Below are 72,089 nucleotides of genomic sequence, written 5' to 3'. Positions count from 1 at the left end.
CTAGGGAAAAGCGAACTCGAGCTTACATACCCGAGGATGCTATTACATTCAGCGACGAGGACATCGAGACCCTATCTCAGCCTCATAACGACGCACTGGTAATTTCTTTTCTTGTGAATACATTTCAAATTAAACGTGTATTTGTGGATCCAGGTAGCTCGGCCAACATTATCAGGTCGAGGGTGGTAGAGCAGCTTGGACTGCTCGACTAGATCGTGCCCGCTTCTTGAGTCCTCAACGGATTCAACATGGCAAGTGAAACAACAAAAGGGGAAATCACCCTCCTGGTCAACGTGGCCTGCACAACCCAAAATGTTAGGTTTCATGTCATCGAAGGAGACATGAGATACAATGCCTTGCTCAGAAGGCCATGGATACACTGCATGAGAGCAGTACCATCAATATTTCATCAAATGATGAAGTTTCCAACAAAAGACGGAATAAAAACGGTATATTAGGAGCAGCATGCTGCAAGAGAGATGTTCGTAGTGCACGATGTGGCACCGACATCGGCACCTTCAACATCGAAGGAGCTAAAGGATAAGCAAACAGCGAAGTAGCAATCACAAGCTACATCCTCGGCTGCACCCGAATGAACGGATAAAGGACCGTACCGCATCGCAAAGCAAGCAGTTGAAGCATATCGAGGCTCGAAACGCCATCACAACTAAGGTATAACCGCCTCCCTTTTTATTTTACATTTTATACTAACCTATGCGCAGGAGTCCGGTTAGATCAATTGAAGCACTCTCCAACTTGAAGACCTTAGGTTTTAAAGCACGCGTTACACTCTTTTCCTTCGATCGAATTTTATCCTAAGAGGGATTTTACTGGCAAGGTTTTTAACGAGGCAACATCTATATGCTACCTAAGGGGGACTTAACGAGTATTCAAGGCTTCTCTTCAATCAACCTCGAACACTAGGGGTGCATCCCCCCGGGAGATCACCCTCTCGAAGAAGTTAAGATGAGCCAAAAAGGGTCTCGATAGAAAAATGATATATCGGGCCAAATGATCGAATGAACCATGTCCACATAGAATAATTGAACCCTTGATGACGAAAACATGTATACTTGTACCAAGTAATCAAAGGAGTATCTTTTACCACCAAAAATGATTCACGCTTCAAAGAAGTCTGCTATTTGTACAAGAAATGGCTCCAGGGCCAGAAATTTCCCGAACACTCGGGGACTGACATTAAAAACTCGAAGCGGTAGGACCTCCGGGTTTGAAACTTCGAACTGGTAAGCCCTCAATGAGGCAACATGAAAAGTTTATAAAGAACGGCTCTAACACCAAAAAAGCGCTCGATGTCTCGGGGACTGTCACCGACTGTCACCCATCGAGCTGTCAAAAACTTAAGACCGTAAGGCCTCGTGTGGGCAACCTCGAGCTCGTAAGACCTCCATAAGGCAATACCAAATCTGAAAGACCTTAAGCAAGGCATGAATCGTACTTGTACCAAGAATCATTAAGATCTCAAGCAAGGCATGAACTGTACTTGTGCCAAGTAACCTATCTGTAAAACCTCAAGCAAGACATGAATCGTACTTGTACCAAGAATCTGTAAGATCTCAAGCAAGGCATGAAATGTACTTGTGCCAAGTAACCTATCTATAAGACCCCAAGTAAGGCATGTTCGAATTTATAAGACCTTACAAAAGGCATAATCCCAATCTTAAAGTTAGGGCTATATATTCAAACTTGTAAGACCCCTAAAAAGGCATACCCTCGATATAGACACCGAAGCTACTTCACTCGGGGACTAAAAGGCTACGACCAAACACAATGACTACGGTCATAAGGCTCCAGCTAAACTAACGCGACTCGGGGATGCCCGACCATCGTCATAAAATCACAAACCTTTAATTATTTCGAAAAGAACCGGTTAATCAAGCTACCCTCGGCATAAGCAAAAGAGCTTGGATCATATCAGCTCCAAATAATAAAAAGGCTTCGAAACAATTTAGCCATTGAGCAAAACTTCCCGAGGTGCTCATTTATCGTCACATAACGACTCACAATCGAGGTTCTTATCGAACCGTCGAAGAGTCGGACGAACACAAAAATTTCAAAAAAGTCTTTAATGAGAGAAAAATAAAGCCTATATCAAAGGTCATACCAACCCAATGCGTAAGAGCCTAAGCGCCAGCCTATATTAGAGGTCGTGCCGACCCAACGCATAAGAGCCTAAGTGCAAGCCTATATTAGAGGTCGTACCGACCCAATGCGTAAGAGCTTAAGCGCCAGCCCATATTAGAGGTCGTGCCGACCCAACATGTAAGAGCCTACGGGACAGCCTAACAAGCCTCACGGCCAATTTGTAAACCTAAGGGTTTTTACCTCAACGACCAATTCATCTAGCTAATCATTGACAAACGTCAAAATTCAAAACAAAGAAAGACATACTCAAGCATAGAGAAATTCATGAAAGGAGAAAACCAGAAGGCTTCTTTTTATACGTATATGTTAAAAAATACAAGGCTTCATTTATAAATGTTCTCTAAGAGCATCATACACAGAATTAGAAAGAAAAAGCCTAGTCTACTTTCCTCTAGGGGACTGCAGTCCCATCGGCCCTTTCCTCATTATCTTCGGCACCGGATACGAGGAACCTGGCATCATATTCATCCACTTTGGCCTGCTCTATCTCTTCCGAGTGATCGAAGCCCCTAGCATGGATCTCCTCGAGGGTTTCCCTCCGGGAATTGCATCGGGCATACTCATTGCTTCTACTCTCCCGATCGGAAGCCCCTCTCAACTCAGCTCGAGTGTTAGTAGCGTCTTTTAAATAGACAACCACTTTCTTATCAGCCTTAGTTCGAATCTCTTCAGCTTCAGCCCGGGCATCCACGACCTCAACCTTTATTTTTAAAAGGTCAGACCCAAAACTTGCAATCCTGCTCGTCTGGACCGAGCCATTTTTACGAGCATTCAGGAGTTGCACCTCAAGGGTAGAAGCCTTGGCTAAAGCATTCTTCTTGGCCGTAACTTGGGCATCCACCTGAGCCCTTAGCTCATTGAACTCATACTTGGCCTGACCAACTTTGCCCCAACGGCGTTCCAGGTCATCCGTCCTACTCTGTAACTGAAGTATCAAAATATTAATCTTTGAGGAATAGAAGAAGAAACATGCATCCCCTCGAAACAAAGGTTACCTATTTCTCGAGGTGGCCTTCGTAGTTCAGGCTTCGATTCATCTCATACAGAAGATGTCTCAACTCCTTTGCCCTTTTATCACAAAGAAGCCTGAGCAATTTCTCCCCGTCCAAAGCTTTCCGCAACCTGGTTTCACTGTGGAGCAGCTCGGATTTAAGTTTATCAAAGGCCTATGAAAAAGAAGCTCAGTGAGAAAATGAAAATGTAAAACCAAAAAACCAACAAAATCAATTAAAAGTCACCACAGAACAGAGCCGATGAGCCTCCTCAAAGGTTGATCGTGCATCTACTGGCCTGGTCTCATCGGCCCCAGTCGAACCGCACTTGGTGGGGATATGATCGCTCGAGACCCCCCTTGATTTATGTGGCGGCAAAAAATATTTATCCCTCGAAGTACCTTCGACGGGAGAAGAAGATGGCAGCAGAAAATCTTTATCGCTCGAAGTACCTTCGACGGGAGAAGAAGAATGAGACAAGGTAGGAACCATTGTTCCGACGCTAGAAGCCTCGAGTGCTGCAGGCTCAGCTGATACATCTTCTTTGAACCTCCGAGCGGGACTTGTCTCGTTATGAGTGCCCTTGTCCTTCGAGGATTCCTTCAGTTTGTTATCTTTCTTCGGCTCCGAAGCCGATGATACTTCCTCCTCTCCGAGGGGGCACGGTCTCATCTCACAAAATTCTCCAATGCCTACAGTGACGGAGTTAATACACATAAAAGAAAGTACATTTCAAAGGAAATAAATGACACAGCACGTACCATGGTGTTTGGCCTCCCATCTGCCTTTGGACAGATCTCGCCACTTACGCTCATTGTAAGTCGAGCAAGCTGCTAGTTTCCGAGTCCAATCTGCTAGGCCGAAGACCTCGTATGGCAGCCATGGGATTGCTATAGAGAAGGGGAGGAAAACATCTTTACGGAGTCTACCTCCGCCATGAATAAAAATGATAAAAGCACAAGTGTACCACTTACGTGTGAAATTCCATTTCTCAGGAAATGGCAGGAACTTTGCAGGGATAATATCGATAGTCCGCACTCAGAAAAATCGACTCATCCACCCTCAATCCCTGTCTTCTTCATTACTGGCAACAAAGGGCCGAGTGGATCGACATCGTAGGGTAATTAGGCCTCGATAATGCAAGGGCCAGTACAATCTAATAAGATGGCTGAGGGTGAACTCAAGCCCGGCTTTATCCGTAAAGTAACTTATCATCAACACTATCCTCCAAAACGGCGGGTGAACTTGTGCCAAGGTAACCCGATATCTTCTACAAAACTCGAGCACAACTCTATCGAGAGGGATCAGTGTAAAGGGGTACACGTATACGTTCAAAAACCCCTCTACATGATCCATGATGCTCTCTTCCATGGAAGGTACCTATAGTATCACCTTTTCTCCCTATCCGTAGTCTCTCCTAACTGCCTTGAGGTGTTCCTCTCCTATTGATGAGATAAACTTCGATGCATGCTCCTAATGGCCCTGAACGTTGGACAGTCTCTCTAACATAAAGTCCTTCCTCAAGACAAAGCATCTCGAGGTTAGTTCATCGGACGCCAGTAGTGTACTACCGACCGAGCGGGAAGTAGAGGCGGAACTCTCCTCTTCTTAGTGAACGGATTTTGGTGTAGCAGCCATAACTATGGTAAAACAAGGAAAGGGAAACGAAAATTTAGGTGAAAGCCTCGAATTAAAATAGTGAAAGAACTGACGCAAGGAAGAAAAGCTCCACAAGAAGGATAGTTGACCAAAATAGCAAAGTCCTCAAATGAGAGGAAAGCAAGCTCATATAGAGAGCAAGCGGTGATTGTTCGCCCACTCTGAAGGCCAATTAGTTTTGACTAGGCCATTATCACTTTTAGGGAAGTGTACTGGTGGGACCACCTCGGTCACTTCATAACCGTGCCATATGAATGATGCAGTCACACAACGTTCGAGGGGCTAAGATTCTCGTATCGATCTAGCCTTGAGATGGTGCCCGATCTCGAGGATCTCTATTACTATAACTATAGGCTCTAAGGAGCCATCGATATCACTCTAGATCTCTGTCACTACAAATGAGCTCTAAAAAGAGCTAGTAATCTAGCCTCGAGATGGTACCCGATCTCGAGGATCTCGGTTACTCCAAATATGGGCCCTAAAGAGCCGATGTCGAAATTCAAAGATTAAATTTGCATGAGCACTGGAAAATAAAATTTGAAGACATGAAGCAAAGATATCTTTTTACATTTCCAAAAATATATTTACAGAATGTATCCTTATAAAACTCCCCCGAGGAGCCCAAACAGAAAAGGAAGAGAAGAAGAAGAGAGAGGACGACGCGAGACTATTCCTCACCCTCACTACCATCTGAGTCACTTCCAGAATCCTCATCTAAAGTAGTTGAAGGTGCTGATTCTTTCTCCAAGGTTCTGGCTTTCTCGATCTCGACAGAGAGATCGACACCTTCAACGTTTGCTTCCTCAATGGCCTGCCTCCTAGCTTGTAGACGAGTGTAAGCAACATCCCGAGACAGCTTCTGCTCGGCCTTCTCGGATATCTCCCTGGCTCGATCGTTTGCAGTGGCGGCATCTCTCTTATACGAGGACACATCTTTATCGGCCTCAGCCTTGGCCACAGATAATGTAGTGACCTCCTCCTGGGCACTTTGAAGAAGACCCTGGGTCGAGGCCAGCTCTCCCCGTAAAAGATCTCTCTTCGAGGTCACGACTTTATTCTGCCTCTTCAGCTCGAGGATCTTCGTGTCCTTGGCTGCAACCTCTTCCTGAAGTTGCCTCACCAGGGCATCCTTTTGCCCAATCTACAAAGGCGAAACAAAATAGTGAGCATCAAGTTGCAAGAATAAAGAGATGGACACGAGAATGTCGTGCTACCTGCTCAACAAAGCTGGTTCATTCCTGGTGGACTCCCTCCAGACATACCCGAAGATCATTCAACTTCTCTTCTTTTCGGGCAGAGGAAGCCTTCAACTCATTCAGCTTCAAGGTGAGCTTCTTGAGCTCCTCCTCACGGGACAAGAGCTCATCTTGAAGCTTTGAAAAGGCGTGGTCATACATTTTCTTGGCCTACAACAAAGAAGTTAGAAAGGCAAGGGCAAAAGTCTGAAGCACAAATGGTATGTCAAGAAAATCACCTGCTTCTGAAGCCTCTTAGCCTCTTTGAGAACAACGAGGGCATTAAGATCTGTGTCCTCGTCAACACCGACGAAGTAGTCCTTGATTGTTTCATCCTTTCCCAGAGAGGTCCCCGCATGGGCAGCACCTTTGTTTTGGGCATCCCTTATTCCCCCGGAGAAAGTAAAGGGCACGATTCAAAGCCACCCACAGTATCAATTTCTGTAAGGGTCTCTTCTCGACCCCGAACAATTTTAGATTCAGGCTCTCCAAGCTTTCCAGCCGAGAAGTCACCGACACGGACTGTACCATGTCCGACTTGAGGCTCCGGGATTGCGTCTGAACCCTCCTCGAGGATCTCCCCAACACGAATCTAGTCTACATCGGACGTCCCCACCTCAGTGGCCTTCTGACAATAGCTCGTGGAGAGTCAACACTCCGTCTTGCTCTTTGTATCAAAGGGCAGTCATCATCATCATCATCTTCACAAAGAGTGGCCGCAACAGTCAAAGTCAAGACTGTGGCATCTGTCTTAGGCTCACGGACCTTGGTTTTCTTTGATTCTGGGGACTCGGCTGATGCCTCCTTCTTCTTCTTCTTACCCTTATCGGGTTTCGAGGTTTGTTCTTCCCCAGGAGGAGGCGGCCTCATCAACACTCCATCTCCGAGGCCTGCACAGGCATGATGCATTAAACTTACTAGCACAAAGAATACTTATATGAAATTTGGCAATAGCAACAAGAAGAGCTTACCATGGTTCTTAGCTTGCCACCGCGTCTTGGCCAAATCACACCAAACGCGCTCACCATATGAAAAACAGAGTCTAAACTTCTGATCTACCCCGGGATATCCTGGACTGCACTGGGGAACCAAGCGGTGGCTACATAATCAAAAGAAAATCAATTCAGAAGAAGTAGAAGGGACAGTAAAATGTGCTCGATGTAATAACACTTACGCTTCATGTTCCATTCCTCTGGGAATGGCATCCTATCGGCAGGGATGATGTCCGAGGTTCTCACTCTGACAAACCGGCTCATCCACCCCCGGTCCTTACCCTCATCAATGTTAGCAAAGAATGTCTTGGCAGACCAATGGTGAAGCTTGATTAAACCCCCTCGAAAGAGACGAGGGAAGTACAATCTGATCAAATGTTTGACGGTGAAGGTCGTCCCCTCGACCTGGTTGGAAAAATATCTGAGCATATAAAAAATTCTCCAGAAAGAAGGATAGATCTGACCGAGTGTAACTCAGTACTAATGGCAAAAGTCCAGAATCACCGGATCCACCGGTAGAGAAGAAGAATCTATGGGGCCTAGGGTGAAAGGGTATATGTATACGCTGAGGATTCCAGGTTTGTGTGTTACTATGCTTTCCTCAGCCGTGGGGATCTCTACTTGTACTACCTCCCCCCATCGGCAGTCTACGTTTACTCTTTTTGTATCGGTCACCACATTGATGTACCGAGACATGGGCTCGCATCGGCCCGGTGTAGAAGGTGGGTTTTCGATGGTAAAATCGGAGATCATATCGAAGTGGCCAAGGGTACATTGCTCAATACTTGGGGGAGTTTTTGGTTTACCCTTGGATGGGTGTGATGAAGAAGCTATACCCTCTTTCTGAGGTACCGTTTTTGAAGTTTTGGCCATGATTATAACTTGATTTCAAAGAAAGAAGATGAAGAAATGAGCACAGAAAGAAGTTGAATGCGGAAAGTTGTAAACTTGGCCCTAAAGACTTGAAGATGTTGTAAAAGTGTGAATGGCAAGACAAATTGAAGTATTTATAGAAGCCATTTAGGCAGTGTTTAGGAAGCGGAAGAGTCGAGTCAATGGCGGTTCGTAGGCTTCTCGATAATTGTGTTGACAGCGACCTCTGCGCAGCCTTTGGGTTATGGCATTTAGTGCTCTTATGGGATGACGTCATAATGGGAGTATCGAGGAGGAAAAGATTCAAAACTGTTTCTTATCATTTCACTCTAAGAAACGCGTAGACTATCTATATACGGCTAAAATCGGAGAGTCTGATTTTATGATCGTTATGACATTCCACGGCTCGTCTTCAGAAGGCCCGAGGCACAGCTCGAGGTTCGACCACGAGGGTCCCCAATGCCTAACCTCGGGGCAACGTAAATCGATGACTATCTTGGATAAGCGTGAAGTTCCCAAGGTGCGTGCTCAAAGCTGACAACGCCTGCAAACATAGTATAAGTTTGTACCGTGACATTAAATAGTTGTACCAGCTGCGTATCTTTGTAATAAATGCATGTGTACTATGTTGGTATTCACCCTCCTATATAAAGGGTATCCTTATCATTTTTTGCACACATGATATTCAATACAGCAACAAGAACATTCTCTGCTCTCTAACTTAAACATATTCCCCCTTGATTTTATTGCTTATATTTATTACATTGCTTATATTTATTGTGTTTCATTGATTGTTCTTTATTTATTACTCATCATTGATCATAACGAGCCATCATCAAGGCCCTTAGAACTGTTAGTCCTCCATCGATCGTCCTCGATCAAGCCCGTCTAGCTCAACCTCGAGGCCCCGCTTAGGTCGGTCCTCGAGGCCCTTCTTACTCTTACTTTACTTTCTTAACTCACACTTAGCATCTATTGACTAACAATTAGCACAAAAAATAAATCACATATTTTTAGAACCACAAAATCAAATCTAATTGTAATTACCATTTCAAGGTAAACATAGGTAGATTCACAATACTCCTAGTCTTAGAAATAGTATTGAGGAACCCCTACACCTGTTGGATCATAATCTCTCTTTACAAGACCTTATGAATGGTGATGGCTGGGACTTATCCAAAATCTCCTTTGATCTCCTTAGCTCCCTTATTGATAAAATTAAAGCCACTCCTATTCCTACCTTTCTCAAAGTTAAGGACTATACAATTTGGAATATGAGTAGTAGTGGTTCATTTACCTCCAAATCCTGTTACAGACTCCTTGAAGAAAATCAATCCAATAACCTTTTAAAAAAGCTTGATTTTAATTGGATTTGGGAGATCTATTGCCCTAATAAAATAAAATTCTTTATCTGGCAATACATGCATAACAAAATTCCTTGTATAACCTTCCTCCACTATAGAGGAATCAATATTGATGTCACTTGTCCTGTTTGTAAAGAAGGGCTTGAGGATGTCATCCACATCTTTATGAAGTGTCTTATAGCTACCCGCTTTTGGAAGAATCTTGGTTTAACCCTAAAATAAAATACCGAAATTACTTACTGGCTAATTTCTCTTAAAAATTCGAACTTGCAAAATAGTAGCCAACAAGGCCAATGGTGAATGTTTTCCTTTTGTCATTTGGAACCTTTGAAAAAACAGGAATAATAATAATGTCAATAATCTTGACCAGGATCTTAGTGTCAACTTAGTACTCTACCAATCATGGGAGTATAATTTGTTTACTGAAAGAAACTTCCTCCAACAATCTAAAATAAAAATAGCCATTCACTAGCTAAAACCTCCACAAAATACTATCAAACTCAATATTGATGGTGCCTTTTCAAAGACAAACTTACATGCATGTTTATGAGGAGTTTTTCAAAATAACAATGGTGACTGGATAGTGGGATTTCATAACTCTTGTTATACAACATCTCCATTGCATGGAGAATTACTAGCACTAGAGCAAGGTCTCAAAGTTGCATCGGAGATGTCGTTTCCAACTCTGGAAATTGAAACGGACTCCTCAGATATGATTAAAATGTTCAACGAGGATATTGCCCTTACTAACAATACATTACTCAATTGCAAGTTATTAATGCGCTAGTTGAAGATACCAACAATCAAGCATAACTTCAGGGAAGGTAATGCAGTAGCACATCGTCTAGCAAAGGAAGCTATCAACCACTTCAGGCCAAAAAGATGTATTTACCATACTCGTCCACCTCTTTTTGTTGAAGCTGTTTTGAAAAAGGACAAGAATGGTCTTTGTTTTGGAACAAAACTTTTAAGTACCAATGTTTGTAATAGCCTAATAGCTATAAATAATAGTAATGTCCTTAGTGACTATATAATACTTATGTAAGACTTTCTCGCTTTATTAGTATTAATATATACTTCCCTAACGTTCAAAAAAGAAATAGTGTTTATTGTTGTGTTTACAAGGATTCAATTAGTTCATTATTGAGTTCGTATTTATCTTTCAACTCCAATCCCTAATCCATTTGTCCATTTATTGGTTTCAAGGTATTTTTGTGGGTTGAATAACTCATATTCAATTTGCTCAAGTCTTGTTGGGTTGCCTATATCACTTCTCAACTAATATTTACATATATTCTCCAATAAAAGGGACATAATATTAGTAAGTGCTCAAAATATAATTGCTTATTGAAAATTTAAATAGCAATTCTCAATTTCATAATCCAGATTAAACAAGACCTTAGTATGGGAAAAACATATGGGAGCACATAATGACATATTCGCCCTTTTAATGAATAGAATATAAGAACTGTATAACAGAAAAATGAAAATGGATTCCACAAAACCTTTTATCGATGAACATATCTTATAGTCCAACGCCAGCTTTGTGAAAATATCTAGTGAAGTATTAAGCTATGTTGCGCGGATTCTCCAAAACAGTTGCCGCATTCGTGTCGGATCGTCCAAAAATACATTATATTTGGAGAATCCGACATACACCCATCGATATTTTCGGAGAATTCGAGCAACATAGGTATTAAGGGCTCATTTGACTATAAAAAGATTCCTTCTTTTTTTTCAAAAAGAAAATAACTTTTTTTTTAAAATTAGTGTTTGGCTAGGAGAATTTCAAAATTTCACTTGAAGTTGAATTTCAAAATTTTTTAGAATTTGAAAAACTCCAAAAAGATAGTTTTCAAAACTTTCACTTCAAAGCACTTACAAAATTCAAAAACAATTTTGTATTCATGTCCAAACACAACTCTAATTTTCAAATACCATTTTCAACTTGAAATTCTTTTTCCTTTTTTTTTTTTTGGAATTTCACAATTCTTATGTCCAAACGCCCACTAAAATGCTTGCTTAATTAGAATTTTGAGATATACTAACGTTGCTTAACGTAGATATTCTAATAATTAACGCAATCCAGATTAATCATGCTTAAATACCATACAGTTTTACATAAAATAATGTTAGGGAAAGGCTTAAACAACAATAACAACCCAATATAATCTCACAAGTGGGGCCTGGGGAGGGTAGGATGTACGCAACCTTATTCCTACCCTGGAAGCGCAGCGAGACTATTTTCGATAAACCCTCGGCTAAAGAAGGTAAGAGAAGCCCTGATAGCAAGTAATAGCAAGACAAATAATTAGAAAACTAAATCGAAGGTAGCTTTGACAATTTAAGCATCCGTTAGTTAGGGAAAGGCTTAATGAAATTAAAATACAATATTATCCGTCTGACAATTTGACATTTCCCCAACAATGCTATAACTTGGTTTCTTCAATATAATTTGCTTTGTATATCTAAATTGTTAACTTATGAAGCAGCATTTTAATTAGCAGAATCATGCATGCCAGCTTTTGTTAAGTTTGTAGATAGTTGGCTTAATAATCTAACAAATACTATTTGAAAAAAAAAACTATATTTGCCTCTTTGGAGGTTGGCACGTAAATTCAAAGAAAGATTTCTTTGATCTTCTAGGAAATGAAGCCCAAAGCGATATTGTGTTGTATATGCATATATATTGTTGGCTGAACCACCTTCCTCTAAAGCTTCACAGCTTGCCTTTAATAAAAGAAAAGTATTATTTTGGCATTATTTATTTTTTTCACGAAATAGAGATCACAACTTGATTAATATATAGTAATAAATAAAACAAAGAGACATCATTTGATGTGCATTAATTTGTCCCGTTTTGCTAATTCTTCTTCTAGAAGAGAAATTAGTTCTGAGAAGTAGCAAATCGACATAAAATATACGCCACATGTTTGAATTTAACTAACATAATACTACAATATTTCAAATTTCAAGAAGAAGATTTTCAGGAACCCTTTAATTTTTTTCAATTGATGTATTTTAGCAACAACATATCACTAAATAAAATAGTCAAACTAATATTCATAGCTTCAATGAGACACTATGCCGAGCCAAAACAGACAGTGAAAAGGATCTTATGCATTGCGATAGTGGCATGTCAAACATTAATTAATAACGTTTTGATTAGTTAACAAATCAAATGCTCATAGCCATTTTCTTCTTCATCAACTACTCTTGACGTACTCAACTTTTACACCTAACTAAATCATTTGATCAAGTCTCAATTTGGCCTACCCTTATTTTAACTTTTTGCCCCCGAAGAGAAAATGGGCATATTAATTGGAGAAAGGAGAAGGAAGTAGAGAGAAAAAGATGTGAATATTGAAACCTTGCACCTAAAAAGCAATGTTGAGCTTGTTATGTGATGAGATGGATGGAATTCTTTCGCCCTTAATTAATTTGATGTTTCGGGTTTAGGACTAGAAATAAAAAAACCAACGAAGTCTTTTCCTGTTTAATGGACTTTATGTGACGCAAATTTGAATTAATCAAGTCGGTGGATTTCAGTTAGTAGAGAATTAAACAAAAAAGAAAGATAGAGCTTTGTTACTTGTAATTTCTCATCAATTGTTGTTATGAAGTAGTACAAACTGCATATGTAGATGACGGTATCCCACAATGTATAGTGTGCTCGTATAACACTAAAATTTACTCTGATTTATGCATAAAACAACACTACGTGGCTCGTGCACCTAAAACAAATTTAAAATTAAAATCAAGTCGACTGATAAGTCGAGTTATGCTTGAAAAAAGAAAATAAATTGAGGAATAATTGGACAAGAGAGTCGAAGTCGAACTCACATATTGTAACGACCTGACCGGTTGTTTTGATAATTGTAGCCACGTTCTTCCATTTTCTGCTTCTTTTGTGTTTTACAGTTATATTTTGACTTATCAGGTTAGTTGGTTCGGGTCCGAAGTGATTTCGGAGTGAATTGAGACACTTAGTCTCTTGATTGAAAGCTTAAGTTGGAAAAGTTGACCGGATGTTGACTTATGTGTAAACGACCTCGGATTTGAATTTTGATGGTTCCGTTAGCTCCGTTAGGTGATTTTGAACTTAGGAGCACGTCCGGAATGAGATTTGGAGGTGCGTAGTGGAATTAGACTTGAATTGGCGAAAGTTGGAATTTGGTGATTTTGGCAGGTAGTGAAAATTTTGATATCGGGGTCAAATTTGATTTCCGGAAGTTGGACTTGGTCTGTGGTGTCATTTATGACTTGGGTACAAAATTTGAGGTCAATCGGACATGGTTTGGTAGGTTTCAGTGTCGTTTGTGGAATTTGGAAGTTTCGAAGTTCATTAGGCTTGAATCCGTGTGTAATTCGTGTTTTGATGTTGTTTGAGGTGATTTGGGGATTTGACTAAGTTCTTATCGGGTTATAAGACTTGCTGGTACATTTGATTGAGGTCCCGAGGGCATCGGGGTGATTTCGGGTGGTTAGTGACTTGAATTGAGTTGAAGAGTGCATGCTGAAGTGTTGTTGGTTCTGGTGTTTTCGCACCTGCTGTGGGGAGCCCGCAGGTGCGGCCGCGCAGAAGCGAGTAGGAGGTCGCAGATGCGGGCAATGCTGGGTGGACTAGAATCGCTGGAGCGAAGAGGTGTGCGTAGCTGCGAGCCCGCAAGTAAGAGGATGGCTCCGCAGATGCGAAGGAATGGATTCTGGCTATTTTCGCAGAAACGGAGGAATGAGCACAGGTGCGTGTCCGCATGTGCGAGACCTGGGGCGCAGGTGTGAGGCCAATGTTTTAAGTGAGTTTCCACAGAAGCGGAGTTCTAACCGCAGAAGCGGATCCGCAGGTGCGGGTTTGCTATGCAGAACCTATAAATAAAACACTTCGAAATTTTTCACTATTTTTATCACTTTGAGCTTGAATTTTGGGGATTTTGAGAGGGATTTCAAATCAATTACTAAGGTAAGTTCCTTGTGCCTATTTATCTTTAATAATCGTATTTCCCCACTGATTTTACACCCAGTTAGTGAGATTTTGAAATGAAATTTGGGAGTTTAGGGTTTGAGAATTGGAGAGTGAATTTTGGGGTTTTGGATGACCAAATGATGTCGGATTTTGATAAATTTAGTGTGGTTGGACTCGTGAGTGAATGTGCTTTCAGGTTTTGTGGCTTTTTTCGGATTTTGAGACGTGGGCCCAGGGGTCGAGTTTGAGCCAATTTCGGATTTTGAGTCTAATTTAGTAATTTTCTTGTGAAATTGATTCCTTTAGTATATATTAATTGTATTGTGCTGTTTGTGGCTAGATTCGGGAAGTTTGGAGACCGATTCGGGAGGCAAATGCATTGCAGAGTAGAGATTTGCTCCGATTGAGGTAAGTAACAGTTCTATATCGGTCCTGAGAGTATGAAACCCCGAATTTTGGTGTCATGTGATTATTTTGGAGTTGACGCAAATGCTAGGTGTCGGGCGTGTGGGCGTGCACTGAGGGGATTGTGACTTGGTCTGTCCTGTGAAAACTGTAAAGTTGAACAATTTGTTGTTAGCTATATTCTCTCTATGTGTTATAGAAATTGATTGTAAATCATGTTAAAACCCATGTTTAAGCTATGTGTTGGTACTATTGGGTCCCAAAGAGGTCGTGTTACATGTTGAATTGCATGCTAAATGCTATTTGTACTCAGTCGTAGCTTTTCCTCGCATATCATATCGCAGTCTCTGCTATTCTATTTGATTCATTATGTCATTACTATTGGGCTGATTTTTCTGATTTCTAAGAGCCCGAGAGACTGGAGAGATTGATGACTAACTGAGGCCAAGAGCCTGATTATGAGGATGTTTATGGGATCGGGCTACACGCCGCAGCATGTTTCATTGATTTTTGACATGATTGGCTTGATATGGCACTTAGGCTGAAGGAGCCCCTCCGGAGTCTGTACACACCCGCAATGAGCGCAAGTACCTACTGATTGCGAGTCCCGAGTGCTGAGCGATTGTGAAGAATGAGTGATTGTGAGGTTGGAGTGATTGGGAGGACTGAGTAATGATTGCCCGAGAGGCAGTATATGATCTCATTATTGTTTCACACAGTTGCCTTACATCCTTGTTTTGAGAACTGTTGAAAGATATTTTATCTGGCTTTACTTGAACTTGACTTAAACAAACTGATTTGACTTAAACTTCTGGATTGAAAGCATGTCTATTCTTTACTGAACTTTATGAGATGAACTGTATTTGTATAGCTCGTCACTGCTTCTCAGTTCCTTATTTATTTCTGTTACTTACTGAGTTGGTGTACTCACGTTACTCTCTGCGCCTCGTGTGCAGATCCAGGAGTTGTTAGTTGCGGAGGGTGCTGATAGTCCTTGTAGTTGATTATTGGAGATAGCGAGGTAGTTGCCCAGCGTTCGCAGCTTTGCTTTCTTCTTCCCTATCTTTCCTTTAATTGTATTTTGGATTCCAGACTATGTTAGTCATGTTATTTTCAGATCAGTTATGTTTTAATGCTCATGACTTAGTGACACCTCGATGTTTGTGGCTATCTTTCCGCATTTAATATTGAGTTTAACTCTTGTTTTTATGAAAATCCTGTTTTAAAAAGGCTTTTATTTTATATTTTAATGAAATATCGAAGTATTTTGAAAGTCGGTTGGCCTAATACCATCGGTAGGCGCCATCACGATAGGTTGGAGTTTTGGGTCGTGACAAGCTGGTATTAGAGCCTAGGTTACATAGGTCTCACGAGTCATGAGCGGGTTTAGTAAAGTCTTGCAGATCGGTATGGAGACGTTTGTACTTATCTTTGAGAGGCTGCAGAACCTTTAGGGATTCTTGAATTCTTATCGTGCGAATCAGTTGATACTGGTAACTAAACTTCTATTATTCTATTCTCTCACAGATGGTGAGGACACGTGCTACTGGGCAGGATGGACAACTACCAGTACCACCAGTCAGGGCCGCAAGAGGCCATGATAAGGGCAGGGGTGTAGCCCGAACAACAGCTAGGGCAGAACCTGCAGATCCACCAGTTGCCCCAGTTCAGGATCAAGTCACAGTTGTAGATGCACCAACGGGACCAGCTCAGGCACCAGCTGTGCCCATTGTGATCCTAGGCCTTCAGAAGGCCTTAGCTCAGATTTTGACGGTGTGCACCAATCTTGCTCAGGTGGTCTCTATTTCTACTACAGCAGCCACTTCTCAGGCTGGGGGAGGCACTCAGACCCTCGTCGCTCGCACACCTGAGCAGGTGGTGCAGGGACTTCAGACACCGAGGGCACTACCAGCCTAGCCGGTGGCAGCTGCCCAGGCCCATGTGGTTCCTGCTATGACTAATGATAAGCAGCGGAGACTAGAGAGGTTTGGTAGACTCCAGCCTCCATCTTTCAGCAGGACAAAGTCGGAGGATGCCTAGGTTTTCTTGGACAGATGTTAGAGGATTCTCCGTACAACAGGTATTCTAGAGACCAGTGGGGTCTCGTTCACTACCTTTCAGTTCACTGGAGCTGCACTCACCTGGTGGGAAGCTTATGAGAGGCTTAGACCAGTGGGGTCTCTTTTTGGAGAAGTATGTGCCGCAGTCTCGTAGGGAGGAGCTGCGCAGACAATTCGAGCAGTTGCGTCAGGATGACATGACTGTGATGCAGTACGAGATGAGATTTTCTAAGTTAGCCCGTCATGCTGTTTGGTTGGTTCCCACAGACATGGAAAGTATCAGGAGGTTCGTTGATGGCCTCGCATATCAGCTGCAGATATTTATGACTAGAGAGAGGATGTCTGCTACTACTTTTGAAGAGGTTGTTGACATGCTCGAGAGATAGAGTCGGTTCGCCACCAGGAGCGAGTTGAGAGGGAGGCCAAGAGGCCTCGTGGATTAGGTAGTTTTGGTGGTGTTCATTCAGGAGATCAGTTTCACAATGGCAGGGGTCGTCTATTCAGACATGCTTAGACGGCTCATCCAATTCACCGTGGTGTAGCATCTGGCCATGCTTCTCACAGTTCTCATCAGGGCCACTTATCACTCAGTGCCCTTCCAGCTCAAAGTTCGTTCTATGCTCCATCGGTTCAGGCCCTTCTATGCCAGGTTCTTCTACCAGTTATCCCGGTGCTCGGGGCTTCCTTCAGTCCCCATCACCAGTATCAAGGAGTTGTTTTGAGTGTAAGGAGTTTGGGCATGTGTGGAGGCAGTGTCCTCGTTGTCACGGAGGTTTAGCACAACAGAGGAGTCAGGCTGCATCTTCATCCCCAGTTACTTCACCACCCGCCCAGCTAATTCAGGGTGGAGCTCAGTCAGCTAGGGGTCGCCCTAGAGGGGGAGGCCGATCAGGCGGCGGTCAGGCCCGTCTCTATGCACTCCCTGCCAGACTAGATGTTATTGCTTCAGACTTAGTGCTCACAGGTATTATCTCCGTATGTCATCGAGATGCTTCTGTATTATTTGACCCTGATTCCACCTATTCATATATGTCGTCATATTTTGCTCATTATCTAGACATGCCCCGTGAGTCTCTAGGTTCATCAGTTCATGTATCTACGCCGGTGGGCGATACTATTATTGTGAACTGTGTATACCGATCGTGTGTAGTGACTATTGGAGGATTAGAGACTAGAGTTGATCTGTTGCTGCTTAGTATAATTAACTTTGATGTGATATTGGGTATGAATTGGTTGTCTCCATGTCATGCTATTCTAGAATGTCATGCTACGACGACGTTGGCTATGCCATGGTTGCCACGGATTAAGTGGTGAGGTTCATTGGATTATGTTCCCGGTAGAGTGATTTCGTTCTTGAAGGCCCAGCGGATGGTTGGGAAGGGTTGTCTTTCTTATTTGGCCTTTGTGAGGGATGTCAGTACAAAGACTCTTATTATTGATTTAGTTCCGGTGGTGCGAGATTTTCTGGATGTGTTTCCTACAGACTTGTCGGGCATGCCGCCGGATAGGGATATTGACTTCGGTATTGATATGGTGTCGGGCACTCAAGCCATTTCTATTCCTTCGTACCGTATGGTGTAAATGCCTAATTTTTGCCTTATATATATATATATATAATATGTATGTGTTTGTGTGTTTGTTCTTATTTGTGTATGTATAGGTTTTAAGAGTTGAGTAATGGTTTGATAAATGGGGTAGGGTTTGGGCTAGTGTAATTTAATTAAAATTGTGCCAAAATTGGCCCAAAATTTGAGCCCAAAGAGCCCAAACCCGGTCCAAAAGGAGGCTGCCAAGAAGAGCTTAAAACGACATAGTTTTGTCTTGAAACTACGTCGTTTTGGTTAAGTGACAAGATTCAATCTCATCCACCCATCTTGATTTAATCCAACGGTCCTAGTTTGATCTTCATCCTAGATATTTAAAGCCTAAAATCCCCAAAATTTGCCCCATTTTCCCCATTATTTCCTCTCTCTTCTTTCCCTCTCATCACTCTCTCTTCTCTCTCTCCCAAGACCGCTGCCGCCTCCCATCGCCGCCGCCAGAAATAGCCCACCGGCGGTGGACGACCTCCAATCCGCCCAAAATTTCACCATATAATCTCCAACACCTCCTCTTTCCATATCTCCAAACCAAATCCTAAAAAAATCCCTCAAACTCCTTGAATCTTAGATTTAGGAAACTTTCCCGTCACCTTTTTGCCCAAATTCTTGAAGCTCCAACCACTACCACCCCAAAATACCTACATCAATGGATAAATCTCCTCAAGACCTAGCTATTGATGTCAATTCTACCCCAAAAATCCAGCGACCAAAATCCGGCCTAATTCCAGCGACCTTCCGGAACACCCTCTTTGGCATACCACCATTTTTTCGGCCTTTTGATGTGTAAAATGGTAAAATACTATTATTTTTCATGGCTGATTTTTTTATTTTTATTTTTAATTTTCAAATTTTATTTTTGTCTATTATTAATTATTTTAGCATTAGTTTTTGAAGTTTGAAATGTTAAATTTTCTGTTTTTGCACTTGTTGAAGTAGTAAAATAGTTTTGTATTGATAAAAGTGAGGTAATGAAAAATACTTAAGAGTATATGGTACTTGTTTGGTTGTTTGTTTACTGCTTCAAGACTCTTTGAGTACAACACTCAAAAGTCAAATTGTTTGGTAAGAAAATGTAGACCTTTGGACATTATTTGAATAAAGTCTATCTTTGAATAGTGGAGAGCAGATTTTGTTTGAAATACTTGACAAGATTTGAACTAGAAAGTCTGGCCTTTTGAATTTAAGAGCAGATTTTGTAGAAAAATCTGTCAAAAAGATTGATTTTTAATTTTTTGAAATAGCTGGTTGTTTTGATATATAGAGGGGACTCCATCACACTTTTGGAGGGGATTTTTTTTCTGCTTTTGAACATACAACAAAAAAAATTAGCAGCTGAAGCATCCTTTAGTAAGTTGAAATTGTAAGTCTTAAGAGTGAATCTTAAAGTGCAAACCTTTTTTTAAGAAAAGTATAAGTCCTCTTTAGAGTTTACTTCTGGGTTTCTCCTCTGAGTTTTCGAGCTATTTTAATACGGATTTGCTGCTATTGTGCTGCTATTTTTATGCTGCTTTAGTTGCCGAGCTTCCATTCTTTGTTGCTGTATTTATTATTCTGCGACTCAGGTAAATCTTTAATCTTATGTTGCAGATGTTTTCACATTAATAAGAAGATTTGAACTCATCTTGATTGTTGGGAGCATGTCCATTTAAATAAATGAGTGCTTAGCTAAATTTCTTTATTGTTTAAATATATCTTGTTGTAGTTCATATGTAAAATAAATCCTTGGTTGATCAAACACTTTTTTATTCATGTGTTATTTGTCTTTACTATCTATTATAGTATTGATGCATATAAGATTGAGATGTTCCAAGTAGGTTACAATGTGCTTAAAGACTCCTTTTGCACCTTTGCAGTTCTGGCCAGTTTATGAAAAAATAACAAAAGAGACATGCTTGAAACCTTTATTTATTTTTACAGATTTTATATGTGACCATCTGCTAGGATTTTAGATTTTTTTTTGGTAGAAAGTGGCTAGATCCTAAATAGGTTTTGAAATTTCTAGTTAAAAATAAGGGTTAATGGCTTAGAGCAAAAGAGGCCAGACTCGCAATTTAGCCCAAATGGGCTGTCGTAGTAAACCAGCATTTGAAATCTATTGGGTTTTCAGCTTGTGCCCATTTTGGAGCCCAATAATTGGCCAAGACAGATTCTATCCAATAGGCCCAATGCTTTTAATAAATATTTTGTCCATTTATTTCATAGATGTTGGCCCAATGTCATAACTAAGTAAGCAAATTGGCCCACTTTCTCAATAAATAATATGATCTATCTTCAAAATAATACTTACTAGATTAGTTGAATAGACTTATTAAGAATTAGTTAATTTTCATGATGTGTAATAATAATCCAATAACTTAAGTACCTTTAATTAATTTAAACGCTAGGCAACCAGTAGGTCCTTTTTAACTTTTTATTATTATTATTTCACGGACTCGCTTGCGTAGCGTGATATTAACTCTTAATATTTTAATTCAGTAATCTCATACTATTTCTACTAGCTTTAATTATTTTTTAATTTAATAAACTCTTTACTAAACTCGCGGATTTGCTTGCGTAGCGCGATAGTAACTCTTAATAAATAATTTTTTCAATGCACAAATATAGTAATTTTCTGAAAGTAATAACGTGTTAATAATTCTTTGTCATGACTGTGGATACGCTTGCTTAGTGCTGTTATGACTAAGCCAATAAATTTCGTCTAGATTACACATTCGTTAGCGTAGTGTGATTATGACATTTTATTATTATTATTATTTTATCAAATAAGTAAAAGCGGACATAAGAAAAGCATAAAAATCAAATAAATCACCATTTATCCAAGTTTAATTCAAGCCAAATGTAGTCAATAAAGCGACCGTGCTAGAACCACGGGACTCGGGGAATGCCTTACACCTTCTCCCCGTTCAACAGAATTCCTTATCCGGACATTATTTTCGCGGACCAATAGTAAAAGAGTCAAACCTTCCTTTGAATTGGGATTCAAATAAAAGGTGACTTGGAACACCGACAAAAATCAATTTCAAGTGGTGACTCTGTAAATAAAATAATCCCTATTTTAAAATTGTCACTTTAATTGGAAAAACTCTTTAACCCACAATCCATAACCCACATTATCTTTTGGAGGGGTAAAAGGGGTGTGACATATGGCACCGACTGAGTTGAAGGAACAACTTTAGGAACTCCTTGAGAAGGGGTTTATTAGGCCTAGTGTGTCACCTTGGGGTGCACCGGTTCTATTTGTGAAGAAGAAGGATGGCACCATGAGAATGTGCATTGATTACATGCAGTTGAACAAAGTCACAATCAAGAACAAGTATCTTTTTCCGCGTATTGATGATCTATTTGACCAGCTTCAGGGAGCGAGGGTGTTCTCCAAGATTGATTTGAACCCATAGTATAACCAGTTAAAGATTCAGGACTCGGATATTCTTAAGACAACTTTTTGCCGAATAGACATCTTGTCAATCAAACAAGCATCTTTACACCCGTTGAAACTCAATCTTATTGGCTATAAATTCATAGGCTTGGAATCATTTTTAACCACCAAAAATCAAAAGCTTTCCCCTCTATTCTCAGCATTCCTGCCGAATTTTCAACAATAAAAGGTAAGTTTCTAGTGTGTGATTTGATGCCACCTTATTGCATTCGCTAAAACACTAATGCTTGAAGTACCGCTACACCAGTATGGGTAATCCGTTTTATTTTGGGAGGAAAGAACCCTAAACATCAGAGACTAGGAGAGGATTAAGTTCCTTAAGGACACACTCTAAAACCAGTAGGCTCGAAATTTTTGTTTTTTTGTCTGCATTTCGGTCTCTTTAGCGATTTATGTTTTTTGCCTTGCAGATCTTAGTTTTGAATATAGAATACTGTGATGACCCGATATGTCATTTTGAGTTCTAATCCTTATTTTCATGTTTCGAGACCTCGATTAGCTCCGTTTAGTATTTATCGATTTGCGGGCGCAGTCCGTGTCTTTTTTCAAAAAGATTTTATGTGAAAAATTGAAGAAAATATGAATTTTAATTTTAAAAATGACTTGAGTTGACTACGGTCAACATTTTATGTAAATAATCCAGATCAGTATTTTGATGATCCCAGTGGGTCTGTACTATAATTTTGGACTTGAGCATATGCCCAAAATTAAATTCGAAAGTCCCTAACTTGATTTGTTAGAAACTAGTAACTTGAAGATTTAAAGACTTCCCAGGTTTTACCGCAGGTTGACTTTATTGCGATCAGGTTCGGATTTTAGTTTCGAAACTTGATATAGGTTCATTTCACTATTTAAAACTTGTCTCCAAAATTTAGTACAAAACAAAGTTGATTTGATAGGATTCGGACGCTCAGTTGTGAATTTGAAAGTTCTTGAGTTTCTTTCAAAATTTTATGCATTTTGATGTCTTATTCGTAGTTCTAGTGTTATTTTGTTTTTTGGATCGTGTGAGAGAGTTTGTATGATGTTATTACACTTGTGTTCGTGTTTGGTTTGGTGTCTGAGGGGCTCGGGTGAGTTTCAAACATGTTTAAGATGAGTTTGGATAATGCAAAGATAGCTGGTGTCTTTCCAGCTATGACGTAGATCTCGCATTTGCGAGGTCTGGCTCGCAATTGCGAGCTTCGCTTTTGTGAACAATAGCTCATATTTGCGAGCATGGGCTGGGCTAGGCTACCCTCACATTTGCAAACTATCAGTGGTCGCATTTGCGATCCCTGTGTCGTAGTATGCTTTTGGGTGATCTTCGCATTGCAAGGCAGTGTCCACAATTGCAAAGGTGGGTCTTTTTGTAATTGCAAAATTTTTGTCACAATTGCAGCTTTTGGGCTTCTGATACATAGTTTGCACTTGCGATTTGTGCCTCGCATTTGCAGTGGTCACATTTAAGAATAAGACATCACAATTGAAACATCTACAACTGGGTAAAAGAGGAAAAATCGGGACTTAGCTTATTTTAGTACTTTACAGCATTTCTCAACTCTAAACACTCTAGAGGCAATTTCGGTCCATCCCACCATAATGGATCTCTCCTACCGCTACCTACTAGTGGATCGATTTAGGGAAGGAAAGAAATGCCGATGTTGCAATTCTTCCCATACCGATAAAGCGAGTCACCCGTGATTCGATAGTTCCATTTTCCGTTGATGCAGGCCGATTGGGATCCCAGCAGTCAAACCACTGTGTTCGTTCCTCACCCTCCTTCCAATCAAATCTATTCTAAGGTGTCCGGAGGCAGGGGAAAGAAAGGAGGGATTGATCGACCAACTTGAACATATCCATAACCTGCTTCCATCTGTCCTGAATGAGGGAATTAAGGCGGGTATAGTCGAACTGAACTGCTTGATTCTAAGGTGGGTGATAAGCAGCTGTATCCGTATCAAGCCTACCATCTCTTCTCACGAAAGACTTTCCATCCCGTCTCTGAAAGTTTTGCAATATAAGTGGCCCTGCTTCAAAGCCCCAGAAAACCAGAGGATTTTATCCCCAAAATCATTGGTAAGGAACTCTAATCCACTTCATTTCAATTATCCATTACTTTTCATGGGATTTCAACATCAAATTTAGAATTTCTATGGTAGAAATTAGGAATTTGGTTAGAAATTGGGGACTTTTGTAAAATTGAGATTAAACTTCGAATTTGGGTCGGATTTCGAAACAAATCATATAACCGGGCTAGAGGGTGAATGGATAATCAAATTTTGGTCCAAACCTCGGGTTTTAACCAAGTGGGCCCGGGGTTTTTTGTTGACTTTTTAAAAATGATCAAAATTGAACCTCGTTCATTAATGGGTAGTTTCTAAAGTTTACTTTGAATCATTTGATCGATAATTTTCTAGATTTTGTTGGTTTGAAGGCTTGTTCGAAAGTCAAGGTCGTGGTTGGTTGATTGCTTTATTTTGCGGAGTGAGGTAAGTGTCGTGGTTAATCTCGAGTTAAGGGATTAGGACCTGTTGGTCTATTTTCTACGTGTTTTATGTGTGGGGACAACATATATATGAGATGCAAAGTATCTATGCATTGTCATTGGGTTAAATCATGCGGGTGAAAATTATTTCTTTGTATTACTTTGTTTTGTTAATTATGTTATCCATGCTTAGGTTAGATTATCACTTCTTTATTTATTAGTTTCGTATTTATTGTTTATTTCGAATATGTTGTATATTTTGAAAGTTGAGTTTGATATCGTGGCACTGTATTTGAAGTGAAATTATTTTCCACCTTGATTTTTATTATTCGAATTTGTATTGTTTCTTAGTGAGGAAAAGAGAGAGAATCACGAAGGCTGTTTCCGCGCTTTATTTGCATCATTATCATATATTGAGAGATTTGAGAGTAAAATCATGAAGGGTGATGTCGTACCATTATATTCATGATATTACATGGTGAGGACGAGAGTTAAATTACGAAGGGTGATGTCGCGCCATTCATTTTCATATCATTGCTTTATGTGATTTCCGGTTTTGGTGATTTACTTGGTTATATTGTTGCTTAATTCGAAAGATGTTATTTTGGGGTATCGTACTTGACATTTTTATGATATTCTCCCCTTTCGCATATCCCCTTCCAGTTAATATTTTATCATTCTTCTTGTTATTTTGCTGTTTTATATATATTTATACAGGATTTTTATGTAGGTGTCATGTCATAGCCTCGTCACTATCTTGTCAAGGTTAGGCTCGACACTTACGGAATACATTGGGTCGGTTGTACTCATGTTACACTTTTGCACTTCTTGTGTAGATACTGGTATCGGTCCCAGCGGTGCTCTAAGGCCCCGTAAAATTTCACCCAGAACCCAGGATTTTGTGATGCCGAGGTAGGTTTATGTGTTTGAGGTTTGTAGAAATTCTTCGTGGCGAGGGAATTTTTGGGTTGTACAGTGCGTTGGGGAGTTGGAAGAAATTTTTTGTCGAGCAGGGCATTTCTGCGGTCCACTATGCGGCCGCAAAATAACTTTGCGGACTGCAGATCTGCCGTGGAATGCAACAGGGCCCAAGCTAAAGTTTGAGGAGAATTTTGCGGTCAATTATGAGGCCGCATAATTATTTTGCAGTTAATTATGAGGCCGCATAATTATTTTGCGGGACACACAGTTTGTCGTGTATCTAGCAAGAAGAATTCTGGAGGGAGACTTTGCGGTGCATTATGGAACCGCATAACTATTCTACGGGCCGCATAACGGCTGAAGACTTGACCAAGCCGAGCCCAGTTCTGGGAATATTTTTGCGATCCCCTTTGCGGGCTGTATACTCATTTTGCGGTCTAGTCTACGATCGTAGACCCGACTTCGTAGGCTTAAGTTTGAATTTTTTTTACCCAAGCCTATTTTGATAAATAGACTTACGAAACCATTATTGAAGGTGAATTTTGATAATTTAAGAGAGAGAGGGGATGAACTAGAGAGTGAACGAGGAGCTCTAACATCTTCCACTTCAATTCCTGTCTCAAGCCTCGGAGAATTCACTAAGAAAGCTTGCAAAATTATCTACTAAAGTGGTAAGGTTCTAGCGCTAGCCTTCAATTTCGAAATTTGGGTTGGGAATAGGTTATGGAGAAAATGGTTTTGAGAATAAGAGTTGGCTAATGATGCATGCATGTGCAAATGAGGATGGTAGAGAGGTTGTGGAGTATATATGGGTGACCTATTGAAGTTGGGATTACTTGTGGGGTGAAGGAACATCACCATAGGACCTTATAGTCAAATATGCCTACCTAGTGTTTGATGAAATGCTTAAATAAGCTGAACACATGAATACCTTCCTAATTATGGTTCAATTTTGTTTTGTCTCTAAATAGATTGAAGTTGCTAGAATTTTCAGAACATTGTAGTAATTTAAGGAAAGCTCAAAGTGAGGTATGTTGGCTAAACTTCTTTCCTAGAATCGAATCCCTCGGTGTTCTCGTAAGTTTCAAGTATGAAGGGCCAAGCTCTTATTTCTCATGTTCCGAGTTATTCCTTATAAATTTGACTATTCCGAATAAGCTTCTGTTGAAAGATATATACTGCAAATGTGTGTCAAATACTCCTATCATATTGTGTTCTCCTTCGGGAATGTATTCAAATATGACCAATATGTCGGAATATTATGATTTCAATCATGTTTCAATTGCAACTTATTAAGCTAAATTGTGGATGAAAACTCAATATGCTTAAGAATCTTATTGCTCATATGTACACATAAAGTCTTGGTTAGAAATTCCTAGTTATTGATAATCCATAATGAAGTTTGAAAGTGAAAGGAGTGTGTATGAAATATGAAATACGACCGACGTGCCAAGAACGAAATTACACTTGTGGCCACAAGTGCCATTGAAATGAAAAGACGAGTGAAAGACTATGAAATGAGCTATAAATCCTTTTTATAATAAATGTTTTGGGAGAATCGTTTAGTTACCGAGGAACACTAGGTTTAAATAACCTAATCCCGAAATTATACGTGCCGGTGTAGGAGTGATTGAAGGATAAAAAAATCTTTATTGATATGATGAGATTATTTCCCTTAAATGGGATGAGATTGATTTGTTGAGATTATTTTCCTAAATGAGATTAGATAATTGCTAGTGGAAAGTGATGTCAACCCACACGACATTGTGGTGAGACGACTTAGCCGATTGAGCTGAGATCGGACTCGTGCGGTGAGATGGCTTAGCCGATCGGGCTGAGATCGGACACCATGCCGCGCATACGGTGGTGTTATGATTGGATGTCTCGGGATGATATGACTTAGCCGATTGGGTCGAGATCGGACTCTGTGCTAAAACTATGGTGGTATATCGGTACTAAAAATCTCCTAACCTAAAATATTGAAAACTTACCTTGCTCCAAACTTGATGCTTTTATATTATTTGAGGCTATCATTGATCTTATGTTGTTTTTCATTGTACTGTTACTCGATTCTTTGAGAGTGTGTTTAGTTTTACATACTAGTACTATTCCATATGTACTAACGTTCCTTTTGCCGGGGTGCTGCATCTTTAATGGATGCAAGTGGTTCCACAGCATACAGCATCGATCAGTGATAGCGGTACACCCTCTTCCCAGCTGACTTGGTGAGCTCCATTTCATTTCGGAGTCTTGTATATTTTGTTCCTTATGTATAATGTTTTGAGGTATATCCGGGGCCTTATTGCCAGCACTACCATAGTACTCTTTTGTATCCGTTAGAGGATCCGTAAATACAGTAGGGTTGTATATTGGTATTGGAAAAGTCAAACTAGAAATATTGTATTTGTATCACATGTTTCACTTCAAACTATGTTTGTGTCATGTTTTTTGAGATTTATAAATGAAGTAACTAATGGTAATGGACTTATGTTGTTCACGTGACCTTCTTATTATTTAATTAATAGAAATGCACCTTCACTTTATTCACGGGGTAAGTTCGGGTAGAAGGCATTGAATTATAGGCTTACTTGACTGTGGTATCTTAGTTAAGCGCCGGTCGCGCTCCCCAAGGTCGGGCATGATAGGTGCTTAGAGGCACATCGGCTCAGATCACTTTCATACGGAGACTTGAGGTAGATCTGCTGGCGTTCGCAGACCTTAAAGTCCCCTTCCATTTTCTATCTTTATTGTTTATCTCTTTCGAATAATTGTATTTATTTCAGACTATGTTTGTAGACTTCTAGTTGCTCATGTACTCATGACTCCGGATTTCTGGGAGCAGTTAGTATCACGTTGTTTATATTCGCACTTTGTTAGATTTGGAGTTTATTTCTCGTTTATTGTCATTACTTGAATTAATTGCTAAAATTTGGTTAATTTCTTTATTAATGTCGGATTGCCTAGCAAGTGAATGTCAGGTGCCATCACGATCCCGCGATTGGGAATTTCGGGCAGTGACAAATACTAAAAATTTCATAATCAGCTTACGTTCTCATTCATATAATTACAAGGGAAGATGACGTATTTTCACATCATGTGTGTGTTTTTGATTTATGATGGGTATATGCCCCTACCAATGACTTTTTCCCTGAACTCTAAGTACAGGGTCATTTTCAAGAAAAGCCAGATTACTAGTATAATTAAACTCGACCCTTTCAGTAATTTAGATGCTGAAGCATAGCATATTACTCTTGCTAAATTCCGACCAAAGGTTTGTTGACTTTAGAATATCCATAAAGTTTCATATTTTCTACATGCAAGTTGGATTAATAAATTACACACATTTCACATCAAAGTATAATTTAAAAAAATCACAAATAAAGAAGAAAGACTTTCAGGGGAAGCGTGGTTGAATGGTTCGTTGTGGTTAACTCTCCTTCTTGCCAGCTAGGTTTCACCTGCTTATGATGACCAAAACCTCAAACCAACCAAAAACAAAAATAAAATAATGAAAAATATATTAGAGGATGAAGGGAAAATAATTTTTCTTTTTATTTTTAGAGAGAAAAAGAAATGGGATTGTCGGGAACAATTATATTCTGTTTCACCTGCTGCACCGTGTGAGAAAAAAGAATAACACTCTGCACATTACAGTACAGTAAGTAAATGTGAAAGAGGAGAAAAACAAATTTGCTGACCTTCTTTTAACTACTCATCAGTTACCATCGTTTGGTACCCGGGATTATGAAAATAATCTCGACAAAAGATTAATCAATACAATTTTACACTTCGTTGCTACTTGCTTATATTTTGTTTTCGGTTTAAGTAATAAACGATATAATTTTGTACTTCAATCTTGCAAAATCTTACACCAAATTCAATATGTGGGATAACAATACAAAAACAAGCTACTATTATTTTAGACGCAAACCAATCTACCCTTAATGACACGTGACTCTATAGGAAAATCGATACAAGCTTGACCCCCAAAAATTATATCGCGCCATATTAAAAATATATTTAAGCTGCATTATCCTAACACACACCTCTAATATCCAATATAGTAGAACCTAATAGCAATTAAATAATTTTACCACTTCAGCAAGAAAAGAAGTAGTTAGGTTCCTTGCTATATCAAATTTCAACTCTGTATCAAGTTAAAATGTAAGCTCTTCTTTAGCTTTACTAATAAGAAAAGCAGCTAGCCAGGTCATGTAGTCATACAATAGTGAATTACCCACACTTATCGAAATGAATTTAAGTTATATATATATTGATAATACAAATTTCACTACAAAAAAGGGTAAATTACGGAGGTTTATTTGCGGAGGTTAGTTACTTTTGCAGTAATATATTAGCCCCACAAAATTATACAATTTACGGGGATCTAAAAATCAATTCTATAATATATTTAAAAATAGATATGGATAATTAAAACCCCCAAAGAGAAATTGATCAGATCCAATGGTGTACACATAAGGAATTGCGGGGTTTACAACCCCCGCACTCAAAAAAATATTAAATTTTAAAAATAATAATCTATCTTCGCGCATGAAATTGCGGAGGTTAAAATTATAGTTTGTGGAGGTTAGAAACCTCCGCTATTTGATATTACAGCGGTTCGGGAAACCCCCGCATTTATTTGCCGCAAAATAATAGTGGCGATGCTTAACCGCCGTGACAGCACCGCAAACTGCAATTTTAGCCTCCACTATTTACCCCTTTTTTTGTAGTGTATTACACTATTAATAAAGTTTACCTTGGGATAGTTGGTCAGTTGTCATTTTTATCACATTACCATTAATGTTTATAAGAAAATTTACTTATAATTACCTAATAAATGACTTTATTATGTAAATAAATTTTATACCATGATATATAGAACTTAAAACTGTATCAAAATATACGAAAAAGAAGAATACTTAATGCTAACTGAGAAGTTATTAATATTCCACAAATTAATGAACTTCCTCATCATTCACTGAGTCAATTCATGAAAGGCATGCAACACCAAATTAAACGATGTCTGATGTGTTTAGATCACAATGTACTAACTAATTAATGGAAGCTAGCTAGTAACATTATTGCTATTTGTGTTCAATGTTTCCGAATTTCTAACTAACACTTTATATTTTATTTTTTAAGGTTAGGCTTCCGAGAAATCAACTTTCAACTATAATAATCAGTATAAGTGGGACACGGACAGTCCGTCCTAGCTTTTTAAAATTATAAGTTGTACTGGTAAAAAGTTTAAATTCTTTTATAGAAAGAAAATCTATAATTTCTACTCAATTTTCGAGACTCTGGCGCTGTTCTAAAATCTCTGTAGAAATTATGCTTTTTGACAACATATGCGTACAAAATAATACTTTTAAGTTAAACTAAATTAATACCAAGTTGTAAATAACAAGAGAACCGTGTTTTTGGTGAGATCAGTATCTAATACCCATCAAACTTTCTAACAATTGCGCAACATCATCAGTTTTGTCTATACTGTAAATCAACTTTCAGATCATACATTGTTTAAAGGATAGACATAAGGCGTCGAGATGATTATAAGAGAAATTGGTACTACCTCCCTTAAGCAAGTCATATTTATAAAAAGAAATCTCCTACGAATATATCACCAACTAGCAGATTATTTTCATAAAAAAATCAGCATTAAGTAAGATATGGTCAATTTTTAATATCCTAATTATAGTTGTCTAATTCCTAATCACTATTTAATTTAATTAAGTTAAAGAAAATACTCTCTCTACCAGCCACTTAGCCTCCACCAATAGCCATTTAAATATCAAACCTTTCTGCTTCTCTGAACAACATCCGACATAATACATTAACTTGTTCACGAACACATCAAATGTTGTCCTAAACCCTAAACTCCTAAAACTCACATCCAAAAATTATGAAGTTTATCAACTTAGCCGTTTTTGGCTTCTTTTTCATCATTTTCTTCTTCTCAAAACCCTCTTTTCAAGCTTCCCCTCCTCCACCACCAATCAAATATGACCAAAACCCTAGACTTTTCAATGCTTACATAGCTCTACAAGCTTGGAAACATGTCATGACTTCTGACCCTAGAAACTTCACCAAGAATTGGTATGGATACAAAGTTTGCAACTACACCGGAGTTTACTGTGCTCCGGTACCAGATAACCCTAAAATCACTACCGTTGCCGGAATTGACCTCAACCATGCAAATATTTCCGGTTACTTGCCTGAAGATCTTGGCCTGTTGACAGATTTAGCCGTTTTCCATATAAACTCCAATAGATTTTCAGGCACTATCCCAAAATCCTTTTCTAAGCTCCAACTTCTCTATGAACTTGACGTGAGTAACAATCTTTTGTGTGGTGAATTTCCTTCGGTTGTTCTTTCACTTTCTTCTTTAAAATTTCTTGATATTAGGTATAACCAATTCGAAGGAAATGTCCCTTCTCGACTCTGGGATCGAAAACTGGACGCCCTTTTCATAAACAACAACAATTTTCAGTTTACATGGCCTAAAAACTTAGGAAACTCGCCGGTTTCTGCTTTGGTTATGGCAAATATCAATATCACGGGATGTATACCACCAAGTATAGCAAAAATGGGGAAAACGCTAAATCAGATTATTCTCATGAATGCTAGTTTAAATGGATGTTTGCCACAAGAACTAGGGTTCTTGAAAAATGTGACGGTTTTTGATGTAAGCTTTAACAATCTTGTTGGGAAGTTGCCGGAGACAATGGCGGGCATGAAGAAATTGGAACATCTCAACGTGGCACATAACAAGCTCTCCGGCGAGATTCCGGCGAGTATTTGCTCGTTGCCGAGGTTGAAGAATTTCACCTACTCTTATAATTATTTCTGTGATGAACCGAAGATTTGTCTCAAGTTGAAGGATAAAAATGATAAGAAGAATTGTATACCCTATAGGCCATCACAACGTTCAGTTAATGAATGTAAGGCTTTTTATTCACGAGGTCCAGTTGATTGCCGTTCATTTGGTTGTGGATCAAGAAGTCCTCCACCACCCCCGCCACCTCCTCCACCACCGCCACCGCCACCTCCTCCGAAATCACATTATTACCATTATCCGTGATTGAAGAATATATTGTGTTTCTTTGACTTTGGTTTGCTTTTACTTGATTGGCTAGGTTTTGAACTAAAAGGGAAAAGGAAAATAAAAAAATGAGGCTGTGTTATCTTTCAATAAATTATATACATGTAAGAAAGGTAGACTTTTTCTTATTTATTGTATTTTACTTTTCTTATTGCATACATTGACTTTGATTATGTTATACTGCTAAGAGAATAGACTTTGTATTTTATTCCACCCTTTTCCATTCTTTTTTTGTGAAAATGAAATGTATCATGTGGGACTTTTTAATTCTTTTTCATTCTAGCAAGGAACTCACCCTCGAGTCTCCAATCAAAATTCAAAGTAGGCTCGAAAATTTCACTAGTATTAGGCTCGGTATCTACATACACAACACAAGTATAGTATGACTACGATAACTACGTGTACTCAATAAATATCAAGTCTAACCGCAACAAAGCAGTAGCATTGCTTTGATAAAAGATAATCTTTCTTCATAGTTTGTGTCATTCACAAGAATACGCGATAACAGAGAAAACAACAAAGAAACAACGAATATGATAAATCCAATTAATGCAGGAGATAATAAGCATCACATAACAAGACCAAAAGCATATACCAATTCTTCAAAATTTTACATTAACTCAATATATCCCAAGTGCCTACGACCTGCTAATAAGTTCTAAGCATGTGAAAGAATGCATCAAAACACCATATATAAATGATATGCATGAATAAACATGTAAAAATATATGAATGTGCATAAAGGATCACTTAAACAAAATAAAACTTCCACCTTTATGCTCAATCTCATCATCCGGTGTCATATTCAAACCAAAAATCGATCGAGTTTTGAACCTGCATGCACACTGCTGGTGGGATTCCGGTATTCGGTAATTCTAGAGGGACAAATCTATATCCACACACAAATAGAAACGTAAATATACACTCCCCACAAGAACATGATAGGACATGCCCTAACTGATACTTCAACAGGAACGTGAATTCACGTATGCCCTAACTGATACCTCAAAATAGGAATTGAGTCCACGCGCTTTAACATCTTAACATCAACAAGTAATGAGAACAAGATATATATACACTAACAAAGTGCATTGTATTGGGAAAAAAATTGAATTTACATTGAAGGTGACGTGGCATGACACGAGGACTGATCAAATGGTCAAAACATAATGATCAGTTAAGAGGCACGAGTGACAACAGATACGGGGAAAGGAAAGCTAAATAGGCACGAGAGGCAATTCGAATAATACAAGCTTCGTACCTATTTAGGTCATTTAAAGCCAAGAGATCAGAAGGCATTGAAGACATGGATATGATGACAAAAAGGAGTCTAAATTCAATATTAAATACCCAATAAGTTAGAGAATTGGTATTAAATAGGAATGATTGTGTAACGTCTTATTTAATGTCATTTATTGCTCATAGTTGTCTCATTAAGGCTAAGGTATTACTCCTTTATTTAGGATCAACTATAAAAGGAGGAGGTCAGGTCATTTGTAAGGATAGAGGATACCATCAACATTACATTAAAATACAAACTTATCTACTGCTTATTTGTCATTCTCAAAAAGTCTATTATTTCTTTTTCGTCTCCTGATTATCAGTAGCCCGAATTTCTATTTGTCTTTAACTTTGACCAAAGAATCATATATTTGGTTAAACATGCATATTTGAAACAACATATGACTATGTAGTTCGACCATGTAAAACAAGTATACGGAATCTATAATGTTAAAATGGCAAGCGAATGATGCCTATAATATTATTCTAGCATGAATAAGATGATCAAGTAGTCGTACACCAATATAACATGCAACAAGTAAAAGCATGTAGCAAAATAAAGCATAAAAACCTAAGATTTTACCCCAAGTATGAAAAACACGTGGTACCCGCATATACGCTTATCACCTTGTATATACATCACCCTCAAACACGTCGAATGTAACACATAAGTCAATTTTAGAAAAACTTCCTTCAAATCAAGGTTACCAAGATACTTACCTCTTTTCATGCTAGCTTTATTCTTTAAAATCCACCTTTTCTTGCTCCAAAACCATCAAACGAGCCACGTCTTAGCCCAAAGGGTTCTCCATAAAGTCGATCCAAGTCATAAGACTCATTTTTCCAAGCAAAAGATTTTGATCTTGTCCAAAATCAACAAAAGTTAACAAAAGTCAACCACAGGTCCACATGATCAAACCCTGAAATCAGAGTTAGATTCCGGTGAACCCATAACCTCACAAGTCCAAATATTTTTTTTTTCTCCAAATTTGAGTCCAAAGCTCCAAAATTTACTTTCTTAAGTTTTTGTTCAAAATCTCTTTTTTCCTCTTTGAAATCCTTGATTCTAAGGCAAAATGGCAGATAATTCATGTAATAATCATATACTCAAGTTTCATTACGCACCCCAATAAAGTAGATAAAAATTTCCTTAATCCAAGCTCTATAGCTCTCAAAATGGTGAAATAAACTCTAAATATGAAAAAAGGCTATTTATAAAAGTGGTAAAAAATGCCTAAAATTGGAGAAATAGCTTAAATAGATGTTGGTGTAAATTTTCGCTAACGATTTTTGTTTGGGTGTCCAATGGGGCGAGACATCCCTGTTCGGCCCGGTTTTGGCTCGATCCCAGCCCCGTTCGTCCCGGACCTGGTAGGTTTTAGGGGGACTGTGATGACCCGATAGGTCATCTTATGTTTTAGAATCTAATTCTGTATTCCGAAGCCTCAAATACATCTTTTTTTCAAGATTCAAAAAAAAAATTGTGTGCACAGTCTAGGTGTTTTTCCGAAAGTTTTTATGTTAAAAACTGATAAAATATGAAAATTTGCCTTCAAATCCATTTAAGTTGGCTTCGGTCAACATTTTGAGCAAATGAACTCGGATCCGTATTTCGATGATCTCGGTGGGTCCTATCATAATTTGGGAATTGGGCGTATTCCCGGAATCGAATTCAGAGGTCCCTAACTCGAGTTATCGCAGTTTGTTGAATTTGAAAATTTAAAAGCTTGATGACTTTGAAAGTTTGACAAATGTTTGACTTTATTGATATCGTGTTCGTATTTTGGTTCCTGAATCGGGTATAGGTCAACTAATATATTTATGACTTGTCTGTCAAATTTGGTGAGAAACGGAGTTGGTTTGACATGATTCGGACGTCCGATTGTTAAAATAGAAGTTCCAAAGTTTTCTTGAAAATTTCATTTGAAATTTAGTGTTCAATTCATTGTTCTAGGTGTTATTTTGGCGATTTGATCGCACGAGCAACTTCGTATAATATTTTTGGACTTGTGTGAATGTTTGGTTTGAAGCCCCGAAGGCTCGGGTGAGTTTCGGATAGGCTACAAAGTAAATTTGGACTTAGAAACCATTGCCGGTGTGCTTCAGTTCTGGTGCACACTACAACATAATGCATTTATAGCTACGAAATATATTGTAGCTAAATATAAAAATTTTCGTGGCTAAACACTTTAGCCACAATATTTTTTTCCGTAGCATTCGTAGCAAAACCGCGTAGCTAAAAGTTAGTTACAGACTTTACATGATCCGTGGCTAAGGACTAATACTTATTGCCATAAAAAAATTTATGTTGTATCTGTAATGGTAAAAATATCTTGCCACAAAAAATATACTTGTAGCAAGTGATTTTATTCTTTTGCCACGACAAATAAAATTTGTAGCTATCTTCATATTGTAGCCATAAGATTTTGTGTTGTAGCAAAAAATTTAATTTGTTTGTCACGCAAGCTCAACTTTCGTGGCTAAACTTATAATTTATTCCCGTAGCAATAGTACTTGTGATTAACTATGAATTCAAAATTTCATAGCAACACATTAAAGTATTTACCACAATAATTTTTATATCGTAGCTAAGAATTCATACTTTTAGCTATGAATTCCATAATTTCGTAGCAATAAACTGAAGAATTTGGCATGATCAACTTTAGCCACAAGAATTTATGTATTGTAGCTAACAATCCATATTATATCATCAAATATATATAAAAAAAATTAGCAAAATATTTTTAATTTTTTTAAATAAATGATATACATTAGTAAGAATAAATAATTAAAGGTTCAACAATATCATTCAAGATAAAGTAGAATACTAAAATGTTGTTATACTCAAAACATACGATATTTTTTACAAGAAAAAGAATAATTTCATACAGATCCACATTACATAATTCTTTTACAACACGAATAATAAAGTTCTAAAAAAACTAGCTAATGTGAGTCTGGTTAGGGATGACAACCATCAGCGGACAGTGAAGAGAAATGAAAACTCATAAGTGCTCCAATGCTTTTCTAATACCAGGTTCCGATAGCGAATTGAAAGACATTAGCCGATTGTATTTGTACCCTGTGCGTGAAAGAAATTGTTGTTTTTGTGGATATCAAGAAGAACGCAACAAAATAAGATCTTATAGAACTCTATCGATTATTTCACTTGGTGACACCACCTCCTGATCCAGCAAGATTGCCATGTTACCCTCTTAATCTTGCAGGACTGCCACCTTATGTTTCTACAACTATGGAGTCATAAATTTTAACCTGTATATAAAAAAATGACATTCACACCATAAGTTTAGTACATTAGTTAGTTGGGACTTGTCAATCACGTTTGAACTAAATAACATTTCCTTTTGTAGGGTAAGATTCTGCCAGAAACAACAACATGCTTCTTTAAAACCTTCAGATTATTAGTGCAATATATATACCAAAAAACTACAAACCGTTCAAAACATGTCTTATTTAGCAGTTCTTAGTTTGAAGCACAACACTATAAGAAAATACTATCAACCTCATAAGCTGCATTTCTTCTTAGTATCTGATAACTAGGTGTTTTCAAGTCTGAAGTCTTGTAAATTCTTAAGTTCGTAACTGCCAAAAAAATTATATTCTCATATTTATCTGCTCAAGAAAAGAGCATAAGCTAAACCAGATCAACATCACACCCGTTTCATATAACAAACATTACTAGAGTAAAATATTATTATTCTAAATAAAATTTCAAAAGTCCTAAAGATTTTAACAAGAATTTTGTAAACATTTCATCCTTCACTAGGCAGTATATCCAATTGATTTTGTTTTCAGAAAGAGTGAAGTATCATACATACCTCATGATTATTACACTTGTTTGTTTCTACATTGATGCCCATAACACAAGTGCCTGAAAAGACAAATTCGGGTTTACTTAAAAAGAATGAACCTAATCACCATACTGCAACATAAATTTGGAGCATATTCCCACAAATGGTTGTGCTAATGTATCCCATAATTTCATCCTTATAAGCTGTTGGAGTATTTATACGGCATATTTGAGAAGTTTTTCCACCATCTCAATAAATTCATTGGATAGCTTCTAGAAGTATTTAGGAGTTATGGATTTATCTTAATCGTTGAATTGAAGTTTTAGAAATAAAGGAATGGTAATATTTTAACAACCAACTCTTCTTCACCTGTTTGCATCATTGCTAGCTTCCACAAGAAGTACAAAAATATATAGGAAGCGAAGATGCATTTCCATATGACCATTTATTTAGTAAGTTGTACATCAAATGAATGCATATACTCACCCTGTATCCACTCAACTGATCATCAAGTTTGGGTGAATATTGTGCCTCACCAACTCATTTACTTTCTGCAATTATTCACATAGATATTAGCGACTACAACTGTGAACAGTACTTACTCTAATAGAGAAGATTTATTAGTATAGTTTTTTGTGTGTGCATATAACTGTAAACTGGGTACAACCCAAAAAGCCATTTAAGATCCTCAATCCGCAAATGAAGGTAATGAAAAATATACAATATACAAGAAAATAGAAAAACTAATTTAAACAAATTACAAAAGGCAAACATAGGCAATATAAAAGGCTTGTTCAGGCTTAGTACTACAGAATTAAGATTCAACTACTAATTTCCATACAACAAACTAATTTAAACAGATTACAAAAGGCAAATATAGGAATTAAAATATACGAAAAAGGCCCTCCATTCATAATAGGAGAGATTCCCAATTCATTGCTTTGAATTTGGCAATCTTTTAAATTCTTGGCACTTATCAATATAGCTAAAGTCGGGATTGCCATTTCACTGTCATAATATAATGATGAAAGTGAAAGGAACTATTCTCGATCAAGAATCCTAGGAAAGCATGGCAAAAATCGAAATAATTAAGAAGGAAAAAAAAAACTAGGGGGGCCATACCTTGACAATTTCTGTTTTCTAAAACAAGAAGAACGAGGGTTTTAGGGATAGTTGCTTAGAGTGGGGAAAGGTTAGAGCGGGAGATGTGCGGATATTTTTTTGGGGGGAAGGGGTTGGGAGTCTAAATATTTTAGGTCTTAAGGGAATGGAGAGATTTGGGCTTTAATCTTTTTTTTTTTTTTCGTTTATATTTTTTATTTGTAACTTTGCCTTTAACTTTTCATATACTTTTGCACACAAATGAATACCTACACGATATTATGTAAAAAACTAAAAACAAAACTAATGTAGTAATAATAAAATTTTGCTAGCAAAACAACAAATAAATAAAATGGGAACTAAGCTATTGTGTATATAATGTTTTGAGTTTAGATTGTAGAAAAAATTAAATTGTAATAAAATATTCATTTAAAGTATAAATAGAATATTTTTTAGAATTAGTTGCAATACTTATACATCTATAAGGGATCGTTTGGTTTGAACACAAGTTATGATGAGATTAGGTATGCGAGGATTAATTGTCCTAGTATTATTTTTTGTTGACTGATTGGTATATCGTATCAATCTTGGGATTGTCAATTTTACTGTTTTATCATGAGATAAGTTATTCTGGGATTACAATTCTACCCACTGGCATGTATAAGTTATCCTGACATTTTTACTCTTGGGATAACATATCCCAAGATTAGTAACCAAAAAAGGAATATGGCGGTACTAAATTTTTATTTCGGAATTATTTTCCTTATCCATCGTATCAAACGACCCCTAACAATTTGTTGCCTTTTATAGATATTGATTTTATAGACATACATAACACCCAATTTATTTTAACAATTAAAATTGCACAATTTAAGAAATTAACATGATAAAATCCCAAAAGAAACAGCGAAATAGTACAATTTGCGAAAACCAACACAACCCGACATCGGGGTGTCATCAGTCATGAGCATCTAAATATGTATCTAAGAGTTTGAAAGAGTTTATACAGTCTATTACAAAACTAGAATAGAAAGTAAGATATGAGGGAGAAACACTAGCTGCGAACGCCGAGCAGCTACCTAGTGGACTCCGAATAGCCTGCTGGGAGAAATCAACCCTCACTGACGGGACCCGAAGCTCCTGAATCTGTACACCGGGGACATGGAGTAAAGTGAGTACTCCAATTCAGTGAGTAATAACAATAAATGAAAACTGAGCGATAAGAAATCACGTAAAAACACAACAACATGCTATAAAGAGGCAGAGTAAAACTAATAAAATGCAATAAAACAGTAAATCTTATAAAAATACCTTTTTAACAATTAAACAAGTAAATGTAAAGCAGCGAGAAAATGGAAACACATAAAATCCGCCCCTCGGGCACAATGTCAACAGAATCAGCCCCTCGGGCAATAACATGGAAAAACACCAGCCCCTCGGGCTATATCACATATCACACTGGGTACCCGTTCTCACTGGGGGTGTACAGACTCCGGGAAGAATTCCTAAATCTTCTAAATTCTGTTTTCGATCAAAAAGTCTACCAAACCACGTTCGAATGACCTGAAATTTTGTGCACACATCCCAAATGACACAACAGACCTACTGCATCTCCCGGAATTCCATTCTGACCCCTATATCAAAATCTCACGTATCAACCAGAAAACGTCAAAATTTCAATTTCGCCAATTCAAGCCTAAATCCACTCCGAACCTCCAAAATATGTTCTGATCACGCTCATAAGTCTCAAATCACCTCCCCAAACTATCCGAACCATTGGAACTCACATCCGAGCCCTTTAACACATAAGTCAACATCCGGTTGACTGCTTTAACTTAAGCTCACTCAAAAGAGACTAAGTAGCTCAAGCCTTACCAAAACCTCTCCGAACTCGAGCCAACCAACCCGATAATACAAAATACAGCTGAATAAGGCAATAAGAAGCAGAAATGGGGTAAACGAAACGGTAACTCATGAAAGACCGGTCGGGTCGTTACAAAAATATAAATAAAAATCAATTCCAAAGAAAACTTATTGTTACAGTGAAATAATGGTCTAAAAGATGACTATTATAGAAAGATCAGGTTGTAAAACAAATGATCTATTATTAAAGAGTATTGTTTACATTTTAATTATATATTTGAAATTAATAAATTTTTTAATTGCATACGATTATTAATTTTTCTCTATTATACCAAAATCTAACTCTTTATATTAAAAATTAATTAATTAAAATATTTCTCTAACTTGTTACAAGATTATAGTTGTTTAAATTCTATATAATTTTTATTCACACGTTAATTGTAAATAGTTTCATTGTTTTTTAGTTATAGTTTGAACTTACAAGTTATATTTATTTAATAAAATTATAATTAATTTTCTATGGACTTAGATATCAACAATATTAAATTCATAATACTTAATGTAATTAAATATATGAAAATTATATAAAAATGTAACAACTATTTCCACATTTTTATATATCTTGAAGCAAAAATATTCATTTAGCTACAAGATGTTATTCCAATGGTTTAATGTGGCTAAGAGTTTACTATTTTTATGGTTAGTTTTAACTCATGGAAAAAAATTAATGATTAGCTACAAAATTTTATCATATCAATAAAATTGTGGATATGCCGTTTCTCATAAAAAATAATTATATCTATTTATTAGCTAAAAATTGCCATAATTTTTAAAATTTGAAGAAAATTAGTTTAGGAAAAATATTAAATTGAACGGTTGGGTAAAACTAATTGCATTCCTTAGCCAAGTATATAAAATATGTGTATTATATGTATATGATACACATATATACAAAAGAGATATGTTTTGTCGATTATTATTTTTGGGAACGTCTAAAAATATATGTTTCTCATTAATACCTATTTAGATACAACATTTAATTTTAAACAGATTTAGTTTGGTAACAAGGTTACTTACGCTATAGAGAGCTTCAATCGTAGAAAAAATGTATAATTAGCTACAAAATTTTATCATAGTAATAAATTTGTGGCTATATCATTTAATCATTATGACAACAAACTGCAGCTATTAAGCTAACTATTGCAATATTTCTTTTATAACTTAAAGCAAAAATATTTATTTAACTATAATATTTTATTTTAAATAATTTATTACGGCTAGAAGGTTACTTTTGCTATAAATTTTAACTCGTGGCCAAAATATGTGACTAGTTACGAAATATTATCATAGCAATAAATCAGTGACTATATAATTTCATCATGACAATTAATTGTAGCTATTAAGCCAACTGTTGTTATGTTTTTTTTTAAATAATTTGAAGTAAAAATATTTATTTAGTTACAACATTTTGTTTCAAATAGTTTATCGGGGGTAAAACGGTTGCTTTTCCTACAGTAAGTTTAACTCGTGGCAAAAATATATATTTAGCTATAAAATTTTATCATACAAATAAATCTGTGGCCGTATCATTTTGTCATGATAACTAATTGTAGTTGTTAAGCCAACTATTGTCACGATCTTTTATAACTTGAAGAAAAAAATATTTATTTAGCTACAATATTTTGGTTTGAATAATTTATTGTAGCTAAAAGATTACTATTGCTACAAAACTTTTAACTTGTGGCAAAAAACTTATGATTAGCTACAAAAATTTATTCTAGCAATAAATTTGTAGCTATTTAGGTAATTATTGCCACGATAGTTAGCAATCATAGCAAAAATAAGGAATTAGCTTTACTAATTTAATTTTCGTAGCTATGAAATTTTGTGATTTTATAAATAACTATGAAAATTTTATTTCTATAGCTATTGTTAGGTATTAGCTACGATTTTTGAATCTGTAGCTAAGATTTCGTAGCTATAGGTATATTATGTTGTAGTGGCAGGCCTCACATCTTACAATTGCGAGGTTAGGCCACTACTAGAAATATAGCATTTTCCCACGAAATTTTCCATGAAAAAATTGTCAGTGGCAATTCCCACCAAAATACAATGGGAAAATTAAAATTTCCGTTCCAGAAAAAATAAATAACATTTCCCATTGACTATTCGTGGGAAAGTTTTAGCACAAAAATTTGCGCGTTTTAATTCTCTCTGATTCAGTGGAAAAATTCATTAAAAAAATAATTGCTGAGAGAAGATAGTGGAAACTTAAACAATAAATAAATTTTTAAATATTGCCACAGACTCGTGTGTACGAAATTTTATGAATTTTTAATTTTTTTATAATTATGAAAAATATTTCACACAACACTTTCCCACGGTAGTAGTATGAAACCTATTATTATTACTCCCTCTGGTCCAAAATAAGTGATTTTTTTTTAGCTATTTTCACACAAATTAAGAAATCCACCTTTTAACATTAATTAGTAATGAAATTGACCCTATTAACCTTTACTATCTCCTCACATAAATACTCCTAACACATTCTCCAATACGATTTATTCTAAGGGCAATGTAGGAAAAAATAATTAATTCATTCTTAAAATCTGGAAAAATCACTTATTTTGGACTACAAAAAAGTCAAAAAATCACTTATTTTGGACAGTAGGGAGTAAGTTTTATAAGTTTTCTCTTAGTCTTTTAGTGGTTTCCCCCTCTGTCTCTCTCACTCCACGCACAGACCAGTTTCACTCCATTCCTAGGTAAGTCGCTCTCTCTCTCTCTCTCTCTCTCTCTCTCCCTCCCTCTCGCTCACTCACCTGATTTCCTTTTTTCGTTTTTGATTTCCCCCAAAAAACTTCAAATTTTAGGGATTTTATATTGTTTCAAACCCTAGGTTTAAAAAATTAATGTTGTTCTCTTGATTATATACTGTTTCAAAGAAGACATCAACCCACCTAGAAGGGGCTTACAATCTTCAGGATCCAGCACTGCTGTGTTACGCTAGTCAGGGTAAAGTTTTCGACCATCATTTAGAGTGATATACTTCATATCTCCTATCTACAAATAGGTGAGTAAGTTCTCAGTTAACATGTTATAACCTGAGTAGTTGTTGATATATTTAGCTTGGCATGTAATATTGTTGAAAAAGTATGTTGTATTGTAAGTCTTTTCTTTTATATTTATGAAATAGACCTGTTGTTAGAGTATGCGGGGTTTTGATATTTGTGTTTTGTGTGTGTGGGAATTAAGTGATGGGTGATTTGGCATTGTGGATTAAGTTGATTGCTCGTGAAAAAGCTGATTTTTTAAATGTAAATTGTGAAATTTTTGTTTGGTTTTCTTTAGTTAGATCAGATGCACTCTCAGTAAGATGGGGTAGCTTGGTAGAAGTTTTTTTTTCCATAATGTGTAAATTTATCTTGTTGGTAGTAATTTAAGGTGAAAGGTGCTATGGAGCAAAGGTCGGTGGTTTCTGTAGAGTAAATAGATGGATAGATTAATGATTTTGTGCAAAGTTGAGGGTAAAAGTGCTTTCATGGAATAAAGTTTAGATTTTTGTTGAAAATTATAAATGTTTGGATATTTCTTTTTCCTGATAAATTGAAGGTAAAAAAATCCGCTTTTTAACTTCTCAAAAGGTTGCTGCATCATATGAGGCTTATCAGTTCTTTTCCTTAATTCTTGTGATAACATTTGACATCTTTTGTAAGCGATGTTTACTTGATCATATAAACTTGTCTCATAAAAAAGGAGATATGCATGCTTGCACAATTTGCCATAGTGTCCCTTAAAGACAAGTTGCAAATGGAATAGGTCAAGCTAGTTAATAGTTTTCCTCCCAAACTCAGTGAGCACCCGATATATGACATGAAATATTGTTCGGGCTCAATCCTTTGAGTTACTTAATTAGTTTAACTTAAATGCCCAAAGGAATAGAATGGTTCACTATTAACTATAAGTGCCAAGATGGACTGGGAGTAAAAAGAATGTAATACAATACTGATTAGTATATATTGAATAAAATAAATTATGTACTTCTTTATTTAATATTTTATCTTGTCATTGTGTAATAGATAGAACGAGATCGTAGATGGATGTACGATAGAAATCATCCAAATCGGGGGATTGAAGGAAGAATTTGTAGAAGGTGTTAAAGGATTTATTGCTTATGCAAAAACACTTCTGGAATTCTGTAATGAAGGAACGATTAGATGTGCTTGTGCTAAGTGCAATTGTATAAAGTTATTGATACCAAAGGATGTTTAAGTTTATCTTTTTAGAAAGGGATTTACAAAAAAATTATTATGTGTGGATGGTTCATGGAGAGAACTATAGTAATTTAGCTGATGTTGACTTTCAGAATCTTATTGGTTGTGAGAGTGGTACATTCTTTGAGACTAATCAAATGCATGAAATGGTGCCGAATGCTTTTGGGATACACCCAGAAGTTCAATCCCAACAAAATATTAACGAGTCTCCCAATGATGAGGCAAAGCACTTTTATGAATTTTTAGAGGCGGCTAGTCGTCCACTCTATGAAGGCTCAACACTCAGAGTTGTCTGTTGCAGTTAGATTACTAACTATCAAATCGGATTGGAATATTTCTCAAGCGGCCATGAATTCTATAATTGGGCTTATGGGTGAAGTTAGTCTGAACATTAACTTACCCGGTGATTACTATAAGGTTAAGAAGTTAGTTTTCAAGTTAGGACTTTCCTCACCAAAAAGTGATTGTTGTGAAAAAGGTTGTATGTTATATTATAAAGATGATGCGACTCTAGAAACATGCAAATTTTGTGGATTGTCTCGTTTTAAGGAAGTTACAAATGTCAAAGAAAAGAAAGTTCCAATTAAGAGGATGCATTACTTACCTATTATACCTAGGTTAAAGAGGATGTATGCATCAATGAGTTCCGCTCCTCATATGAGAAGGCACTACGAAAATAGAAGGGCGTATGGTGTTTTGTGTCATCCTTCAGATGGAGAAGCGTGGAAGCATTTTTATAGGATGTATCCTGACTTCGCTAATGAACCAAAAAATGTCAGGTTGGGTTTGTGTGGAGATGGATTCACTCCTTTTTCTGTCTCTGTTGCACCATATTCGTGTTGGCCTATTTTTGTTACACCGTATAATCCTTCGCCAGAGATGTGTATGACAAGTCCATATTTGTTTCTAACTGGCATAACTCCGGGTCTAAGTAATCCAAAAAGTTTGATTGATATGTATTTGCAGCCTTTGATTGATGAGCTAAGGTTATTGTGGTATGAAGGTGTTGAAACATACGACATATCAACTAAACAAAATTTTAAATTGCGTGTTGTTTTGATATGGACTATTAATGACTTTCCTGCTTATGGAATGTTATCATGATGGTCGACTGCCGGAAAGTTAGTTTGCCCTTGCTGTATGGAAGACACAAAAGCATTCACTTTGAAACATGGAGGTAAGAATACATGGTTTGACTGTCACCGTCGATTTTTGCCAATGAATCATGAGTTCAGGAGAAATGCTAGTGCATGTATGAAGAATCGAACAGATTATGATGAGCCACCAACAACCTTGTCGGGGGAGGAAATTTGGGAGAGGGTTAAGAATTTTCCTAAGGTAATAGAGTCTCTATTGCTTAAACTACCTGGTTATGGTGTTGTGCATAATTGGACTAAACAGAGCATATTTTGGGAGTTACCTTATTGGAAACATAATCTTCTTCGACATAACTTGGACGTCATACATGTTGAGAAGAACTTTTTTGATAACCTATTTCATACTGTAATGGACGACAAGAACATGACAAAAGATAAATTGAAGGCCAGGATGAACTTACAGTAATACTGTAGGCGAAGAGAATTAGAACTACGACAAGAAAATAACATGATGGTGAAGCCTAAGGTCAGTTATTCATTCAAAATGGATGAAAAAAATGAAAGATCTGTGATTGGGTTCGAAATTTGAGAATGCCCGATGGGTATACTTCAAACTTATCCAATTGTGTTGACATGAAAGAAGGAAAGTTGATGTATATGAAAAGCCATGGTTGTCACATTTTCATGGAATCATTACTTCCTATTGCATTTAGTGCATTGCCTGAGAGAATATAGAAACCCATCACAGAGATAAGCTTATTTTTCAAAGACCTATGTTTTAATATATTGAGGGAGAAAAATCTAATTTTGATAGAAAGTAACATCCATTTAGTCATAAACAAACTGGCAAAAAATTTTCCATGTGTTTTTTTCAACGTAATGGAACATCTCCCAGTTCATCTTGTAAGAGAGGCACGACTTAGGGACCTGTTCAATATAGATGGATGTATCTATTTGAGAGGTAATAATCATTAATTATTTTCCCTTTATGTGTTTTGATTACACTTCTTCCCATCTAAAATTATACTATGTAGGACTATTGGCAAATGTAAACGGATGCTGAAACAAAATCCTAAATTGGAGGATCAATATGTGAAGCAATCTAGTTAAAGAAACTTCTTATTTTTGTTCATATTATTTTGAGCATCACGCATCATGTTTGAGAAATAGGCCAAATCGGCATGACGGTGAAGGTGATAATGATCCTTTGGCACTACCGATATCCATATTCAATCAACCCAGTAGAAGTTCTAAAAAGTATAACAACTGAAACATCCCACTTTCCTTTGTCCTATTGGTATGTTCTGATGTATATTCCATATTTTTCAATTAAATGGATGCTAGAAAACCATGTCAATGAAAAGAAATGTCAAGGTGTATATTTGGACATGAATGATCACTGTGGTATTTGAAAGTACTGTACTGCTACTGATCTTTCCTTCTTTGCCTTGGCATATTCTCAAGGTCTTTAAATAGTTAGTAGAGGACTTTCTGGCTAAATGAGTTGGGGGTAGCATGCATTTATGCCGCTACATGAATTAAATGATCCAAAAAGAGGCTTCCTTTTCAAAGATTGCTGCATTGTGGAAGCAAATGTTTCTGTCATTGGTGTTGTCAATGGCCTAACCTAATTGTTGATTCTATCTAACAAGCAAAATATTTCATAATATTATATGCTCGCACTTGGACTAAATATCTTATATACATTAAGTTCAGTGATTTTGTTAGCCACTTTACTGACCATAACTTATGATATGTTCTGTTCTGCTAGTGTTTGATTATGTATAAGGTTTCTTATCTCTTCCTTGTTATCTTTACTGGTCTATTTTCTACAGGTCTTTGGTATATTTCTTGGAGAATAATACTCATTTCATAGTTATATCACTGGGCCTTTTTTCTACAATGGGGAAATCCGTGCTGAACTATTTTCGTGAAGCTCCTTGAAGTGTTAATTTTGTGTGCTTAATTAGGCAATTCATGGGAATGAGTGTATTCTGAAGAAAAAGAAAAATACATGGGAAAACAAAAGGCGAAAGTTGTTATGTGCATTACATGTTGCTTACTTATTTAAATACAGCACAACACTTATTCTCATGTTTACTTTAAAGTTTGAGAAATAAAGATACTTGCATATTTTTTTTTAATAAAACTAACTTTTATAATAATTGTAATATATTTACAGAATAATTTCAAACAAATCTTGGAGGAGTTCATTCAAAGTCAGTCGATTGATGATCAAGGTAGGCCAATCCAACCAACTCAAGAGGGGCTCATGGACATGTAGATTAAGGCAGCTAGTGGCGTGCATAAGGGGAGAGTCTACGGCCTTGGATCAGAGTTTAGTCTCAGTCCTCGTACTTCTGGATTGTGTGGTTCTTATTCTTCCTCACATTGCTCGGTTGATGTGGATGAGTTTGAGCAGTTGAATAGGAAGGTAGTGAACATTACTGTCACGATCCAAAATCTATTAAAGGTCATGATGGTGCCAGACACCACTATCAGGCAAGCCAACAATAATTTATTAATTTGGTTCTCTTTTTAATATTTTTGAAATCATAGTTTTCCTTCAATTAAATAGTAGAAAAATAGAAATTTCAATATAAATAATAATGTTTTCACAATCTCAATATTGAATAACTCGTAATCATCCCAGAACTCGGTGTCACAAGTGCATGAGTATCAACTAGAAAAAATGAAATAAAAATACAGCATCTGTCCGGAATGCAAATTTGGATAGGAAAGAAAAATACAAATACTTTGAAGGAGACTTTGCTGGTTGCAGATCGTAATATAAGATGCAGATCACCTAAGTCCCCGTATCAACCATGTCGTTGCGTCCACTAGGCCACCAGACATCCATGTGCATGTACAACAAAATGTACAGCAAGGGTAGTATGAGTACGAAAACAACGCGTATCTAGTAAGTATCTAGCCTAACCCCGAAGGAGTAGTCACGAGGGGTCGACATCGACACTTACTAGCGGTCCAATAATATCAGGTACAGAAATGACAAGCAGATATGAGGCAGAACAAAATAAACGAGTATAAATACGTGGTACAATCCTCCTATTTGTAATAACTCAAGCTCTCCTATTAGAAATTTCTTCCTTAACCAGAGCATATTTATATATATGGATATAGTGAATCTCATCAGATAGGTTGCCTTAATTCAAATCAGGAAAACACACTGATACACTGGCGTCTTGCCAAATATTACATAAGATTTTCATGAGGATATTTTTATAGGAAATGCCGAGTCGTACGACCCGATCTAACATAATAATTAAACTGTGCACTGCCGAAGGTCGAATGACATGAACCATTGATGCATCTATTTAACTGCCGAGGCGAACGACCCGCTCTCATGAGAGTGTGGTACATAAATCTTGCAGAGGCAAACGGTCCGATCCCATAAGAGTAAAATACATAATCCTGCTGAAGCGAACGACCCAATCCCATAAGAATAAGAAGCTTTAACGGTCCTTAACCTCACTCACGAATAAACGTGTGAGTTATAATTTCTTTAATAAAACTTTTCAGTGAAAACATATATATCGCGGAATTATTTCGTAAGATGAGTACAATTATTCAATGACTAATCATAAACTCGTGAATCTCTACAATATCCCGTCTAGTCTCAAGTAGTAATGTAAAATGGAAGAATTAAATAGGCAAGAGACTGCTCAAATAGCACAACTATAACATGATGTGAACCTAAGTCTACCCGAACGATCACATGAACTTAGCTACATATAGACTCTCATCGCCTCATGCGTACGTAGCCCCCCGCAACAAATAGCAAATATCAATTACAACACCTAGGAGTAATTTCTCTCTCATAGGGTTAGACAAGAGACTTACCTCACTCTGAAGTTCCATAATCGGCTCCAACGCCACTCTAACACCTCAAACCGATGCCCAACGCTCCTAAACTAATCAAATAATGTGCAAACCAATGAAAATATACTCTAATACTCATAACAAATCAATTTACAATAATTTCCAACTCCGCTCGAAAAGTCGGTAAAATCACCCCCGGGCCTACGTGCCCGGATTCTGAAACTTTTCGAAGATAAACATTACCCATAACGTTGCAAACTCAAATATATGGGTTATTCTCAATTTCATGCCCAAATACGTGGTCAAAATCCAAAAATAATAAAATTCTAGGTTTTCTACCAACACCCCACAATTTCTACTAATTTCCATGTTTAAATCTTTATACAAACCATGTATTCAACTTATAATAAGTGGGAATCACTTACCTTGTATTGCTTGAAGAAAATCCCTCCTTGAAGCTCTCTAAAATCGCCTCCACCAAGTGAAAAATGGAAGAAAAATTGGCCAAGTCCCGTCTTTAAAGAAACCTCACTGCCCAGCCGACTTTTGCACCTGCGAACCAACAACCGCTTATGTGGCTCCGCATGTGTGGTCAAAATCCCATTCCTGTTGTCCTCTTCCGCTTCTGCGCCCATTTCTTCGCTTTTGCGCTTGCGCAGATGCGGCCCAAACTCCGCACCTGCAGTCCTTCCTCTGACTACCCCACTCCGCTTCTGCGACTCCCAGGTCGCTTCTGTGACTCCTAGGCCACTTCTGCAACTCCTCACCTGCGGCCAAAACCTCGCAAGTGCGGTTACACCAGATATCAGCTGCCTCAATTCTTCTTCAAATTTCAAATTCGATCTGTTAACCACCCGGAATCCACCTTAGGCCCCCGAGACCCCGTCCAATTATACCAACCAGTTCTAAAACATAACGTAAACCTAGTCAAGGCATTAAATCACATCAAACAACGTCAAATTCGTGCATCGCACCCCAATTCAAGCTTAATGAAATTTAGAACTTCAAACTTCTGCATTCGATGTCGAAACCTACCAAATCACATCCGGTTGACCTTAAATTTTGCACACAAGTCACATTCGACATTACAGACCTACTCCAACTTTCAGAATCGAAATACGACCCCAATATCAAAAAGTCCACTTTGGTCAAACTTCTCAAAAGCCTACAAATTTCTAACTTTCGCCAAATGACCCCAAAATGACATACGGACCTCCAAATCCACTTCCGGACGCGCTCCCAATACCAGAATCACCATATGGAGCTATTCCTAGACTGAGAATCCCAAACGGACCTCGATAACATTGAAATGCACTTTAACCCAAATTTATGAAATTCTTCCAAAATGCTAACTTCCACAATAGGCGTCGAAACACTCCCGGGTCATCCAAAACCCGAACCGAACATATGTCCAAGTCTGAAATCATCATACGAACTTGTTGGAACCTTCACATCATGATTCTGAGGTCGTTTACTCACAAATCCAGCCTTAGTGAATTCTTCCAACTTAAAGCTTTTGAAATGAGAATTTTCTCTCCAAATCAACTTCGAACGTCCCGAAATTCAATTCCGACCACGCGTACAAGTCATGATACCTGAAGTGAAGTTGCTCATGGCCTCAAACCGCCGAACGACATGCTAGAGCTCAAAACAACTGGTCGGGTCGTTACATTCTCTCCCACTTAAACATTCATTCATCCTCAAACATGCTAAGAACTGCTTTGGAGTTGTCTGAAATCAATGTTTAACACCTTGTGCACCTACCCGTGCTACCACAACTCAATTGAGCACATTTGCTCGAGAAAATTTGAAGATTCCCCCTTTGTTTAGTCAAATTAGCCTTAGAGCCAAATTCTAACATCCTGAATTTTCTGCCAGGGCTGTCTCATTCATTCGAACACCGTATCAATCACTACATGATGCACCAATACATGACTGCATACTTTTGCTAAATCCACACTATGCCTCGCATAATTCACATGACCATACAACATCCTCTAATAGTGATAGCCAAAATTCCACAAATCCGATGCTCACAGTACACCTCATGACACATATAAGTCATGTTCCAACTCTTGCAATACTACCATGACGGAAGAGATGTGTAGAAGTTTATAACCAACTGCCGAGTCAGCAAATCATTGAGTTCCTCCTCTTGACAAGAACCATTACCTCATTATGAACCAAATAATGGTAATTGCTCTTTAATGTACTTCATATAAACCCAATCGCACCGATCCCAGGTCCAATAATCTTGTCTCACCCAGTATAAGTTGCTCGGGCAATAAGCCACCTCAGACACTACCAAAGTCTCATAGAATGCCACAATGTGCCAACAAGCTACAAACTCGAATGTGATATCAAAGGGAAAAATGAACTTTAGAAAGAAGTACTCAACCCACGTAACTAATTAGCATCCGAGATGTTATGATCCTTCCTCAGAAAATGAGAAACAAAACACACAAGAATAGATATGGGAAACTGTTAACTAACATCACACTGTTGCGGCGTGCAACCCAATCCAACCATGATACCCGTGGCGGCGTGACACCCGATCCAAACAATGTACCCGTAGCAGCGTGCCACCCGATCGACACATAATAATCTATAAAGGAATTACTTATCGAGCTAAAATGCTCATACCTGTGAAATACTCGAATATCAACCACAAGCACGCGAAGTGCATAATGAAATCCTTGGGGGGGGGGATATATAGCCCCATACGCTACAAAGCTCAAGCACGAAAAAGGTACGATATATGATCTGCATCTCGAGAGCCATCCTGCTCACATTACACCATCACCACTCGGAACCTCAACACATGTGCAATTACTCGAACCGTCTCACATCCCACACGGTACAATAGAGTATTACATGAAATAGCCGACGATGAAATAACATCCAGCGTCCGAATACTCCTCCATAAGGAGTGCTATGCTGAATGAACACACCCAGGATGGTGTAGAGTACACATCCACATTTGGACCCATCAACGGACCTCATCCGATTCTGATCATACTATGCTTGGGCAATTGACCTCTCAAGGACCCACAATGACCTATTCATGGCACATAAGAGCAACCGTCGAATCCGAAACAAACTTCTACAGTTCATAACCGACTAAATAGAGCGCCTTTCAGGCCTAAACTCTCTCACATTAACGATAACACCACAATCTCCGTACTTGGTCCCAATATTTGATCAACTAAGTGATTACAAGTCACACTTATATAATCTTCTAGTGGAATACGCTCCCATGACCTTCCGCACTAGGTAACAAATTTGCACACCTATACCACCGGCCATACTAATGCTATAAAGCGAATCAAGAATCCACAAATCAATACACAAAGCCTCTTACACATGACACTGATCTCAGGTGACGCTGAAGACAATACCAACTTGCCTTAAACCTCTAAATCCTTTTCTGCTCGTCCGAGCTTGTGACATTCTTATCAATACCAAACGACAACCTTGATACTCAACTTCCAATTCCCATGTCATTCACTGTGCCTACATGCCAATACGCGATAGTACAAGAATTTCCTCATAACTCTCGAACCACTGATAGGGTAGATACTTAATCATATAGAAACCTTTTTACTTAGCTCATTTCAAGAGAACTGTCGTAACACATGACTAAATTCTCATAACCACAGAAAATACCAATCTCAAGTAGTGGTCTAAGCCATCATAACCCTTTCGGGATCCATCTACATATAACAGACCATAACGCTCGAATTCCTCCACATAAAATCAATTACGGCGGCCGTTAAGCCTCGTACGTACCGCCACAAAGCACACGTATAACTTAACACACTGAAAGAACTGATCATTGCCATTATCATGCCAATCCAACCATTGTTAACCGATCCGACTTCTTTTAATTTACTCTAGACTTGCCTTAGGAATAATAATAGCTTCATTCAAAACATCACGAATCCAAATCCTCACTCATCCTGAGTGGCCTTATATTACGAGACAATGCTGACTCAAATCCCATGAACTATCTCCTACCCTCCTTGTACGCGCATCCTCAACTGGTACACCCATTCTGAAAATTCCTCTACGAATCCAAAGTCCTTTCCCTCACTCCTCCAAATGCTACACTGCAAGCCAAAGATAACATAGAACACTCCAAGACCCTTTTCATAATCCGCTGCAAAAGCTCGATTCTTAACCATACTACGGGCTTGAAATCTTTAGGCACCTCATTTTAACTTTTGAATTCACTAGGACCATTGTTGAGAGTCACCCACTCTGACTTGGTCCCGAATATAATCAACTCCAAGACTCTGCTAACACATGAACACCCTCTCAAAGAGACAACCGGCTGGATCACCTTCCTTGTAAATCATCTCCACACGAAGCATAAATCCTGAGTCTTCCCAAAACCTGAACATGGACCGATAACGCCCAATATAGCATACATTTCTCCATCTTTTGCTCAAATTACCACTGATGTTTTCTTTCCTTAGTCCTAATAACCCACCAACACACCGATAACCAGAAACCTCACAAGTAGATAACCATGCAATCCAATCGTAGGCGGTGGGCCTTTCCCACTTAGCTCAAAGCTACCATTGCCTAACTCTGGAGCCCACCAAGGCTCGTTCTTCCTTTCTGACATGACCTCGCACTATCGACCCGCCAAATTCCTCGAAACCTTCCAACGATATTGCACCAAGCATAACTAATATGAAACCAATAAACCATCCTGGGTCTGTGCCCATTCACCTGCTGTACAAACCAGTTCACTCCCCATTGACATCAACTAAAGGTGCGACGACACATTCGAATCCAAAGTCATGTTGTATCCTTCTTCATATCAAGAAACTCTTTTCCATCGTATCCAACCTTTCTCCGTATAGCAGCCAATATGCCAAATTAAGCCCGTGGACCTAGTCAATGTCCACCATGAATCCCAAATCACTCTAAACTTTCCTCAGGGCGTGTAGCTATCCTATCACATAACCCACATGCTACTCAGCCACTCTCCTACTTTGGTCAAACCCCTTCCTTTAAGTAGTTACCCGACCTCTGTCTCTCACACTTGGCCTTCGAGAAATTTAACCGCCGCAAGACACCTCCCCTATGACCTTCCTCATAAATGCCAGTTATTGCCTTAAATCGAAATCCACCTCTGTAACACTTGAACTAATAGATCGTTATCAGCTCTAAACCTCTCCGAAGATCATCTTCCTTGAGCCATCAATATTAGGCACACCGATTTGATTCTGAACCACAACTCACTGCGACCTCTGACAGCCGCTTCCCCGGCACCATTTCACAATACTCTGTCCCAAAGGCGAATTGGAGAAGACTGTAACACCGACGAACTTAACACATTCAAACAAGGACAACGAGACCACATCATAGATGAAAATTCCACCACGCTCGAAAATACCAAGTCTCGTTACTCCATCAACCCAAATCTGAACATTTACAACCTAACTGTCGCGAGCCATAAGTAAGCACCCTACCATTGCACCAATACTGCGTGATAGCAATGCACGAATCACCATAACAATCGGTGCCCAACTTCAACATCATAGGAATTACTGATACTGAGCTGAAACGACAGAGCAACCTTTCGCAAGGCGACAACAATAGCCCAATCAATTACGCAGGGAGAAACATCCTGCACCACATCCGTAGTACCATTATGATTCCTCGGTTTCCAATTGATAGAAAGCACTTCACGTTGCATAATATCGAATAGGAAGGAAACAAGGGCATAAGCCTCAAAGGAATCAAATCGCACGATAAGGAATCAAGAAAAGAAGTGCTCCTAACAGCCCTGTAGCCTCTCGAAGATAAGTACAGACGTCCCTGTACCAATCCATAAGACTGTACTAGACTTGCTCATGACTCGTGAGACCTAAGCGAACCTAGTGCTCTGATACCATGTTGTCACGATCCAAAATTCATTAAAGGTCGTGATGATACCGGACACTACTGTCAGACAAGCCAACAATAATTTATTAATTTGGTTCTCTTTTTAATATTTTTGAAATCATAGTTTTCCTTCAATTAAATAGTAGAAAAATAGAAAAATTCAAAGTAAATAATAATATATTCACAATCTCAATACTGAATAACCCGTAATCATCTATAACCCGGTGTCACAAGTGCATGAGCATCAACTAGGAAAAATGAAATAAAAATACATCATCTGTCCGGAATGCAAATTTGGACAAGAAAGAAAAATACAAATACTCTGAAGGAGAGTCTGTTGGCTGCGGATCGTAACATAAGATGCAGGTCACCTAAGTCCCCGTATCAACCATGCCGCTGCGCCCACTAGGCCACCAGACATTCGTGTGCCTATACAATGAGATTACTATGAAAGTGTTGTAACTGCACCATAGAGTTGCTACCTGTGGACCTTTTAAATGTTAGTATAAAGTTATATGGGGATTGCCTAACGTTTGTGGAAGCTTTGCTATGGAGTTGTCATCCTAGGAAGCTCATTTTCGGCTCATCAATGATTGAAATGATTACATGTTCATTACTTTTATGCATACGAAGAATTCAAGTCATTCTACTTCTCATGAAAGCGAGTCTTGGTATAGTCAAGTAAAAGAAGCAAAAGCCTACAATTTTGATTGGAGAAACTAGAGTCGGCAGCTTATGGAGCTCTGAAGTGAGGAGTTGACAATAAGGACGACAAAAATTTAACTGTACCATGTGTTTGCACCCGGTTTAGTTAAATTAACCACATAAAACAAACTAAGATCTGGAGGCATATTTTTAAAGAAAATAAAAATAAAAATAAAAAAACGAGAAGTCATCAGCTAACATTTACAATCGTTAGGGTCGTCTTCCTCCGTTCTTCTTCTAGAGTTTTGGTATATTGTGAAGCTTTGGGGGCATTCTTTCTTCGATTTTTTATTTCTTGATTGGAAATCAAAAATCGCAATTCCAAAACTACATCTTGGTTGGAATTTTTCGTGTAGAATGATTCGGTACGTAGTAATTTGAAACATCTTGGAAGAGAAGCTTGTCGTTTGAATTTTGATAGTAGCATTTACACACATTCAAGAAAATCCTTGATTGCTTTTATAGGCTAATAAAACTTGTGTAGGAAATCCTAGAATGCTTTGTTGGCTAAAACAACCAATTACATAATCAAAGTTGCACTCTTCATTTCCTTCTATTGATTTCGAGTTTGTGAAATAAGATGTACATTAAGCTTTTTACTAGAAAAGTTCCTCGATTTAAATTATTTTACATCCCTTTAATTACTAGTTGCACATGAATTTCTCGGCTTACCAAAATCTTCTCCATTATTGTGAACTAGTAAATTTGCCCGCGCTTCGCACGATCATAAAAAGACATGAATATATTTATATTGAAATTAGTAAGTTAGTAAACTAATAATGAAATTATATGCCATCCCTCAAAAAGCTTATAAAGTACTTTTTTCGTCTATGTGCAACTAAAGAAACACATAAGTCACTTGTTAAATTGTTTCATTACACCTTCCTCTCTTCTTCTTTTATCTCCCCCCTCTTTCAAAGTTTCTTAGCCAGCATTGTATTTAGGATTAGCTTTTGTTATATACTTATACTTCCTAATAATTGAGTATTGAAATTTATGAGATATATACAACATTTGAAATTAAAAGAAGTTAAAGATAGACTTAAATAAGCAAAGGAATCAAAACTAATTGATTTTCTATAAATCCTAAAAGTTTCAAAAATGGATTACTGTCAAACAATTGATGATGAACTTCACCAATTCTTAAAAAAAAATTAAAAAATCGAAAGATATCAATTAATAAAATAAACTTTGAAGAAAAGAAGCAACCAAAAGTGTTATTATATGATTTTGTAACTATATGCAGTTGACATTTGTGGATCTTGCTAGCCCCAACTTCTGTGAACCTCCACCTTTGTTCCCATCAAGGGTAACACAATGCGCCCGTAAGCATATATCTACTACTCTGCATTTCTTGATGAAATGGTCTGAAGTCTGTTGCTGCCAAATATTTTCCAAGACTTGAGGAAACAGAAAGAATACTATATTACCAAACAACGCAACATAATTAACATTGTCAATTTACAAATTGTTAGTTTTTATCTGAGCCATTAAGAAAATAGTGAATGTAAACGAAAGTGGATCCTCACTTAGCAAATGTTGATCTATACCTATTCTTGAAATAAGCTGCATACTTTAAAAACACCATTAGACTAAGCAAAGGGCTTCCAGATGGTTGCTGCCAACTTAATTTGTATTCATATTAAACAATGGTTAATGAAAGTGGTGAAAGCTTCTATTTGTCGAAGAAACTGTGAAGTTGGAGCAACAACATAGATCCGATTGTTTACATATCTTTACCACAAAGCAACACTGATTCAACAAACCTCCGTGGACCGAAGTTATAAAACAAACAAACAAACAAACAAACAGTGACTTGAAAGTTGATATTCCGCCTCATTCTCTGAATAAGGTTACTAAAATAGATGCAGAAGTGATAATTGGCGAAGAGGAGAGAACCAGATTTGTATGTAAACAATAGGAGAAACAATGTCTACAAAGAAAAACGACAAAAAACTATTAAAGATAAGTTTTTATTGTTAACTCATTCATTCCCAAGTTAATAAACCATAACTGCTATGCAATTTTAAATTTATTTTTGTTTATCAATTTCTCGTTAAGGAATGTTCTTTCAATCAAGTCTAAGTTCCATATCACTATACTATAATCAACTTTTATAGATAGTGTTGTCAAATATTGTTACCATTTTAAATATCAGTTAAACAACATTCTTGTAATTCATAATGAAACCAAAAAGTAAAAGGAAGTTGAAGCACTATCTAATACCAATATCTAACACTGCATAGAAAATCTTATATAGTCTAAACTCCATATCACTATATTATGATCAACTTCTGTGGATATTGTTGTCGAACTTTGTCACAATTAATTAAAAATATCAGCAAAACAACGCTCTTTTCATTCTTTATTTTTTTGATATGTATGGTCACTCAATCTTCGTTAACAAATTGAAAAAACCGAAAAAGTGAATGAACTTTGAGACTCACAGCCAAAGCGGCAAACTAAAGAGAAAAGAAAAAGAAAAAGATACCTGACAGTAGGTCTGAATACGAACGGTGGCAACATGCCGGAGAATGTAATAGAGAAAGAGAGAGGAAAGACAAAAGTTAGAAGAGTAAAGAATCGGTATTGTTTTGTTTTGCGTGCTTTTTTTGGTCTTTGATACTGAAAAATCAAAGGAAAATCCGAAAATTCCTAAAAAAAGATAAATGCAATTGCTGAAGTGCCACGTATCCGTGTGTATGACCCTCAATTATATCTATATAGATTTCTGGTTATTATATTTAGGTAGAGCATTGACCACCTATCACACATCATATTCTTATCTAAGTTGACGTTAGGATATTGAAAATGAATATAAGTATGATAAACGAATATGATTATAAATTCAAAATCAACTAAACTTAACATGGACTTATATTTCATGTTCATTCTGGTAATGATAGAGTTTAGTGGCACAGGAATTTTATGAGATTTAATATTTCAACGGAAATTTTTTAACTAGTGGAACAAGATGATGTAGATAACTGTTACGCATCAAGATTTAAAGAACATAATGGAATGAACTAAAACATAACTAAACTCGCGTATAAATAAATTACCGTCATTTAGTTGCCATTAGATGTTGATTATTTTATATTATTAATTAATACTAGTCTTAAAGTATGCGCATTGCATTTGTAATCTATATTAATATATTTAAAATTTTAAAATATCTCATATATAATTAAAAGTGTATCTAAGTTATCAAATAGAGAGTAATGATAAATTTATGTAAGTTTCTGAAAATGATAAATGACGAGCCTATTTAGAAAACTCAATAGAGAAAAAGTTCTACCTGTTTTTTCCTCATCCACGTGTTAATATTATTGTATTTATTTTCTACTTTTCGTAAAAATTAAGAAAGAAACATTAAGTATACCTAATCCATGTACTTATACGATATTGTCATAATCTATTTATTTATTATTCTTGTTACATGAAAACAAAATTCAATTAAATTGAATGTTGTTGTCATCAAATTTTTAAAAGTAAAAATTTGAGAATCTGGATCTATTAAAAATAAAAGAGTAAAATCTGACATCACGTTTTTTTGTTCACTGCCCCGTTTGGGTTTTATAGATTTTTTATTTAAAAAATATTTGACGGTTGTAAACCAAAAACAATTGTATAACAAAAAAGATAGTTATTAATATATCATAAACCATTGATTAATTAATTTTTCAAATAAGATTCAAACTCTGAAAAAAGTTTTAATATCGTTGCATTGCTACTTGAAAAACTCCTTCAACAATTGTAAATCTAGCAGATTCGTCCTTAACCAAAGTATTGGGTTTAAGTCCCGGATACAAAATTGTCTTTGTTAATGTGAGACTTTCCGACGTCAAATCAAATTTAATTAGCCCCAATACAATTACCAGACACTGAGTAGAAAACTAAAATACTTAGAGTAACATATTTTTATTAGATTCATAATCCTTGTGAAAACTAACTTGAGTTACAAATGTAAAGGATTTTGTTATGTTGATTGAGCAGATAATATTTTATAAGATTTATAAGTCCTTGTGAAAGTTAACTTTAGTTACAAACGTAAAGAATTTTGTTAAATCGATGCGTAGAATATTTATATTATATTTCTAAATCCTTGTGGAAGTTAATGTATTTTCTAAACCTAAAAGGAGTTAAAGCTGCTCGAAAATCTGACCTAAAATATTTAGGCTTTTGTATTTTATTCAAATTGAAATTTTGTTCGACCTATTGAAATTCCAAAGTCGCGCCAATAATTACTGATGGAAAAGACCACTTTGAAGAATCTTTTTTCCTCTATGGAAAATAAAGAATCCCAAACATTAAAGGAATTGAAGTGCTAAAAAAATTGACTAAAATAATTGGAAAGAATTAGCCATTCAATGCTTATTACATTTCTTTTAAAAATATCTTACATTGCATGATTCAAATAAGAAAAAAATTAATACACAAAAATTTAATAGAATTTGAAGTCTTAAATATTAGGAAAATAACTAGTTTTAGGATACAAGCTTTGCATGTGTACTCCATATTCATAAATATAAAGCTTAAAAAATTATATAAATATTATTAAACTATGCATCATTTCAAAAGTATTATTAAAATTTAATATTGAGTCAAAAGTATAATAATTGTGAATGCTGAACTATTTTATATCTAATTATTGTAATTATTAGAATGTCTATTTATTTTTTTGGTACATAAATTTTATAGAAGTAGTGTTTGATTAAAGGATAATATACATATTATTGTATACTCAAACATAATTTTTTTTTAAATCTTTCTCTCTAATCTTCCTTATTACTTTTACTAAGTTAACTAAATTATATAAAACTAATAATTTTTAATTTTACAACTAGTTAAAAAGATATAAGTAAGAATAAGGAAAATTGGATTTTAGTTATTGGTTCTTATTTAGTCTTTCTCTGAGAATTTATATTGGTATTTTGAATACAATAAACAAAGGAGTAAAAACATCAAAAAATTTATACTCGATTCACCGAAATTATCTACTATAAAATTTCCTCCAAAGACCTAAGGTTTGAACTATATAACAACTGAAATTCAAGCTTATCGAAAGTGTAACGACCCAGCTAGTCGTTTTGAGTATTGTAGTCATATTTCCCTGTCTATTGTTTATTTTATGCTCAATTGTTGTTATGTCACTTACCGAGATGGTTGGTTTGGTTTCGGGGATATTTCGGAATGAATTGGGACACTTAGTCCCAAGTTTTGAAGCCTAAGTTGAAAGAGTTGACTAGATAATGACTTATGTGTAAATGACTTCAAAATGGAGTTTTGATGGTTTTGATAGCTCCATATAGTGATTTTGGACTTAGGAGTGTGTCCGGATATTGATTTGGAGGCTCGTAGATGATTTTGGCTTGAATTGACAAAAATTAAAAATATTGAAGTTTGGAGATGTTGAGAAGTTTGACCGAGAGTTGACTTTGTGGTTACCTTATGAGCAAAATTTGAGGTCAATCGGAGTTGTTTTGTTAGGTTTCGACATCGATTTTAGAAGTTGGAAATTCATTAGTTTCAATAGGTTTGAATTAAGGTGTGATTCATATTTTTGATATTGGATGGGGTCCGGGGGGGGGGGGAGGGGAGGGGGCTCAGAGTATTTTGGATTGAAATCGGGTTGAAGTTTGGACTTGAGGAAGTACTGAAGAATAGCAGGTCTGGTGCGATCGCACCTGCGAAGAATTGATCGTAGGTGCACGACCACAGAAGAGGAAAGGGCATTGTAGAAGCGTATTTCATTGGGGATGACGGGATGCGCAGGTGCGAGGATTTTTCCACATCTGCAGAAATGCAGATGCGGGAAGTGGAGCGCATATGCGAATAAGGTGAGGGGCAGGAGTTTCCGCAGAAGCGGAGCTGAGGTCACAGGTGCGACTCTGCATGAGCAGAGTCTGGTCCGCAGAAGGCGAAATTAGGGGACCTTCATGTGAATCGCAGAAGCAGAGTTTTGGCAGCACCCGCGAGGCCGCAAAAGCAGTTAAGTAAATCGCATGTGCGAGATACCTGGTAGAATGCATAAAAATCGAGGGTTTGAGGAATTTTCTCATTTTTGGACTTTTCAAGCTAAGCTAGTGGCGATTTTTGAGAGGGGTTTCACAAGATTTCAAGAGGTAAGCAAATTTTGGTCTTTTTTATCTATTATATTGACTACCCATTGAATTTTCCCCATAGATTTGTTATTTTTGAGGTGAAATTTGGGGAGTTTTGACCTATGTATTGGGAGAGTAAGATTTGGGGATTTAAGTGGTGATTGAGGTCAGAATTTGGTTATTTTGGTATGGTTGGACTCGTTATTGAATATGTATTCGGATTTGGTTAATTTTGTTTGATTTCAAGATGTGGACTCGCGGTTGACTTTTTGACTATGATTAAAGAACTTAGCTTTATCAAATGGAATCGATTCCTATATCTTGAATTAATTGCATTAAGTTGTTTGTGGCTAGATTCGAGTCGTTCAGAGGCCGATTCACAAGGCAAGGGCTTGTTAGAGTAGAGATTTACACGGTTTGAGGTAAATAACACTTCTAAACTTAGTTTTGAGGGTATGAATCCCTAAAATACGTGTTACGTGGTTGGTATTGAGGTGACGCACATGTTAGGTGACGGGCGTGTGGGCATGCACCGTGGTAATTGTAACCCGGTCCATTCTGTGGTACTGTGTAATTATCAAGCCTTGTTGCCATTCATGTGATCCATATATGTCAGAGTAATTGAGAGCTAAAATCCATATTAGAAATCATATGTAGGTTATATGCTTATTCTGTTGGGACCCACTCGGGACAATTCTTCTATGGTTTTAATTGCTTAAATGGTAATTATGTACTCAGTCACATCCATCATCTGCATATCATATCTCAGTCTCAGTTGCTATTTATTATTGTATCATGTATCATTGTTTGGGCTGATTGGTATGAGATTTGTGAGCCCAAGATATTGGAGAGATTGATGACTGAGTTGTGGCCTGAGAGCCGTGTTTTGAGAGAGGTTGTGGATCACGTTGCATGCCACAACATGCCTTCTTGGCTTTATATATAATATTATTATGGATTGGGTTGCACGCCGCAGTATGCCTTATAGGCTTTATATATTATTATGAGATCGGGTTGAATGCCGCAACATGCTATATTTGCTTTATTTTAGCGATTGGGCAGGATTCGCCCCTCTGGAGTCTCACATACCAGCAGTGAGCGCATGTACCATACATTGTTGAGTGATTGAATGTGATGAGTGAGAGTTGAGACAGTCAGATTAAGTACTCTGAATGTGTGAGTACATGAGGTTATCATTGTGATGCATTACATATGACATGCACATTTGACATGTAGATATAGAGATGTAACATTCCTCATATCAGTCATACTTGGCATATTTTATCAGTGTTGAGTTTAAACTGTTAAACTTGATAGCATGCCTACATTTCTATATTGTGTACAATTGATTACGAGATTCTCTGAGTTATTACTGTCATTTTCCTGTCATATATATATTGTTATTATCTGGATTTCAACTACACCTTTCTGAGCTCGTCATTGCTTTCAGTCCGAGGTTAGTCTTGTTACTTATTGAGTACATTAGGTTGGTTGTACTTATACTACACTCTACACTTCGTGTGCAGATCCAGGTACGTCTGGGGATGACGGTTGCTAGACTTGGAGCATTTCATACTTGGAGACTTTTGAGGTAGCTGCTTTGACGTCCTTAGACCTCGACTCTCTTTCCTTTCAGATTATTTAGCATTGTTCTATCCTTTCAGATAGTTGTATTAGAAATTTTGACTATGTTGTTTTTTAGTATCTCATGTACTTAGTGACACCCGGATCTTGGGGGATTTTGTGTTGAGTCGCGGTATTTCTTATCGGTTATGTATGAGATTTTTCACTATTAAACTTGCTTTATTATATTTTTAATTCAAAATGTGTAGTTAAATGGTGATTGTCGGCTTGCCTAATATTGTGATAGGCGCCATCACGACATGTGAGATTTGGATAGTGACAAGTTGGTATCAGAGCCTAGGTTACATAGGTCTGACGAGTCATGAGCAGGTTTAGTAGAGTCTTGTGGATCAGTACAGAGACGTCTGTACTTATATTCGAGAGGTTATCGAACCATTAGGAAAACTTCACTCTCTTTTATTCTTGTCGTGTAGATTTATTGATCCCGAAAACTAAACTTTTATTATTCTATTCCCTCATAAATGGTGAAGACACGTGCTACCAGATCGGACGGACGGCCACCAGTACTACTAGCTAGGGCTAAGAGAGGCCGGGGCCGCGGTAGAGGATGAGGTGCAGCTCGTACAACAACTAGAGCAACACCATTAGAGCCACCAGTTGCTCTATCTTAGGAGTAGATACCAGATGTGGTTGAGCTTGTAGGACCAGTTGTGCCCATTGTGATCCGGTCCTTTAGGAGGATTTGGCCCAAATATTGGCTGTATGCACTAGCCTTGCTTAGGCAGTTTCAGTTTAGGCCGCACCAGCCACTTCTTAGGCTAGGGGGGTGCTTAGACTCCAGCCACCCGTACTCCAGAGCAGGTAGTGCATGAACTTTAGACACCAGGGGTACTATCAGCCCAGCCAGTTGCAGTTGCTTAGGCCTAGGTTGGCCTACCTATGAGTGACGAGGAGCAGAAGAGGCTAGAGCAGTTTGGGAGGCTCAGGCCTCCAACATTCAGTAGGGCAAAGTCAGAGGATGCCCAGGACTTCTTAGACAGGTGCTAGTGGATCCTTCGCACGACAGGTATTTTGGAGACTAGTGGAGTCTCATTTACTGCTTTTCAGTTGTAGGGGGGAACTTTTAGATGGTTGGAGGCTTATGAGTTGAGCAGGCCAGTCGGCGCTGCACCACTTACGTGGCATGAGTTCTCTATTCTCTTCTTGGAGAAGTTTGTTCCATAGACCTGCAGGGAGGAGTTGCGTAGGCAGTTTGAGCAACTATGCTAGGAGGGTATGTCCGTGACCCAGTATGAGATGAGATTTTCAGAGTTGGCTCGTCACGCGATCTGGTTTGTTACCACAGAGAGGGAGAGGATTAAGAGGTTCATTAATGGCCTCAACTATAGCTTGCGCTTTGTCATGACTCAGGAGATTGCATCAGGTGCTAGGTTCGATAAGGTGGTTGATATTTCTAGGCAGATAGAGTAGTTCTGTAGTCTGTAGCATGGGGAGAGGGAGGCCAAAAGGCCTCGTGGTTCCGGTGGTTGGGCAGTCCCACCACAGCAGGGGTCATCCTTATAGGCCCGCTCAGATGACTTGTCTGGTTCATCGTGGTGTATCAGCTAGCCATGGTTCATACAATGCTCATCCAGGTCAGTCATCTCTTAGTGCCCTCCCGGCACAGAGTTCATCTGGTGGTCCATCAGTTCAGGGTTCATTTGTACTAGGTTCTTCTAGTAGTTATTTTGGTTCTCGGGGTCTGATTCAGCCTCCAACACCATTGACGGATTGGAGTTGCTATGAGTGTGGGGAGTTTGGACATATAACGAGGTATTGTCCCCGTTACTTGGGAGGTCTAGTTCAGTAGAAGGGTCCGGTTATGACTTCCGCACTAGTTACTTCACCACTTACCCACCTAACGCGGGGTGGAGCTTAGGAAGCTAGAGGTCTCCCTAGAGCGTGAGGCCGACCAGGTGGCGGTCAGGTTTGATGCTATGATTTACCTGCGAGGCCAGAGGCCATTTCTTTAGACGCAGTGATCACAGGTATTGTCTCAATATGCCACAGGGATGCTTCCATATTATTTGACCCTGGTTCCACTTATTCATATGTATCATTATATTTTGCCCGTTATTTGGATATGGCCCGTGATTTCTTAGTTTTGCTTATTCATGTATCTAAGCTGGTAGGCGATTCTATTATTGTGAACCGCATGTATCGGTCGTGTGTGGCGACCATTGGAGGATTGGATACTAGAGTTGATCTCTTATTGCTTAGTATAGTTGATTTATATGTGATTCTTGGCATGGATTTGTTGTCCCCATGTCATGCTATTCTAGATTGTCATGCTAAGACTGTGACATTAGCGATGCCGGGGTTACCTTGGATCAAGTGGAGAGGTTCTCTAGACTATATTCCTAGTAGGGTGATTTCATATCTGAACGCTCAATAGATGGTTGGGAAGGAGCGTTTGTCATATTTGTCTTTTGTGAGGGACGTTGGTGCTGATACTCCTACCATCGATTCTCTCCCGGTAGTGCGATACTTCCCAGATGTATTTCCTGTAGACATACCGGGCATGCCACCCTATAGGGACATTGATTATGGTATTGACTTGATGCAGAGCACTCAGCCTATTTCTATCCAATCATATAGCACCAGCAGAGTTGAAGGAATCGAAAGAGCGGTTTTTGGATCTTCTTGATAAAGGGTTCATTAGGCCTATTGTGTTGCCTTAGGGTGCACCAGTTTTGTTTGTGAATAAGAAGGATGGTATTATCCAGATGTTCTTGACTATAGGAAGTTTAACAAAGTTATAATTAAGAACAAGTATCATTTGTCGTGCATTGATGACTTATTTGACCAGCTCCAGGGAGCTAGAGTATTCTCTAAGATTGATTTGAGGTCTGGGTATCACTAGTTGAAGATTCGGGACTCGAATATTGTGATGATGGCATTCAAGATCTAATATGTTCAATATGAGTTCTTTGTGATGTCTTTTGGGCTGACCAATACCCCAACAACGTTCATGGAACTGATGAATAGTGTGTTCCAGCCATATCTTAATTTGTTTGTCATAGTGTTTATTGATGATAACTTGGTGTACTCACGTAGCCAGGAGGAGCATGCACAATATCTGAGGATTGTACTACAAACATTGATGGAGAAGAAACTATATGCCAAGTTCTCCAAGTGTGAGTTTTGGCTCAGTTCGATGGCATTCTTGAGGCATGTGGTGTCCAGTGAAGGGATCAAGATGGATCCGAAGAAGATTGAGGCGGTTAAAAGTTGGCCCAAACGTCATCAGCTACCGAGATTCGGAGTTTTCTCGGGTTGGCCCAATATTATCGTCGCTTCGTAAAGGGTTTCTCGTCCATTGCAGTGCCTTTGACCAGGTTAACCCAGAAGGGTGCTCCATTTAGGTGGTCGGATAAGTGTGAATAGAGATTTCAAAAGCTCAAGACTGCATTGACCACAACTCCAGTTCTAGATTTGCCTTCAACATCAGGTTCTTATACAGTGCTTGTAATGCTTATCGGATTGGTATTGGGTATGTCTTGATGCAGGCGGGTAGAGTGATTGCTTATGCTTTACACCAGTTGAAGCCTCATGAGAAGAACTACCCCTTCATGATTTAGAGTTAGCAGCCATCATCTATGCATTGAAGATTTGGAGGCATTACCTTTACGGACTGTCTTGTCAAGTATTTATAGATCATCGGAGTCTTCAGCACTTGTTCAAACAAAAGGATCTAAATTTAAGGTAACGGAGATAGTTGGATCTGCTAAAACACTATGATATTACCATTTTGTATTATCCCGAGAAGGACGATGTGGTGGCTGATGCCTTGAGTAGAAAGACAGTGAGTATGGGTAGCCTTGCATACATTCCTATTGGTGAGAGACCGCTTGCATCAGATGTTCAGGCCTTGGACAATCAGTTCGTAAGGTTAGATATTTCGGAGCCTAGTCGGGTTCTAACTTGTGTGGTTTCTCGGTCATCCTTATATGATTGCATCAGAGAGCATCAATATGACGACCCTTATTTGCTTGTCCTCAAGGACACAGTTTAGCACGGTGTTTCCAAGGAGGTTTCTATTGAATATGATGGGGTGTTGTGGATGTAGGGTCGGATTTGTGTGCCCAATGTGGATGGGTTACGCTAGTTGATTCTTGAGGAGGCCCACAGTTCACGATATTTCATTCATTCGGGTGCTGCGAAGATGTATCAGGACTTGAGGCAGCACTATTGGTGGAGAAGAATGAAGAAAGATATAGTGGGGTTTGTAGCTCGGTGCTTAAATTGTCAGTAGGTGAAGTACGAGCACCAGAGGTCGGGCGATTTGCTTCAGAGGCTTGAGATTCCTAAGTGAAAATGGGAAATTATCACCATGGACTTTGTAGTTGGGCTCCCACGGACTTTGAATAAGTTTGATTCTATTTGGGTGATTGTGGATCGATTAACTAAGTCCGCACATTTCATTCCAGTTGGGACTACCTATTATTCGAGTGGTTGGCTGAGATCTATATCCGTGATATTGTTTGCCTTCATGGTGTGTCGATGTCCATTAGCTTGGATCGGGACACACAGTTCACATTGCATTTTTGGAGAGCACTACAGCGAGAGTTAGGCACACGAGTCAAGTTGAGTACAACATTCCACCCTCAGACGGACGGACAGTCCGAGCGCACCATTCAGATATTGGACGATACACTATGCGCTTGCATCATAGATTTCAGGGGTTCTTGGGATCAGTTTCTGCCGCTTGTAGAGTTTGCCTATAACAATAGCTACCAATCGAGTATTCAGATGGCTCCGTATAAGGCATTGTATGGGAGGAGATGTCAATCTCTGGTGAGTTGGTTTGAGCCGGGAGAGGCTAGGCTATTGGGTACTGACTTAGTTCAGGATGCTTTGGACAAGGTTAAGTTGATTCAAGATCGAGTTCGCACGACTCAGTCTAGAAATAAGAGTTACACCGATTGGAAGGTTTGTGATGTTGTTTGCATGTGGCGGGAGAAGTTTTTGCTTAGAGTTTCAACCATGAAGGGTGGTATGAGGTTCAAGAATAAGGTCAAGTTGAGCCCTCAGTATATTGGCCCTTTTGAGGTGCTTGAGAGGATTGGAGAGGTGGATTATAAGCTTGAATTGCCACCCAGACTATCGAGTGTAGTGTTTCATATTTCCATACTCTGGAAGTATTTTGGTGATCCGTCTCATGTTTTAGACTTCAGCACTGTTCAGCTAGATGGGGATTTGACTTATGAAGTGGAGTCGGTGGCCATTTTGGATCGGCAAATTCAAAAGTTGAGGTCAAAGAATATAGCTTCAGTGGAAGTACAGTGGAGAGATCAACAGTCAAGGAGCCTACTTGGGAGACCGAGCGAGAGATGCAGAGCAGCTATCCACGCCTATTTGAGACGCTAGGTAAGATTCTAGACCCGTTCGAGGACGAAGGTTTGTTTAAGAGGAGGAGAATGTAACGTCTCGGCCGGTCATTTTGAGTATTGTAGCCCGCTCTCCCATTTATTGCTTATTCTATGATCAACTGCTGTTATGTGACTTGTCAGGGTGGTTGGTTTGGTTCCGGAGATATTTCAGAATAAATTAGGACACTTAATCCCAAGGTTGGAATCCTAAGTTGAAAGAGTTGACCGGATGTTGACTTATGTGTAAATGGCTCTGGGATGGAGTTATGATATTCCAATAGCTCCCTATAATGCTTTTGGACTTAAGAGTGTGTTCATACATTGATTTGGAGGTCCGTAGATGATTCTTGAATTGGCAAAAATTGGAAAAGTTAAAGCTTGGAGATGTTGAGAAGTTCGACCGAGAGCTGATTTTGTGGTTACCAGGCTTGAATTTTGGTTCCAGAATTTGGAAGAGGTCTGTTGTGTCATTTATGAATTGGGTGCAAAATTTGAGGTCAATCGAAGTTGGTTTGATAGGTTTTGTCATCGATTGTAGAAGTTGGAAATCTACTAGTTTCAATAGGCTTGAACTGAGGTGCAATTCATATTTTTTGTGTTAGTTGATGTATTAAGAAGCCTCGAATAAATTTGTACTCCCTCCATTTCATATTAAATGAGGTACTTTCCTTTTTAGTCTGTTCAAAAACAAATGACACATATCTAAATTTGGAAATAATTCAACTTTAAACTCTTTCATTTTACCCATTTACCCTTAATGAGAAGCTTTTATAGCCACACAAATGTCATGGCCCCACAAACTTTTTACCCCTTAAGCTTTTAAGATCACAAGTTTCAAAAGTCTTCTTCTTTTTTCTTAAACTCCGTGCCGATTCAAACTACCTCATTTAATATGAAACGGAGGGAGTATATGTTTTGGGATGTGTTGGTATGTTTGGATGGGGTCCAGGGGGGCCTCAAGAGTGTTTTAGATTGAAATCAGGTTGGAGTTTGGACTTGAGGAAGTGCTGAAGAGCAGCAGGTCTGGTGCGATCACACCTGCGAATAATCGATCGCAGGTGCACGAACGCAGAAGCAGTAAGGGCATCGCAGAAGTGTATTTCGTTGGGGATGAGAGGATGCACATGTGCGAGGATTTGTCTGCATCTGCAGGATCACATATGCGTGAAGTGGAGCGCATATACGAATGAGGCGAGGGGTAGGAGTTTCCGCAGAAGCGGAGCTGAGGTCGCAGGTATGACTCCGCAGGAGCGGAGCCTGGTCCGCAGAAGCGAAGGTAAGGGACCTTCATGGGAACAACAGAAGTGGAGTTTTGGCCGCACCTGTGGGGCCGCATAAGCGGTTAAGTGAACCGCATGTTCGAGATGGCTGGCAGAATTCATAGAAATCGAGGGTTTGAGGATTTCCTCATTTTTGAACTTTTCAAGCATGGCTAGTGGCAATTTTTGAGAGTGGTTTCACAAGATTTCAAGAGGTAAGCAACTTTTGATCATTTTTATCTGTTAATATTGAATACCTATTGAATTTTCCCTATAGCTTTGATGTTTTTGAGGTGAAATTTGGGGATTTTTCACCCATGTATTGGAGAGTAAGATTTGGGGATTTAAGTGGTGATTTGAGGTCGGAATTGGGTGATTTTAGTATGGTTGGAGTCGTTATTATGGGTGTTCGACTTTTATTAATTTTGTTGGATTCTGAGACGTGGGTCTGGGGTTCGTTTTTTGGGTTGACTTTTTAACTTTGAATAAAGAACTTAGCTTTATCAAATCGAATTGATTCCTATATCTTGAATTGATTGTATTAAGTTGTTTGTGGCTAGATTCGAGTCTTTCGGAGGCCGATTCGCTAGGCAAGGCCTTGTTGGAGTAGAGATTTACGCGATTTGAGGTAAATAACACTTCTAAACTTGGTTCTAAGGGTATGAATCCCTAAAATACGTATTATGTGGTTGGTGTTGAGTGATGCACATGCTAGGTGACGGGCGTGTGGGCATGCACCGTTGTAATTATGACCCAGTCTATTCTGTGGTATTGTGTAATTATCAAACCTTGTTTCTATTCATGTGATTCCTATATGTTAGAGTAATTTAGCTGAAATCCTGGTTAGAAATCATGTATAGGCTATATACTTATTCTATTAAGACCCACTGGGATAATTCTGCTATTGTTTTATTTGCTTAAATGGTAATTATGTACTTAGTTATATCCATCATTTTCATATCATATCTCAGTCTCATTTACTATTTATTGTTGCATCATGTATCATTGTTTGGGTTGATTGGTATGAGATTTGTGAGCCTGAGAGACTAGAGATATTGATGACTGAGTTGGGGCCTGAGAGCCTTGTTGTGAATAAGGTTGTGGATCGGGTTGCACGCTGCAGCAGGCCTTCTTAGCTTTATAAATATTTTTTTTATGGATCGAGTTGCACGCCACAGTAGGCCTTATAGGCTTTATCTATTATTATGGGATCAGGTTGCACGCCGCAACATGCCTATTAGCTTTATTTTAGCGCTTGGGCAAGACCGCCCCTCCGAAGTCTGATACACCAGCAGTGAGCACAGGTACCATACAATGCTAAGTGATTAAGTGTGATGAGTGAGAGTTGAGCTAGTCGAATTGAGTACTCTGAAAGTGTGAGTACATGAGGTTATCATTATGATGCACTACATGTGACATGCACATTTGACATATAAATATAGAGATGTAACATTCCTCATATCAGACATACTTGGCATATTTTATCAGTGTTGAGCTTAGATTATTAAACTTGAAAGCATGTCTATATTTCTGTATTGTGCACAATTGATTATGAGATTCACTGAGTTATTACTGTCATTTTCCTGTCATATCTATACTGTTATTATCTAGATTTTGACTGTAC

At 37.8% G+C, this 72,089-nt stretch overlaps 1 protein-coding gene and 3 long non-coding RNA genes across 5 annotated transcripts; 2 read left to right on the top strand and 2 right to left on the bottom strand.

Moving 5' to 3' along the window:
- The first annotated feature begins 30,931 nt into the window (after positions 1-30,931).
- Positions 30,932-32,449, top strand: LOC104223984 (leucine-rich repeat extensin-like protein 6). The gene has a single exon (XM_009775527.2). It carries the CDS (start codon positions 31,037-31,039, stop codon positions 32,213-32,215), a length of 1,179 nt encoding a protein of 392 aa, XP_009773829.1. The 5' UTR covers positions 30,932-31,036; the 3' UTR covers positions 32,216-32,449.
- A 3,885-nt stretch (positions 32,450-36,334) lies between these two features.
- On the bottom strand, positions 36,335-38,532 carry LOC104223982 (uncharacterized). Its single transcript, XR_710256.2, has 4 exons — positions 38,452-38,532; positions 37,816-37,880; positions 37,357-37,409; positions 36,335-36,599 (listed from the first exon to the last, which is right to left on the bottom strand). It is a non-coding gene; the product is annotated as an uncharacterized lncRNA (long non-coding RNA).
- A 4,476-nt stretch (positions 38,533-43,008) lies between these two features.
- LOC104223981 (uncharacterized) lies at positions 43,009-48,220 on the top strand. 2 transcript variants are annotated; one of them, XR_011403380.1, is made up of 3 exons: positions 43,009-43,058; positions 43,239-43,308; positions 47,847-48,220. It is a non-coding gene; the product is annotated as an uncharacterized lncRNA (long non-coding RNA). The 2 variants fall into 2 exon arrangements; XR_710254.2 differs by having other exon boundaries at positions 43,010-43,058; positions 43,239-43,366.
- A 9,088-nt stretch (positions 48,221-57,308) lies between these two features.
- Positions 57,309-58,688, bottom strand: LOC104223980 (uncharacterized). The gene is made up of 2 exons (XR_710253.2): positions 58,599-58,688; positions 57,309-57,487 (listed from the first exon to the last, which is right to left on the bottom strand). It is a non-coding gene; the product is annotated as an uncharacterized lncRNA (long non-coding RNA).
- Between the last annotated feature and the right edge of the window lie 13,401 nt (positions 58,689-72,089).

This window comes from Nicotiana sylvestris, chromosome 1, assembly GCF_000393655.2.
Source record: "Nicotiana sylvestris chromosome 1, ASM39365v2, whole genome shotgun sequence".
NCBI lineage: Eukaryota > Viridiplantae > Streptophyta > Magnoliopsida > Solanales > Solanaceae > Nicotiana > Nicotiana sylvestris.
Note: the sequence above shows the minus strand (reverse complement) of the source record. Positions and strands in the feature narration are given on the sequence as shown.

Bases quoted from the DNA above. Each gene is read 5' to 3' on its own strand.
- LOC104223984 (XM_009775527.2), top strand. From the start codon at position 31,037: ATGAAGTTTATCAACTTAGCCGTTTTTGGCTTCTTTTTCATCATTTTC.